Source organism: Microchirus variegatus, assembly GCF_963457635.1.
Source record: "Microchirus variegatus genome assembly, chromosome: 3".
Classification (NCBI taxonomy): Eukaryota; Metazoa; Chordata; class Actinopteri; order Pleuronectiformes; family Soleidae; genus Microchirus; species Microchirus variegatus.
Genome location: NC_139804.1, coordinates 21,552,249 through 21,605,120, shown reverse-complemented (window position 1 = coordinate 21,605,120; position 52,872 = coordinate 21,552,249). Strand labels below are relative to the sequence as shown.

Genomic DNA, 52,872 nt, shown 5'->3' with positions numbered 1-52,872 from the left:
GCTATTTTAAACTTTAAAAACAGTCTCTCGTCTTTAACCATATTGTGTAATTTTCAACCATATATATCACGGCATTTTGACAGAGCCTGACACCGAGATATGCATGGTGCAAGGTGGTGGAAAAAGTAGTCAAGATTCTCTAACGTCGTGTGGCAGCTCATCATTAGGGGGCGGATACTAATGACACTGAAGATAATAGAATAGAATGAGCTTTATTATCATTATACACAGGTACAATGACATTTTGTGCGACTTTATCTAAACTGAAGAACCTATGTACATAAGAAAATGTATATATACATCCGTTCAGTCATATATCTTCTATGGCTTTATCCTCCACATGAAGCGGGGGGAGCTGTGCCAATCTCAGCTGACATAGGGCGAAAGGCGACGTTATACCCTGGACAGCTCGCCAGTCCATCACAGGGCCATAATATAATAATATGGATTGTTTTAAAGGTGCATTATGTAATAAATCTAAAGCAACTGGCCGTAAAATCCTGCTAATATGTCACAGAGACTCATGAATAATATTAATACAACATACTCAACTCAAACAATTAAAAAAATTAATCTTTTGCGGACTGAAAATCATGTTTATGTTTTGAAATTATGGTTTAGCATGTGGCGCCACCTACCACCATATACCAATCATTGCAGTCAGTAGAGTCTCAGCTGCCGAGCAACCACGGGTTGCAAGTTACGTCTGAGCTACAATGGCGGAGAAAACGAAACCTAAAAAGACCTCGGTATTGTGAATTTGAGTAACCGTTTTTGCCACATTCTTACATATGGAGTTAAATATTACAAATGTTTTGAGTAAAATTAATAATGGTCTATATTTATATATAGTGCTTTTCTAGTCTTGATGACCACTCAAAGCTGCATTACACTACAGTTTGGCCATTCACACACTATTCTATATCATAGGATCTATATCGTTTTTCATCATTCAGTCATCAGTCATCTCTAAAACTCATCCACACGCTGCCAGCAAAGCCATCAGGGGAAAATCTAGGGTTAAGTGTTGCCCAAGGACACATCGACATATAGACTAGTGAAGCCAGAGGGGGGCAAACCCAAGACCTCAGAAGTTGAATGCTGACTCGCTGCAGTAAAAATGCAGATTTAATATGTTCTAGAGGTGATGAATACTTCATGTTCTTTAACCTTTGACTCACGTCAATTGTCTGCACCCCAAACAACGTTTATGTTTAAAGTCACAGTAGACATGGTGGTAGAGATGGTGAAAGACAATTCCGTTAAGTCGCTAAAAACAATGGAGTTTGACACGTGTGAAAGACATCAAACATGTCCAGCTTTTTAAATTTGAGTTTTTCTTCTTTTCATACGAGTCATTCCAAGAGCCTGACACTCACAGATGGATCACTGGAGACACTCTTTGGGCTAAATTTGCTTAAAGGTGCCATATGTAAGAATGTGGCCAAAAACAGTTACTACATTCAAATTCAAAATACCGAGGTCTTTTAGGTTTCGTTTTCTGACGTAACTGGCAACCTGTGGTTGCTTGGCAGCTGAGACTCTACTGACTGCAATGATTGGTAGACGGCGGTAGGTGGTGCCACATGCCAAAAACATGATTTCAAAACATAAACATGATTTGCGGTCTGCAAAATATTTTTTTTAATGCAAATATTTTGTCTGTACTGTTGTTGTTGGTGAGTTCAGTTTGTTATATGAACATTATTCCTGAGTCTCTGTGACATATTAGGAGGATTTTATGGCCAGTTGCTTTAGATTTATTACATAATGCACCTTTAACCCTTTAACACCAAAGCCTTTCTTGCTTATTTCAACCAAGGGGTAGGTGCTTTTGCCCAGTTTTCCAAGAATAACTTTCAATATCTTACAGTTATTTACAGTTTACTGCATGTTAAAATAGTGCATTAACAATTTTTAATTAAGAAAAGCAAAACGTTTTATTTAGAAAAAAACAAAAAACATTGTATTATACATTGAAATTTGAACAGTGAGAAAACTATCAGAAATAACATTTGTTTGACTTTTTGTCTCAATGTCCAAAAACAGGCCTGATTCAACAGCATGAACGAAATTACCGTACTAACTAACTACATGTTGGCGTTGACGTGCAACTTCTTAGCTTTCAGAAACCGCTGGAATTTATCAGATAGCACAAAGGGATTATTGTATAACACATGTATACAATTATAATTTGATTCATTTATCTTTTGAAAATGCCTTGTTTGGTGTTTTAGAAGCGTTTGTTTAACACCATGTGGATAAAACTATGACTCCAGCGATCCTGCTTATACTGCAGCAACTTCTGGTACCAGCTTTGGGTAATAGTTGGCTGATTTCAAGTTTACATTTTGCAAACACAGTAATTTTTTGGGTCAGCGGAGAAATAAAAAATCATTATTTATATTAACATTACTTTGAAGCCACTTCCTGAATTAGCTGTTGTAGCAGCCCTAGTTACAGACTGGAAGGAGGAAAGGAAAATCCAGAATTGGTGTGTGAGGGGAAAAAAAGGTTTTTAATAAAAGCAAACGCAATACATGGAATCAGGTCACTCAACATGCGAGTGGTAAGTCTAAGTAATACTATGTTAAAACAGCAAATGACTTCAAGGCAGAGCGACGCTCGTCAACCAAGTGACACATCTACAGGCGTGCTGACCACAGGAACAAACACCTACTGATGTTTGAGCTGCAGTGAAGAAGAAGAGAATATACAGTACAGAGTGTTTTCAGCAGTCGCACAACATGAGCATGGGGTTGAATCAGGAGGCGAGTCCCCACCCGTCTATCTTCTGTTGTTAATGACATCATACTCGTCTTTCTGACCACCTGCCTTGAATCGCAGGCGCTGAGGGATTAAATGTATGGTTAGTATTATATGTTTTTTTAAACAAACAAAGATTCAATATGGCATATACTACAGTTGAGAGGCCTTCACATTTAATCTTACCTGGTAATGTTCATTGGGGGCTCTGCTGTTCCTTTCATTGGGGACAATATTATGCTGTCGATCAGAACCTGAGGATAAATATATTCCCAAGACATTAATGAAAATGAAAGCTTTGAAAGTGATCAATAAATGTACACAATCGCAAGATATATGCACATTCATTCCTAATCTGTAATAAAATACAACATACAGAACTAACTGAATTCTTTATTAAAAGTAAGATTGCTGGGTTTTAATACATTTTTTCATTACTTACTATACAATCCCATGAACTCGATAAGCAGAAAAAAAAGAAAGAAACCCAACATGAATTCTGAAAAAAAGTCTGAATTCTGAGATTTAAGAAAAAGTCTGAATTCTGAGATTAAATAAAAAGTAGAATCTTAAGAGTAAAGTCAGCATTCTGAGATTAAAGAAAAAGTAAAATTCTGAGATTAAAAAATAAAGTCTGTAAGATTAAAGTCAGAACACCGAGAATTTTAAGATTAAAGTCAGAATTCTCAGATAAAAGAATAAAGAAAAAGTCAGAATTCTGAGATTGAAGTCTGAATTCTGAGAATTTATTTTGACTTTAATCTCAGTATTCATGCTTCTTTTATTCTTAAAAAAAAAAATTACATTCCGTTCACATGTTAGAAGTTCATTTTAAATTATTTGAACTAAATCAATCTAATGTCAGCAGATTATACTTTCTGTGAAAGCACGGGAAGTCGTGGTGGCCCTGACGGTAAAAACACAAACAACATCCAAACCAAATACAAAACACAATGATATAACATTACAATGAAATTATATTATGTGACGCAAAAGGTGAGGCATATCAAGAGTGTGATGGGACAAAGCCCATGATCAAGATGCTGGCAACAGTTCAATGTTATTTCCTGTCTCCATTGTCTTCGTGTCACTGCAGTGTCTTTACGGGAATTTTTTCGCAGAGTTGGTTGGAAAAGAGGAGGGAAACCATTAGGGCAAAGTTTAACAAAGGACACTCACAGGATGTCAGCTTTGATATTGTCGAGAGAAGAAAAAAAGAGTGTTTCTATTTCCATTATTCTGAAATATTGCCATGTTTTGACCCTCAAGGCCACAAATGACTTCAAAAAAAAGTTACAATTTGTGCATTATTAAACATTAAGCTTTTTGTCAACAGTGTGAAGTCAGTGTTCTAATAGTGTCAGTTCTTAGGCCTTATTCGTCTTGTCTTACAGAAATAATTCAGGGGTGGCCCACCCATAGAGGGCGCTAGGACATGTTCTTGTGTGCAGACCTGTCAGCGCCAGTGTGGACGCACGTCTTCTCCACAGCAGGTGAGACAGGTGATGAGTCAATCATGTCTTTATAAACTTTTGTGGATGTCAAACTAGTTTGAAACAACATCATAGTGTCACAGCAAGACACAACACTCTGTGTCTCTCTCCCTCTCCCTGTGTCTGTGTCTGTGTCTTCCTCCCTGTGTGTGTGTCTCTCTCTCTATCGCTCCCTCTGTGTGTGTGTGTATGTGTTTTGTCTCTACCTGTGTGTCTCTCTCTCCCTGTGTCCTGTGTGTCTCTCTCCTCCTGTGTCCTCTGCGTGTGTCTCTCTCTCCCTGTTTGTCGTTATCTTTGTGTGTGTCTCTTTCTCCCTGTGTGTCTCTCTTCTCCTGTATCCGGTGTGTGTCTCTCCCCCTGTGTGTCTCACTAAATCTCACCAAATCTGATCTAAGATCGATCACCCACCACTTTAATCCACATCAGTTTTTTTGGGGGGGATTCGTGTAGTGCTTTTTCATTCTCTTTTCATTAAAATACGCGCAGAAATTTTTTTTTTATCACCAGCTGAGAAATATAATCATGATTTCATAATACAAGCAAGCAAATATGACATATATAAATGAAGATAGATACTGTACTTGTCTTGTGAGCCTTAACTGGACCACTGTGGGACGCGATGAGATAGACCGCCACTCCCATCACAATCGTAGCCACCACATTTCCAATTGCTAAGCCAGCTAGTGAAGATGTGTCCAACTCAATGCAATTGTCACAGGCTGCACGCACACACACACACACACACACAATTAATAATGTACTGTATAAGTATAACTGGTAGAATTATGATGTAAAACCTTGCAGTCCCTGCCGCAGAACTTACTTCGAAACATCACATAGATCGTGGAGTGCTCTTCGTCTTTCAAGTAACATGTGTAGTTTCTTGAATTTCTGTCTTCGTAAGCCAACTCCAGAGACTGCGTGCTATTGTCGTCCTTTTCAAAAAATGCTTCGTTTACACATTTCAGCCGAATCCCATCTGGTATAGTCGTCACTGTTATTTTACCGTTTGCCTTTAAACCTGAGCAGAAGGAAAACACATAAATAAAGACACAAAGCCAGCAACCTGTGTTCTCACTGATGAAATATCCCTACATGCATGCTCTCATTTGTGAAATCATAATTATACACCAGCATTTATCCTTCAAAGCAGTTTTCTTACTGTATGTCCGTTACAGAATGAATGCTGCGGGAGGTAAACTTTTACATTTAAATCATCAAAGGTGTTCTTTCTCTTACAGGAAAAAAAACAAAAACAACCTCAGATTGACGTTGTAAAGACAGATATGTGTCCTTATTTAGATTTTTTTTAATAATTACAAAAAATAGATAAATAAATAAATAAAAAACTGAAAAGGATGACAGAGGCCTACCTGACAGTGTCCAAAGCAGTAGCAAAGGCAAAACTAACTGGCATTTCATTGTGCGCTGAGTTGTGCTGACGACAGACCAGATCACTGTGAATAAAAAAGAGAGAATAGAACAGAAGACAGGAAGAGCACCATTTTCTTGTCCCAGTCAACCATTTTAAGGGACTGTTACAGAGAGCAGAAGATAAATGACACAATAACACAATAAGATGCGAAGTTATGAAAATGTAAACCTCAGAGAAAAGAGCAGCTCTGTCTCATCCAGTCTCTTCCAACGTGTCTCAGTGTCTCACACCGTGTGTGTGTGTGTGTGTGTGTGTGTGTGTGTGTGTGTGTGTGTGTGTGTGTTTGTGTGTGTGTGTGGTGAGGGGTACGCGATTGTGATTGGCCGAGGATGCAGTGTCTCTGAGACTTCCATCAGATGACACCGTATGTGCAACACTAAGTTACTAACTTCTCTTTTGCTTTAATTGAATTGAATTGAACAGAACAGAAAATATGATGCATCATTATAAACTGTGAAAACACTTTTAAAGCTACTATATGCAAAGTAAAAAGTAAATTACACATTGCACTGCAACGGCATCAGTGATGCAATCACAAATATACATGAAAGTATAAGCTTTGATCGAGTTAAGAAACATGTGCATGTGCATGTCATGTGTTGAAACTAAACCCAAGTGACTTCATGAAACAACAACATTTAGAGTGAGTTATTAACCAATCCTCTCTTCAACCACTTCATATAGTACATGGTGTGTATAAGTATAGTATACTTTGTTTTCATCTTTTCAAAAGGCACAAAAAGAAGAAAGGAAGAAAAAGCGAATAGTTACCTCGGCCAACAAGGTCGTTTTTGCACTTCTTTGTTTCTCTCTCACACGTAAATTGGGTTAGGGAGATGTGACACCGACCCCCAATCCCTGGGTGGTGTCAAAAATGGTGCCGACATTGTGATTGATCCGTTATATATTGATTGAGCTGAGCGAACCTGAGGAAGCCTCGGGCGAAACGCACTGTTCACTCCAATCCCAGTCATTTTTCATTGTTATTTTGTGCTTTAGTTCCTGCGACCGACCACTGCCCTTCAGTTTCATTCCCTGACAACAGGGGATCTCCTTCTTTGTTACTGCTTTGTTTGTTTTCCACAAAAATGTGAAAAGGTTTTTTTTTCAGGGTGGAAAAAGATAGTAATAATGCATCGATTGTCACGTTAACATTTTTTGACTTTGCACAATTTGGTGTGGATATTTTTTTCCTTTCTAGTTTTGATAATGTTGAAATGAGTCAGTCGGTGAACACCGTCTGACTGTCTGGTTTCTTCGCGAGGCCCACGGAGTCGCTCCATCTGGTACAACAACCATGTGTGTGAGTGTTCAGATAAACACTTTAATTCTCTGCCTGTTGTGAATGTTTGTCCCACTGTCGGTGACACTCTACATTCACAGCCAAGCACAGATGAAGAAGAAGGAGAACACAACAACACCGCAATTCTGTTTCCTGTATGAAGACAAGCCACAACGACATGTGACCTAGAGTGAACACCTGGCGCTCACATATGTAGAAACACACACACACACGGGGAGACAGAGAGAGATTTGTGCAGCGGTTCTTCCCTTTATTTGGATATCTTAAATAAGCTGAACCCCGAACCTCACCTTTAAATCTTAGCCCCAAACTCAACCAGGTCCTCAGAAAAGAGGTTCTACCTCATTAGAACCAGGTTTTGGTCGCCATGAGGATTACTGGTCCTGACAAGATCGGCATTTATGCCAGAAAAGGACTTCCAGAGGTAACAAGTGCACACATTTACCCACACACACAAATACACCACACTTCCTACACCTGCTACTGAACTGCTATACACACACACAATGAAAATCCTCTTCCATTTCCATTTCATAAATCACCTTACAGTGCCCCCTAGTGAGTGGCAATTATACTACAATTACAAGTCCAGCCTTCATCCAATGTCAATGTCATCTTTATTTGACATCCCCTTTTGTACACGTGTACATGTTCATACAAATATACAGTACTTGACATGTCCATATAGAAATACATACTTCATAATCACGTGCCACCTTACTGAGGCTTTAGTTGTCAGAATGTAAAATCTCACCAAACAATATAGATTTTTTTTTTTTGGACATTCTGGTGTAAGCGGAGGACATTTAATGCATTCCAATGATGCGAAGATGGACGACGGCGCGACGAGCATGTGGTTACAGGTGGAAAACGAAGCAGAACATTGCATTATATGAGTACTTTTATGTATAGAGACACAACACGCTGCTTTCAGGGAGACAAAAGCATCGACAGTTTTGTTTTGTGCACTTCAAATTGGACATTCAGACCAGTCAGAGAACCAGTGTGTTGATACTGCATGTGGCCCACAAACACTGCTCACGTCCCGCCGGTGCAGCTCAGAGGTGACAGATGATTGGCTGAATGACTGACTGGCAGTTTACCCTCTTTGACAGATGCATTGTTGGAAGTAGTTATGCATGCATGAGTGTGTCAGGGTTGAGGTAAGTCAGAGCCAGATCTCCTCACTGCTTGTGCTGTTCACCTTATAGATATAGCCCACCATCGGATATCTGGCAAAACCTGAGAATCATCAGGGGAAAGAATTCAAAGAGGTTATAAAAAAAGGTTATTTTTTAAACTGTTTCAGCTGTATCAAAGTGGATTTCCCTGACCTCTGGCGGCGTAGGCTAAAGAGAGATCTTCCTCATCCTCTTCCTTCCTCGCTCCCAAACTGTTGTGCAGCGAAGCTTCTCGGGCTACAAGGAGGGACGCAGGAAAAATGGAGGAGAATGCAAGTGTATGAAGTTTTAACAACAACAATGAAGGGAATGCTTTTAGGGGGAAAACTATTTATATTTGTTTATTTATTTCTGCCGATGATTTCCATTCACCTCCATAGAGACAGCAGCATTTTCACAAAATCTTAAAGGAGTGCCATGTGTTGTTTGCTGTTCAAGTCACCTTCAGATGCATCAGTCACAAACAAAAACATGCCTAAAATCTCTCATTTAATGCTTAATTGTGTCTATTTTGAAAAAGCCGATTGCTGGTACCATCCTTCTGAGAACTATCACAGTAAGTTACATTTAGATATAATTTCTTTTTACAGGATTTTTGAGGAAATAAACAATTACGTATTAATAGTTTTGTTTTGTTTGTAATTTTCCATGTGAATGTTTCGGTATACTTTATAGTGACAACTGAGAATGTCCCTTAAAAGCTGTAGTGCATCATTTTGAAATGTTCAAACCACTGTCCGACAGGTTCACACAATGCTGATCAGCCCAATCGGCTCCACATGACTCTCTCTGTGTTTCTCAGTATAGCGTTGTTCATGATGACTTTGCGGACTTCCGGTTTTTGGATACCGTTGCCCTCACCAGCACTCTCACATGTTTTACGGACAAAGCGGAGCTCCACGAGACAACAATTCCATGAATTAAGAACATTGTGACGTCCCAATGAGGGCGGAAGTCAACATTGCGCGTTTTATCTCCTGTACTTAGACCGAGGAGGACCACAAAAACATGAGTGAGTCATCTTTTTTCACACTTTGCCGACTGATAGGGCCTCCAGAGTCCCAAATATAAGGGTTTAAATGATTAAAAAGTTGATTTTGCATAATATGTCCCCTTTAAGATCAGATCTTGTCCTTGCTTTAGGAAAAGAAGGCACCTCCTCACTCAGAGGTGTCAAACCTGCAGCGCGTCATGAGATATTTATGTATGTTTTTTGGATGGAAACATACATTTTGCATACATCTTTGACGTAATTTTAAGATCATATCACCCATCTTGACTGAACAGTTGTTGTTTTTTTCCCAAAAAACCTTTCACCCCACTTCTGACCAGACTCAGTGGACCCACCAGGTCATTTGAGTTTCAGAGCCCGGTCTCAACTCAAAGCATCAAACATTCTGAATGTAGAACATTCCCAAACCTTGGTAATGCATATTATATGTAACACTTGAGGAATCGTGTATGTAACACCTTCGTTAAAAACAGAAATTACAAAGAAACTATGTATGAAGTCAACTGAGAGTCTGGGATCCAGATCCTACAACATATTGCGTTCCGCAGGAATTGTTATTTTGAATAATAGGTACTGCAACTATGACTCAAACTGAGGGCATATTAAACCAATAAGAAATATCTGCGCTGACATTCACATCAATGCAAAGCATCCTTTTGTGTGCAACTCTTACCTTTTCTCAAAGTACTGAGGTCATTGAGCTGCATGTTGGACGGAAGAGACATGTTCTCTCTCGGGATGTGGATCTTATCAGCTTTCTCTGCCTTCAGATTGGCCGAGTCACTGTGCAGGAAACATGGAGGACAGATATCAAACTTGGCTCAGATGTGTTGCGCGTCTCCTGGGTGAACATTAAGTATTTATAAGGGCACAAGAATGCTTTCATCAGTGTTTTCCTTCCAGATCACTAATGTGCTGATGAATGTGGGATAGGTGTGGGAAATGCACTGTCAGTGAAAGGAAGATGGTTGTGGGAATAAAAGAAATCTATTATTCTTCTCATTTATTATTAGAGATTATTTCTTGTGAGTGTGAGTTCTTCAATATGTGGCTTTGTGGGGACCATCATATACCTTTAAAGTGCTTTTTTTTTAAAGACCTGGTTTTAGGTTTAGGGTTAGAATTTGGTTTAGGTTAGGGTTTGGCACTTAGTTTTGATGGTTAAGGTTAGGGTGAGGGGCTAGGGTGTGTATTCTGTATAGTGTATTATTCTATTTGGAGACCTTTTCTGGCATAAACACTGACCTTGTTGGACCAGTAATCCTCATAGAGTCCAAAACTTGGTCCTAATGATGTGGTAGAATCTATTTTCTGAGGAACTAGTGAAGTTTAGGGCTGAGGTTTTTATTGTGGTTAGGACAGAGTTAGGGTTAGTCATTAAAAGGTGGTGATTAAGGTCAAAAAAAAAAATGAAGATATTTCTCAACAAAGGGGAAAGCACAATTTTTAAAAAATTCTACCCCTATTCTAGTAATCCCAAGTAATCCCTAGAACTCTAAATGTTATACACTTGACCATTATCCCACAGATAAATAATATGTTCTTATCTTATATCACTCAGTTTTCTCCACTTAAATAAGACCACAACTGATTTCACTTTCTTAATGGAAGAAAGACAAAACGTTACAGGCCACAAAATGAATCTAAGGACATAAGAAATCTCATCTTTTCAGAATGATCACCTTCTGACAAACAGTAAAACTAGCTTTCTTTCTTCTTGACTAGATTTCCTTGTTAATGTTGCACTTGACTGTCCAATCACAGAAATCTGATTACTTTGTTTACCTCTTCTTGGTCATGAGAATCTCTACTGGCTCATCTGCAACAGGAAAGAAGATGTTATTATCCTGTTGAGTAACTATATATACTGTAAAATTGTATAGTCTCACCAATAGACTTGCTTTTTTGATTTTTTTGCATGAGGCAAAGAACAATAAGACTGAGGATGAGGAGGGCCATGAAGGCCATGGCTCCTCCAGTCACTATGCCCAGCATGGGCACCTCCACACGAGACTGCAGGAACTCTGGAGAAACAAAGGGAGAGTGTTAAATGATTCATTCAACCTCTTTCAAATCTGTGCACTCCAGTTCACCATAAAGAGTCAGCTTTTCACTTTCACTTTGCCTTTTACCTGCTAGTGTGAGGTTGTTCTGCACCGTTCCCACACTGTTGCTGGCGTTCATCGATATATTTCCTGACAGGCTACTGAGCGTCACCCTCAGGGTGTGATTGGTCAGCCAGGGGTAGCTTCGCGAGTCCAAGATGAGGAAGTCGGAGGTGTTGGCGACCAGTTGGCCAGACTGGTCCACGAAGGTGATGGTGGCAGGCGGGTTGGATCGTACCAAGGCAAAGAGGACCAGGGAGAGGCCAGGGCCTGAGGTTTCACTATAGTGGGCGTTCACTCTGAGGATCTCTGGTTGAACTGAGGAGACAGCAGGACAGTCATTGTATGAAGAGAAAAACAGCTGTGTTTTAACCCTGAGACATTTTACACAGACTCACACTGGACATTGAGTGTGACTGTGGCGTTGTAGCTCTCTCCTGTCCGAGGATTTGATGCCACACACACGAGCTCCTTGTCCCATTTTCTGGCGTGCAGAGAGAAAGTGCTATTCTGCTTGACTCCCGGTCTCATGCCCGGAGAATCCTCCTTGGATGTCATCAGCAGGCGCCCACGGTTGGGCGACGGCCCTCCCTGCTGTTCACCATTCAGGTACCAGGTCAGCAACGGCGGAGCGTGGGGATCCCAGCCGTCTGACTGACAGTTAAAGCGGTGTGTCATGTTCTCCTGCAGTGTCATCGCTGCGCGGTTCCATCCATCGATTTTTGGGGCCGACTCAATCGCACCTGTGGGGACACAACGTTGGGACTGCTTACGCCAAATGATGACAAAATGAATAATTTAAACTCCTATTTACCCTGACTGTACAAACTGTTTTCTCTATGACTGTAACTTTACATTTACAGTGCACAGTTAAAACAAGCATGTGGCTTTATACAGGCAATCAAATGTAATAAATGTTTTTGAGAACGTTTGTGACCATTTTTTCATTGCAATGGTGTGGTGAATATATCTGTGGTTAGTGTTACGGCTTTTTGGTGAAGGCAAGTACTGTATATCTATAAATGAATGATTCATCTTTTTTTAGATTACTTATTTAAAAGGATATCAGCAACTATCCAAAGTATGTTTTTCCTGCAAAGGCAGAGACTTTAGATGAAATACTTTAGTTAAAAGCTGCAGCGTGTAACTTTTTTTTAATGTTATTATTCTGCATTTGTCTCACCTTCATGATCAGAAACAATATAAGATTATTTGTATCCTGTGTCCCTCATCTGAAAACAGGCTCTGTCAAGCAATACTATCAGACCTGAGCATTAGTGTGTGTACAGCAACAGCACAGGGACAGACGCATTAATCAACTCTGACTTACCTTGTGGGTTAACACTTTATAATAAGCACACACTATTAGCATTATTTAAGCATTAATAAACATTGAATGCATCATTTATAACGCATGAATACTCATTAGTATGTAGTTTATAAACACAGTTATAAATGTTTTACTCATGTCGCTTGTAAGTTGATCAAAGAGCGCCTTTGTTGGAGGTGGAGTACAGCACCTATTTGTTCTTCAGCTGATGGGATGAGTAAAACATTTAGAACTGTGTTTATAAACGACATACCAATGAGTTTTCAGAGATAATAAATGACTAATTCAATATTTATTAATGCTTAACTAATGCTAATAGTGTGTACTTATTATAAAGTGTTACCTTTTTGGGTACTTTGGGATGTGTTTTCAGTCACCCTTCATCTCACTTGACAAGCACAATGTTGCCATTGCTTCCATCCGTCTAGACATAAAACAAATCTCTTCCCTTGTTTCACACTCCCACCTACGGTCAATTTAGAGTGTGTCCAGCTAACCTGTGCATGTGTTTGGACTGTGGCAGGAAACCAGAGTACCTGGAATAAACCCACAGAGAGAACATAAAACCTCCACATAGATAGACCCTGGGATCTGAACTGGTGACCTTCTTTCTGTGAGGCAACAATCGTCATAACAACATCCTCATTTGAATAGATTCAAACGTAACGACGTCAACATGTCATACATGTGTAACAGACGATGATCCGTGAATTGCTCACCTGTCCAGGATAAGGCCAGTGTGTGAAGGAACACGACAGCAGAGCCCTGTGCCCACCTCCACAGACACACACACTTCATACTGGCCCATGTGTAAACACACATCTACCTATTGAGGAAGAAATTACATTCTTTTTTTTTTTTACCGTGAGAAACATTGCAATTCATAATGGAAAATGACAATAATCATAACAGAAAATGACAATAATCATAACGTAGGGTTTATAGGTTCAGTTGATCCAAGCCAATGAAATGTGAATAATAAATAATATGTAGTACATAAAGGGGCATCATGAATAATATCTGGACATCTCAGCAATATTGCGTCTTAAAGGGATATGCCCCTATCTATCTGTTCACAGGTCACAAAAGAGTAGCTCCTCACGTTTTGTTTGAAAATATGAGAGACTTTTGGAGCCCCAGAGGAATCGGTGCAGTGTAGAATGATGCCATTAGACTTTATGCCAACTTCCATCAGAGCTTGAAGCCAGTTGAGCCCTTAAAAGCATTATTAGTATAATGCACCAGAAACTTTGATGAAAGTGCTTAGCAGCTGAATTGAAATGTAGGTGTAAGGTCCACGTACCAAAGGTAGGCACCAGGGGAGGAATAAAAAAGATCATAAACTGTTTTTTCCACAGTCTAACAATGTTGTGGGAGTAACGCAATGAAACTGTGAAGTCCCATGATGACTATTTCACTTACTTTTCTGGACTGTTGAGGGCATTCAGAGCAACACTCATACTGACGTCTATAGATTATCCTGAGCAGCCAGTCGCAGCCTGTCTCAGAGACGAACATCGCAAAGCATAAATAATTACAAATCAAACCACCGTGACTCAATTCCTCTGTGGGCACATGAGATTATAAAAAGAATCTTAATCATTCTCATTGGAAAAACAATCCTGAAACCTGAAATTAAACTTTCCAAACGAGGCAATAAAGACAAAAACAACAGACGTGCATGTCACATATCAATAATTCAATAATAACACGTGTGTGTATACATACATGTATAAATATATACACACACATAGTGTATGTACATGTGTATTTATACAGCAAGTACAGGGGAATATGTTATGACGAGTGTGGTTGCTTGCTGGGTCATGTGACCAGAGTACGAAAGCAGGAACTGATGCATCAAGGCAACACACACACACACACACGCACACACACACACACAATACACACACAATACACACAAATTCTACACATACAACCAGTAAAATTATCCATACCATTTGCACATATGATGGGATAGTGCTTAACAATCAGAGGTTCATGAATTTATTCTGACAATCAGGGTAATTTGATAGGCTGCTGAGGACCAGACATTGTATTCTCTCACGCACACACACACATTTTACAATGCTGCATGCAGGCATTTCAGTACAGATGTGTGTGCACTTTCATACAGCAATGAAAGCCCACATCACACACAACGAGAATTACCTCAGCTCTTTGTGCAGATGCTGTTGTGATTCAGCCTGCTCGAGCTCCATGGCAGCAGAGGAGAGGAGGGAGAGTGAAGGATGGTGCTAACAGCAGAGATGAGAGGCAGCCCTCCCTGACTCAGTTGCTTTCCCATCTGCGTACACTCATGCAATTACACACACACACGCACACACCACACACACACACAGGGCTTTTTTGCAGGGTATACACGGCAGCTCGAGTAGCAGTGTTCAGTAGCTGGCAAGGGCTGTCTGACGCAGGCAGGCAGTCACACTGTCGCCACTCTGTGAGAGTGGGAAGGGAGGAGGAGGAGGAGAGGTGAGAAGCAGATAGCTGAGGAGCTGGAGGGAAGGGGGTGAGAGGGTGATGAGGCATGTTAAAGTAGCATAAGGTGCAGAGGCGAGGAGAGGAGAGAAGGTTATACAGGTTTGATATCAAGGATGGAAGGTGGAAAACATCAATCTTTAACGATCTGAGAGGGGATTGAACATGTCATTATGGTGCATAGAAGAGTCATCTGTCAATTCAGCGACATAAACACGTTTTCCCTACCATCCATCAATCTTGCATCCTAAAACAACTGCTGAGATGCAAAAGCTGACACTCCAAGGCTCATTGTATCTGAGCTCAGTTACTTCAGACTGGAGAGACTCTGCAGTGCAGCTGTACCAGACCAGAGTAGCAGCACGCAGAGCACTGCAGTCACAAGAAACAACTATACATCTATCTATCTGTATAATAGGAAGGTAAATATGATATAACCCTTGTGTTATCAGTTCTCTTTAGAATAAAGTCAGCAAAGTATTTGACAATATTCATCCAACATATTTAAAAACCAGCACAGCTTTGAGACTGAGGATTGGCACCAGCAGCACCGCCACCCTCATGTGGAGGATAAAGTGGTAGTCAATGGATGGATGATGTACGAGGTGCAGCCTGCACACCTCCAGATTCAGACTGTAAACAAGACATACAGGTAACTCCAGTCTTTTAACCCGAAGATGAAGCTCCACACGTGACACTCTGGAAAAACAAAGAGTTCCATTCAAGATTATACATAAACACACAACACAAAACGTGATTTCAACTCTGATCACCGGTCATCTTTTTCAGCGGTCCACAAATATAATCCTGAACACCATAACAACAAAAGACAGAGAAACTCAGCTGTGGTTTATGAGCATATTCAGCTTACCGTCATGGGATATGATGATGTCGATAAGTAACAAGACACTGCGAAAGACAAATGTCAAACCAGGTTAAATTTAGTACGCTTTTTTTCATCATTACATATTTTGTCCACCAGAGAGAGCCAGCAACTTTGGCACTGTAAAACATCCAGCTCAGCATCTGTGAAATAAAATAATTTTAAATCATTCATTTATACACAAATGACACAATTAACTTAACAATACTGTAGAACAAAGGCTTAAACAGAAAGAAGTGCATGATTTGACAGATGACATTGTGACAGGTAACTTGCCGTCATACAAACAGCTGTGTTCAAAACAAAGACACACGAGTCGCATGCTTTTTAAATTATTTCTTTATTTATATATATTTATTTATTCATCTCAGTTTGGTTGATATTCTTTTAATCATTGTTGTTGCACTTTAGTATTTTTGTACTCAACAGAAATGAACATAAAAACAAATGGAGAAAAAAATGACAAAAAGAGAGAGAGAGAGAGCCAATTAAGAACAAAAACAAACCTAAGGGTTGGAGCAGAGAGCTGGCTTGTTGAGAAATGGGATGGAGAGAAAAAAAACATACAAGTCAGGAATGGAAGGTTTGAGAGATAAAAAGAAGAGAGGAGGGTAAAGGTTCAGTCTAGAGAGGCAGGAGATGTGTGTAAAGCAGCTCTCCTCCCCATTGTCTCTGAATTCATGTGCAGTGCTTTCCATTCACACAAAGTCGTCTTTTCCTGTGTGCCTTTGCTCTCCGTACACAGCTCTGGTACTGGTCACAATATCAGACAAAGTGGAGCCTCTATGTCTTAATTTTAGAGTTTCTATACTGCCATGGGACAAGAGACATGCACATTCTTCCATTACAGGCATTTCCTCTCCTGTATGTAAAAGTGATTTTCCACCAGATCAAAGTTTTGGCTTGACGTAAACAAGAAAACTGCAGGAAAGATCTGCATGAGGAACAAATGAGATCTGGAGGGAAATGTTTTTTCATTCATAAGAAGTTGGGTTTCGTTTGGTGGGAAAATGCAGCAAAACAGGTTAAATCAAGGTTATTTCATGAATCCATCCCACCCCGTGTGCACTCTGGTTTCACAGATTAACATCTAGGGCTAACCATGATGAGTCTGAGTGAGAGCAAAATGCCAGTAAACAGGAAGTGACAAGATGCAAAATGGAAAGCACGAGCGCTGTGTGACACCATCTGCAGCTCTCGGATGGAAACCGCGAACAATATGCCAGCCATGTAGCCAGGTTATTGTGAAATCTGGACAGTTTAAACACAAAACAAGTGAAGCAGAAATCTTTACCCCTCCCCATCTCTTGCTGGCCCACCTCAATATCCAGGTGTACTTGTATATGGGAGGATAAATTGATGTTTATGAATAAAAACGTTGTTTAAAAAGATGATATTTAATCCTCGACTGTGGTTCCCAGTATGCTGTAGCCTCCATTTGCCTGCGCTGTAGTTTGACTTAACATAAGATGCACAGATGTTGGTAGACGCATTTTAAGGTAGGCACACTTATCCATACTCTGGCCACAATCGAGTGATCCTTCGCTGTGGAAGATTTTTCAATAATTCAGTCTTGCGTTCACCTCCTGAAATAAATGTCTCCCTTTCACGGTTTGGAGGCGTTTCCAGATTTATCTAACTCAGACAGGATCCGTTATAAAATGTAGACATAGTGTCCGCTAATCATCCCTTCCAGGCTGGGGGGGGGGGGGGGGGTTGGGTTTGGCATAAGTTCAACAAAACCAAAAGAGGGCTGTCCAGTAATAGCAGTAGTAGAGTCCTCCTTAGTTGCCATAGTAACAGGTTAACTTGCGAGGAGGCGTTTTGTCCGTAATGCTTCATCTGATCAGAAGCGATGTAGTAAAAGATGGTGGGAGGATCACAGAAGATGGGCAGGGCAGCATGGGAGGGAACGAGGAGTGGGTTAGTCCGTCTCCACACTTGTGATGTTTAGGATGATATGTCAGCTATTTTACAAGTTATTCCATCGTTAGTTTATCTTTTGTTTTTGTTTATTTGTCAAGTCTCTGTAGCACCCAAACCAACCCAGAAAAAGCCTGAGGCCTGACCCTGTATAACCTGCTGCAACTACCCCACCAACAGAAAACAGGCCCAACATCAACAAGAATGACAGTCACAACAATATCAACGACTGAAATGATACTTTAAAGAGCAACACAAAATAATTACTCTCCTCTTATTCAAGTGTCTCGATATAATAATAATATTTAAAACAAATAAGAACAATCTTTTTTACGGGACAGAAAGAGCAGCATCTCTCTTCTCTCTGTCCATTTTTGGCTAGAAATCTCAAAGATTCATAAAACAAAGAAACAAACGAAAAAAAAAAAAGAAAGAAAAGAAACAACACTTTGAAGACATCCAAAAGTACAAATGAAAAACAATACCGATATAAAAAAAAGCCTCCCCAACGACATCTAAAAACAAAACAAAAAAAAAAGTAACAAAAAGAATAGATTTGATACAGAAATTGCAATAGCGTTCTATACATGGCATCACTGTACAAGGAAAGGAGCAAATGTCTGGTAAATCTACCCACAATGCAATACACTGTCACTGACATGGAAAAGGAGGGAGGAGGATGGAGAGAAAGGTAAGACGAGGTGGATAAACAGGGGTGAAATTGAAAAACAGGTTAACAGCATGACAGAGAGCGAGGAGCCGTGTGCAGAGGGTGGAAACAGACAAGAGAGGATAGCTTGAACTGAAAGTGCAGATTTACTTAAGTAATCAAAGAACAAAGTCATCTTCCTTGCAACACATAACTATTTTTCCATTAATAACATAATAATAATAATATCCATTATAATAAAACTTCTTTTACGGAAAACAGTAACGACAAGAGTAACAATATTGACCATAATGCCTGCTTGGACATTAGCCGTAAAAATTAATTTCAAAAAAAAAATAAAAAATTAACAACAAATAAAAGAAACAAACAGAAAAAAAAAACAAAAAAAAACTATAAAACTATGAGAGCTGGTTTGTCCTGTGCGATGTCACTGAGCTCCATCTTTGGAGAGCGGTATCTGTTGCCCAGTTAGAGACTGACCAAAGCCTAATCCAAAACACCCGTCACCCGGCCAATAAGGGGTCGCCACTGTCGACATCTCGGCCCGTTTCGGAATTAACTGCTGTAGGCCAGCGGGGAGGAGATGGAGAGAGCGAGAGAGGGAGGAACTGACCAACTCTCACAGACAACTTCACGTCAACTCACCTCGTCTTTTCAGTCACGCATGCACACTCAGACCTAACGTGAATACTTTGGATTTGTTGCAGCAGTGTGTGTTTTACGTTAGACTCCATGTTCTGCCGAGTGTGACCGGATCAATGCGTTAGCCGACGAGGCACGTAACGAAGTATGCCAACAGTTAATAGAGGACAAATGATGACACAGGAGTTTTAGGCCGGGGCAGCAGGTGGGAGCGGGGTGGCAGGTGAGGGAGCTCAGGTTTGTAAGGGGAGGGGGGTGAGGCTGTGGGGCCGGAAGAGGGAAGAGTGGAACTGCAGTCTAACCGCGACGGGAGGTGAAGAAAAGAAGAGATGACCAGCAGCAGCGAGTGCTGACGGTCTGTGCAGAAAATGCTGGCACTTTGACCTTTAAAACCCCCACAGCCCCACCTGTGCTCCCCACCCACCCATCCCCCCCCCCACTGAATATTACACCCACCCACACTCTCTCATAGACTCCCTTCCCGGGGACAGGCGGAGACGATACAGATGGACGTCGAGTGCCCGCTCCCCCCTCCCCAGCCCCAGGTTGGGCAAAAGACGACGGTGGTGGTGGTGGTTTGGTGTGATGCTGCTCAACTCAAGTCAACACAACTCAGGATGGCTGATATGGACCGCTGTACACAGGATACATCCTTTCCTACAGGAAGACATATGAAGAGAAGAAAAAGTATTTCAACAGTTTTGTCTACGTCATTTGTTTTGGGTTAGTTTTTCTACTTGGGATAATATATGTAATCGGTTCATATCTTTACGTTCTTAGTCTTGCAGTAGAACAGTGGTTCTCAAACCTTCTATACCAAGAACCACCTGAGAAAATATTGAGCTCTTGAAGTAACGCCATTATCGGCAACGTTAAAATACATTGGCGTAAATAGGTCGAGCAAAGTCAGCCACAGGACTTTACACAGGAGGCAGATTTATTCCCAATTAGACCTCTCTCATCATCCTCTTCCTCAAACATACTTCAGACATTGGAATGCTGAAATTAGATCGAGACAGAGCGAGAGATTTTATTTGTTTCATTTTCATTTCTCTCCACTCCGATCACATACCCTGATAAATACAGTAAAACAGTATTTCTGATTTTCCTCCATGCTCCACCAGAGGAAGCTGGCGTACGACCGTTTGAGAACCATGGCTATAGAGTATTTAATGATTTGATATCTGTGTGGTAAAGCTCCATCACATTTTCAATCTATCACACAGTGAATACTGAACTGAACCTGGACTTCCTGACTATATGGCAAACCAAATAGCAAGCAAGGCAATTTTTTTCCAACGCACTTGAAAATTACACAAAAATCACCATTGGATATCTTCCTCAAATTGTTCAGTCATATTTTATACTAACAGAGAACAATTCATTATTTTTAAATCTAAATGAGTAACTAATCACTTAACAAATAAAATAATCAAGAATGTTGAAAGTTCTACCCGTTGCGTAAGAGTATAGTGGTAAATATTTTTATGGTGTCACAGTTAGAGTGTTAAATCTACAATTGAATATTTAACTGGAGCTAGACGTAAAAGCAAGTTAAATGGCAGTCACGGTAAATGTCAGAATTTCTATTGAATAAACAATTTTGTCCCTGAGAAAAGCTGCACATCTGTGGCGTGGGCAAAAATCACCCAGCTGATGTCATTGTTGTTATTTTGTCCTGGGGCTTCTGCCATTTTGATTTTGCCAATTCCTTTTTCTAATCATTCTCATGTAACATTAAATTGGTGACGTAACAAGTTAACCAAATATACAAAGAAAAACACATTGCAATTGATCAGGTTATATCTGCTGTCAACACGACCACGACCACTTTTCAAACACTGCAGGCGTTACAATGTCTGGTGTTTTGTTTTGGTCTGACAGAACCAAGATCAGGTGATGACATCGTTAACAACTGATTTTTATCAGTCACCACATTTTTTTTTTATTACCAGCAATGAAATAAAACCACAACTGTCAATTTTAGTTTAACCTCATTGTAAACCAAATAAAATCAATCAATCCCTGAACTTCATCTTAGCACGTGATAGCGCGGATGCAGAAATACTTCTGACACGGAACAAAACATGTCGACATTTTTAGAACACACCATAGTTTTAGATTTCATTTCCTCGTGTCTGATTGTTCTCGGACAACAAATCAGTATAGATAAAGAATCACTCTATATATTTATGAGGATTTCATGAGGACATTCACAGGAGAAACAGAACAAATCAATATGAAAGAACACAACAACCGGAGCATCTCTCAAAAAACACAAACTACAAACTAGTATGAAATCTCTCATGATTGTCCAACCACAGTGACAAGTTATTTAGTGTTCCAGGTTGCTCTAGATACCAACCAGGAAGTAAGAATATAATGAATAGCCACCAGAGGGCAACTCTGCTGGCTGCAAAAAGAAGTCATTTTGAATGGAATTCTCAAAGAAAATTAGCCCAATTCTCACTTAATTTATAACTGCAGTAAACATTTTCCCTAAGGAGCTCCAGGTATTGTTCAATAGCACATGATGTGGACACCAGTTTGAATGACTGCTAGTATCGTCCAATAGGTGCTGGTTGCAGGAACTTCCACTTGCAAAATATCAATATGAGTGATGTCACAATCAGTTGCCACTTGCTTAAATACATCTGTATGTTGAGTTTCCTGAAAAAAACATGGGCGAAAGAAACCAGAAAGTGTGCTGAGGCACGCACGTCCAAAACGTCTCCGCATGCCAGTTGTCGACACCTTTTTTGCTATTTATAGAAAATAAAATCATCCTGCTTAAGCCCTTAATTTTGAAAGGAATATGTCAGACCTGCCAAGTGACTTGCATTTCTTGAATGATTGAGGGGTTGAACAATCTTGAGCAAGCTACTACAGGAGCACACAGACTCCTGACAACTGCTTCTGTTAAAAGTGCCTCAATCATATAACGGCACGATTGGATGAACACAATCCTTGATTTAAAGAGTTATATTCATGCGTGAACTAATGTAATTGATCAATTGGTTGAAAGCCCAGAGCTGTAAAAGGACAACATGAAACAGATCAAAAGGGTAAATACTGTGGATTGTTACATAATAATAATAAAAAAAGAAAAATCAGCACAGGGGTGAAAACAAACAGATTAAAATAGAGACTGAAAAAAATTAAACCCAGGTAATAAATGTTGAGTAACCCATAAAAGCAAGGTCAAAGCATGTGATGAATGATTACTATATAAACTACTACATAACTACAAAAAATTGTTCCAGAAAGTGATTTATAAGGTGATGATGTGCCAAAAGGAATGTGCCCGAGAAGTTTTGGCTGCAATCCCAGATTTGAGATTGAGGAGTCAATTCAGTTTGAGGCCACACACAAACTACAGCAAAGTTGTACACGAAGCTGCTGGACTCGTGCTAGCCACCATTTCTCCTTTTTCCCAAATCCCCTCCCCTGTATACCTGTGTCTCTATCACCAGATAACAACCAACGTTACTCAAGACCCCTTTTTTTAAAAATGAATAAAGGTGGACTTTTTATCATCAACTCTTTGTTCCGTTTGTGTGTACCTGTGCTAGACCCCAGCCTGCTCCATGCTGTACTGCAGGTCTGGGGGCTTGTAGCTGAGGAGCATGTCACTGGTGCAGGAGGAGGGGTAGCACGATGCTGCATGGAGCTCCCCTTCGACATCACACACTGCATTAGGAGCACACAGATTTTAGTGATAGGGACAAAAGAAAAATAACAATAACTGTATTTCAGGTAACATCATGTCTCACACTGACCTGACTCTTCCCGCTGGTGCAGCTGCTGGCTTTCTGTCAATGATGTCTGGCTGAGGATGTCTGACATGCGAGCAGAGCTTAATGCCTTTCCAGCCAACAGACTCATCCCAGACATGGGCTCTACCTGGTCCTGAGCAGCCAGAGAGGGAACCATTTTTAGAATCCTGAATGAATCCCTATGATGACTCTGAAGTTTTTTTTTTGTTTTTTTTTTTTAAATGATCAGATATGATTAACATGCAGCAATACCTCCAAAAACATCTACATAAATATGACTCCCTGGTTTATTTGGTCATGTAAACATTTGCTTTCCTACTCGTAATGAATTGTGACATAATTTTGTAAGTCAAGTTAGATTTTTTTACAAGCCGAAACATTATCAGATGGGATACCATCAAAAATATCAACTACTACACTATAATGCAAGGACAGGCACTTAAAGATATTGTTTCTAACATTTATCTAATTAAATTTTTTCAGTGGCAGAAAATATTTAACAATCAAAAATTATAACTTTTGTAATTTGCTAATTGCTTTGCTAATTGCTTGGTTAATTGTTCAGCCCTTTAAAGGAATGTAGTCAATCTGCTCAAAGTAATTCATCAATAGACTTTAGCTCACATAAGCATCATCGCAGGTCTGAATGGTGTGGTGGCGCTGTAGCTGTCCACGGGACCTATAGGCGTCACCCTGGGGACCTCGAGTATAGCCCACACCATTATGATCAGGCACCTCCATGGCCTGCCCTGGGGGCCTACACTCCACGCACTCAGATTCTGACAGAAAACAAGAGTGTGCTCAGTACACAATGTATTTTAGGTTTTGAAAAGAGTTCATTTAATCTAAGTTAAGTACACACGCAACAATAAAGCAGCCGTTACCTCTCGTTGCTGGAGGACTCCTTATATAGCCGCCATGCCTGTGTGTCGGGGAGTTATAGGGTGGGGTGCCTCCTAGAGGAGGCCCTAGAAGCTCATGACCTTCCCCTGCCTTGGTCAGCAAGCCCTCGTGTGGGTGATGGTAGCCTGGTGGCACCTCATCCTCCTCCATGCTCTCTGAGTAAGGTAAGCTGGGGCAGGGTGGTTGGGCTGGGTGCTGCTGTGGCTGGACATCAGGTGGTCGAATCTGGAGGAGGTGGAGGTAGTGCGGGCCTCCGGGGGCACCCTGTGGTGTTGGTGGCTCCAAGCTCTCACCCTGGCTCAGCTGGTGTAGAAGCAACATTTCTCCATACTCCTGGGGTGGACCGCTGGGTGGTGTGGGGGGCGCTGGGCACGGCCGGGGACTGTGCCTCTTGAGCAGGGCAGCGAGGTCTTGGGGGGGCAACCTAAGATCAGCGTGCCCTGTTAAAGAGTGACGGGGGGAGAGGAGGCCCTGCAGGGTGGGGGTGACGTGTTGTTGTGGGGGGCGGTAGTCCAAAGGTGTAGGGGAGAGCAGGGCCTGTTGTAGTGTTGAGGGAGTCCCATAGTTGCCACCCACCACCCCGCCCTGGTACCCGTCTAGGCTGGGGACTTTGAGAGAGGCTCCCTGCAGGTACGGGCTGAAGGAGCTGATCACTCCGGAAGCACCCCGGGAGGCAGCGTCGCCAGAGAGGATGTGGGCATTGAACTGGGCCTGTTCATAGCCCGATGTGAAGCGGCCGAGGCTGCGACTGGATAGGAAGAGGGAATGTAGAGCTTTATTAGCCATCTGTTGTCTAACAGCGACATACACCCAAGTCCTGGTTAGGATGCCACTACATCACCTTCACCTTTCATCAATCTACAGGAGGCCTTTGTTAAAAACACCAAACAGGCAGCCTAGCAAACACTTCAGGTTGGATCCAGGTTCAACAATTCACCAAGAGGTGTTAAGCTGTTTCCAAATGATGGATTTTTTTATTTGTTTTTTGAAGACCATCACGTGAGCTCTTAGTGAAGGCAGTGCTGGGTATGGGGACCGTTCATGGGAAGGTGTCACAGGATGACTGATCACCTACTTCAACTGATGGGGTCTCAACACATACTGTACTTCTAACACCAACATCCAACCACTCACCGGGTTATTCTGTAGTCGAGAAAATGTTGAGAAGTCATCTTGGGAAAAACTTAAGGTTGGATTTTAGTTAACTGTCAGTACTGTGACCGTGTACCAGTGTTAATGTCTGAGGTTTTGAAGGTCAAACATTTAGGAGTTTATTGGCAGAAATGCAATAAATATATTTGTATAAATGTGAAATAGCTTCAAAACAATAATAATTTGGTCTTAATAGCCTCAGAAAAATCTTCTTTTTTTACGTCATTTAAGCAATGTAGGTGCTGTAACCGAATTCACCATTTCATGGCATCCATGTTTTTACAACAGCCTAAAGGGACAGACCAGCCAGAGTGTACATTTTGGGTTTTGAAGCAGAAGCTTATTTTGCAAATGAAGAACTGCTCTACCCACATGATGCATAACTCAAAGAAACACATTGTAGCTAAGAACTGCATCACCGTCAGCTGACAGTAGACAAGGTTGTTGAGGACAAATATCCCTTTTTGGTGTATGAAGGCCACAGTAGTTCGCTGACATGCTTGGGAAAGGGAGAGGTGAAGGAAAGAGTCCTTTGTTTCTTGCAATCTGCCTCATCATCAGGTGTCACTAATTCTTACACATTAGACCTTTAAAATACAATTAAAAATCAGAAAATAAATCGGTGAACATGGCAGAAAGGGGAAACACAAAAAATAATAATACACAGAATAGCATGCAGGTGGCTGTTGTTGCCGGGAGGTGAGATCATGAAGAGTGTCAAAAAAAAAAAAAAAAAAAAGATGGAAGGAGATGACACAGTAACAGTCCAATGGTAATGCTGGGAGGGTGTAAAAGCCATCAGGTGATGTGGTGACAGGATGGGTGAGGTCACCTGTGCATCTCAGCGTTGTCTGCACTCAGCTGCTTCCCAAGAACTCTGTGTCCTGGTGTGGACAAAAAGCTACCTTGTCTCTGCGCCACACCTCCCAGTTCCACCTCCTGCACCTGGATGGTCACCTGTATAAACAGTCAATGCTGAAATTAACTATTACTCAAGGAATCACCTTACACTGATGTCAAGCCAAATTAAAAAAAAAAAGAATACAACTCAAATCATTTTCATTTGTATCCTCCCGATTCATAAGCTCCATTATCTCAAGCACTTTGCTTGGTAAGTTCAAGACCTTACAATTATTACACAGAAACCCATCAGGAACATAATGAGCATGTACTTGGCAACAGTGGAGAGAAAAAAAAAAACCAGGGAGAAATATCTGACACAATCAGACTCAGAGTACAACGCCATCTGCCTCCACCGGTTGGGAGGGGAAAAGGAAGGGGGTTAGTGAGTGAAAAGAAGAATGGAAAGGAGAGAAGAAAATAGAGACGAGGAGCATTTAAAAAAAAATCTATATCATTAATACTATCACTACACACTATCATTTTTATCATCACATCCAGGGTGTGGTACGCCTCTTGCCCAGTATGTTAATAGTTACAAAACCTGCATAGAGACATTATAACACATGTAACATCAGCAAAAATACAAAAGGAAAACAGTTAAATGGCTCCTTGTTGTCACCTGCTGTTGTTGAGGTACACCCTGTGCCAAAGGGACAGTGGGGCGGACAGATGGTGCTTGCTGATTTGTCGCGAGAGCAACTCGAGGCAAACCTGTGGGAGGCGGGCTACCACTCTGGCCTTGGTACAGTGCTGGAGTACCATGCTGGTGCTGGTACTGCACTGGTGACGGACCACCTAGGAGAGGACAGGAAAGGCATGATACGACCCACCAAATTTCTTCTGCAAATTTCACGAAGAGAAAATATAACTAGAGCAAGAATCTTCTGAGGCACTTACCAACTAACTTTCTTGCTACTGCTTTCAAGTGATTGTTTTGTATTTACAGTCCCAACAATAGCTGGCATCATAGCTAATGTACCATTACAATATGTCAATCAAAAATCATAATGAAACCATAAGTTATAATGATCTCGATGACCAACATGTTAACTCAGCTGCGGCAAAAAAACGAAAAAAACTATCACTAACCATGCCCTTGCATTATGCCTGCAGAGCCAGGTGGAGGGCTTTGATCGGGCTGCCTGAAGAGGTGGTTGCTGGGATGTGTTGGCGGCGGGCTGGAGGGCTGGATACGCAATCTGAGAGAGAAAAAAACAGAGGAGAGAACAAAAGAAAAAAAAATAATACAAGAATTATGCGATGTAGCATTTCAGTCGATACCGCTGCACCACAGTATAAAGTTCATTCTTCACCGTTCAATGGCTGATGAGTAATGTGTGCGCGCGCATGTTCACCTCTGAAGCTGGTGGGTTAGGTGACTCGGCTGGCTCTCTCCATGGCCTAAAGACAGACCCTGCAGGTAAAGATAAATACATTGCCTCTTAGTTTTCAGAATAACATCATTTGTTAATTTGTTTTTGAGACTATGTTCGGCTTATTGCACCAGATTACATATATGTATGCAACAATCAGGCATGTGTCCCAAAGGTAGGACTCAAGCTGGGGTAACAAACTAACTAACTGGAAATTAAAGCAGCTCATTCTACCCTGCATGAAGAAACGTAAAGGAGTGAAACCATCTTGAAATGAGTGTAATTCTGGCTTTGAACACCACCTCCGTGTGACTTTGTCCACTTCAGATACCTGGATTTGCTGGTGGAGGATTTGTTGCTCTTGCTGGTAGAGGATATGCTGCTGCTGGGTGTGCTCCAGGAGATGATCATCCTGCTGGAGAGCATACTTTTTCTGGAGTTGCTCACACTCCTATTGGAAACAAAGACGAGGACCAAAAATATTGAATATACTATTTAGAAAAGTGTATATTTCATTCAGTGAACGTTATTTACCCTAATCAAAACTTAAACAGAGGGAAATGTATCCAACAAAAGCACACTACAGTTCAATTTGTAAGCTAATTTGAGATTATTCCATTCTTATCCAAATTACTGTGATGCTGTAGCAACACAAAATAATTATCAACAGCAAGAGATCAATTCATCAGCAGTAACTGACAATATGTATCTTTTGCATACATTGTTTACAGAACTTAAGAACAATATCTATTTCTTTGCCAATGCTTTTCTCATTTGTGGCTCACACTGTTTAGTGTTCAGATGCAACACTTTTCCCTTAATCTCCCAGTGGAACCTGGGTTTATCTCCATGTGTAATCACCTGACTGACTGTTTGGCTAAAGCTGCTCAAATGTGCACTCATACAAATAAGCTACTGCATTGGATAATGGCAGTGATTGTATTTATTAAAAACTAACTAATTGTGCTGCCAGTGCTTAAAGCACATCTTTTCACAAAGTTCCAGTCTGAACCAGTTTCCTTCTGCAAAAAAAATTGAGAAAGTAAAAGCTGCTGCCCCCAAGCACTTTGAAATCCAAAATGATTAAAAGAACAGGCTTGCCGACTTGTATGACCAGCTACAACATGTATAATATACTCTGAGGTCATATAATCATCTCTACACTTGTGTACACCCAGTTCCTTGCATGCTCTTAGTGGGAGAAAGTGCGCCGATTGTGTGGAGAGAGATTCCATGTGTTTGGGGAGTTTTGCCAGGATGTAGGTCAAGTGTGTTACCCTCTCCTCAAGCCTTATTAACCCCCTTAACCCTTGAAAGTTAAGATAATCCCAGCACTTCAGTAGAGGTCTAAAGCAAAGCACTCACTAAAAAGATGATGACTGTCTTCCCTACCTACGCCTCGCACTGGGTGAGTTAATATCAGTGCAGTGTCCCTGCAGATGATGTGATGTCTGAGGGTTTTCTTAGGTGATGGGCCTCAACTAACCTCAGCTTAAAGACATTTTGTTCACTGTGTGTCAAGATTACGGGGAGTCTGAAAACAGCATTCAGGTCGACAAATAAACAAACCCTGTGAAGACATAAGCATCATGACTGGAACAACATGCTGCATGCTCTTTGCACAGCCACCACTAAATTGTATAATTCATGACTAACTACTCTTGGCAACATCTGCAAACAATCACTGTAGAGCATCTCTGCATCTTTGACTGACAGCTTAAAGAAGAAGTCAGACTGACTTACTGAAAACCAGGCAGTGACCATGCAAATTAGATATTTTCCTTAACTTATTCAGCCCTAGCCAGATGTAGCTCTTTTAACACAGATAGCTTCTCTCCTGTAGTCCTGTAATACTGTTTTACCTTCGATCGCCACAGTAGGGCATGCAATATGACCAAAATTGTTGCCGTGAAGTTTTCATACCATCTGATATCAATGGATCACGATGAATGCAAAACCATTACATCCTCCAAATTAAACGACGATTCCGTTCACCTTAGGTATCAATCGAGAATGTTATCAATCACTCCTTTCACTAAAACGAAATAAAAAAATGTCTAAACAAATCTCACAGGATGATTGGGTCCTTCATCTCTCAAAAAATAGGGACTATCTTCTATTACAGAAGCTAAATTTGTCAGTAAACAAAATGATCTTAAAATATGCAGAAAACATTTGTAAACCAAATATTTGGAGCACAGCCAAATTGGGGGAAGATTCCTCATTAACTCAGTGTTCTCTGGGTGAATAGAGAAGGGCATTGAGGTTTTTCCCCGTTTTCCCCTGGTATGCCTTGATATTAATGTCTACCTGTTTGAGTTGCTTAATGAGGCTGCTGTTTTCTAGATGAGCCTTGAAAGCCTGGATGGTGGCAGCGCCGTCAGAGAACCGTCTGACAGGTGAGAAGCGCTCCATGGGGAGATGAAGGGTGTTCGAGTCCTTATAACTGGATCTGAGGAGGGGGGGACCACAAGAAGCAGACACAAACACATGGACACACACAAGGACACAAAGTGACGAAACGCAGACACACAAGACACAAACACATCACATGATTTAAAAATACAGTACTACAAGTATGACGGTAAAATATTTTAAATCGTAGGACATAGTAAATTCACACAACTGGTATGAGCAATAAATCCGTGTAGAATATATTCTTAAAATAATTTTAACCGTGACCAAAAGCTCAGTAGGAGGTACAATTTGATTAACCATAACCCTAACATTGGATAAATATAACTGACTAAGGGTAAAACTGCAACTTAAATGTCAAAAGACTTCTTTCTACATGTACGACTTGTCATTTTTGAGTCACTGACTGACAGTAGACAGATGTAAAGGTCACATAAACAAATTATCCATTATTGATCAAAACATAATTGTCTAAATCCATCATTTCCAAGAAAAGTAATCCATGAACAAAGACATAGCCTCTGGCTACACACATCCATTCTACCTCTAAATAGTGGGCTTTCTGTAACAACAGACACAAGCACATTTCTACTTGGAGCTGGAGGGAGATTATATTCATGAAGGACAGGTAGAATTATAACATAACAAATGTGTCCACTAAGACTTAAGACAAAGATCATTTGGATTTGAGGGTTTGCTTCTACAGAAAGACTCAGTAACATAACACATACCTGCTATTTCCAGGCTTTTAGGGAAGAAGCAGTTAATTTGAAGTATGGTTTACAGGTGGTGTGGAGATGTTCTCCACCTCCAACACATTCACTGGCAAAAACAACCTCCTCCTTTGGAGGATGAACCACCTTCATGTGGCGCAATTTATTTATCTGCAGTGTATGTGTGTTTGTGTTTGTGTTTGTGTTTGTGTTTGTGTTTGTGTTTGTGTTTGTGTTTGTGTTTGTGTTTGTGTGTGTGTGTGTGTGTATGTGTGTGTGATGAGCTGTGTTTGAGTATTGGTGTAAGAGATAGAGAGAGTTAGGCTTAATGTGCCCCAAAATGTATGTAAGGTTTTGTGTGTTTGTGGGGTGTGAGTGCATATACAACGGCGTGGGTGTGTCCCCTCACCGGGTGTGTATGTCGGGGGCCCAAACCCCCCTCTGGCGGGGGCCCTGGGGCCACTGTGAGTCTGCCGAGGGCTCGCCATGCGATGTGCTCATGAGCGCGTGCGTCGTGTGTCGCTTGGAGCGGTTCGCCAGGTACCTGGGCCGCAGGGAGGGGGAGGACGGGGGTGAGGGTGGGAGACAGGAAGCAGCGCTGGTCAGCTCTCTGTCTTCATTGACTAATGGAGATGGAGGGGGGGGGGGGGGAAGCCCACCCCTAACCACCTCTGCCTAGGGGCCATCAGTCATATCAATTTAGCCAATCAGAAAAACAAGTAAAATGACACCACAGATGGATGTTAAAGCTTAAAGTGATCCCAAAACCCCCCAGCTTCCAATTTAAGGACTGGACAGGTTGCCATTTGAAATCACTGGTTTTGCAAGCTTCAGAGTTAGCAAAGCTGTGTGAGAAAAGAGTGAGAAAGTCAGGAAATAATTTGGCACTTGTTGAAATTAGGGAGATAAAGAAGGTTTTTGGCCAAAGAGTTTGAGAGATAGGAGGGCTGATTTTGGAGGGAGATTTAGTTTGGAATTGTGGCGGAAGGCACTTGCGCGATGGACAAAGGGGGAGAGATGGGATAAGCACCACAGCATGGCCACCTCTCAGGGGGGAAAAAAGCAGAGCAGCCTAAAGGCACTCACTCCCAGCAACCCAGGACACCAGCGAAGTCTGCTGAGGCTGCTGTCTGAAGAGGACCTGCTGGAAAACCCTGACCACGGACTTCAGAATCCAAAACCACATTTTCACTTATAAAACCTGTGGCTGGCTTTACAAATCTAAATAGTAATAAAAAACTCCATTGTGTAATTCTGTTATTGCTTAAATCCAGAATTGTATTTTGTTTTTAACTAAAAACTAAAGCTAACAGACTAAGATTTTGTGACAAAAAAATACTTACAAAAGTCCATATTTTGCATGTCATTGTCTTATTGTACTTAAGGCCTTTAACATATTGACATATAAAGTTGTGTTGCAGATATGTATTCAACATTACAATAAAATTATTGTGGATTTTTAAATAAACATGATAGCCAAATCTAACTGTGATATATGGTCACAGGCTACAGGTCGTCCAGAGGATCCAGTTTAGACAGCACCTTTGCAAAAAAAAAAAAAAAAAAATCCCAGCACCGCCCAAAACCATCACCGTGGGTTACCTCTGTACCGCCTCTTGGTCTGGCTCTCCATCTGAACCTTCTTCATCTACTGGAGCTACAGCAGGGATAGGGTGCTGTGAGAGGCAGAGAGGGAACTGGTCAGGACTCTAACAGTTGACATACAGAAATACTTAACCTCAGGAATGACATCTATACTCACCGGGCTGGCGACAAGAGGCGAGGGCCCCCTGGGCCTTTTTAGGAGTTGAGCATGTAGCTGAATGTTAGCCCCTCCATCGGAAGCTCGTCGGCCGAGAGGCCCCATGCCATTGAGTAGTTGAAGTGTGGGTGGCTGAAGCAAAGACTGTTCCTGTAGGATCGCCAGGCATAAGAAGTCAAATACATTCAGAGCTGAGCAACACAAACACTTATTAACACCAATTAACCTCCAAATATTCCAAATCACCATGTGAAAGACTGAACCAACTCTCTGTACCTTGTACTCCAATTGTTGTGTGGGCTGCAGGCTCTGTGTTGGCATGAGAGTGTGTATTTGGCCCATATTGGGGGTCAATAGAGGGAATGGGGGCTGGGGCACTACACCACGTGGGAAACCTGGTGGCAGTTTCTGGAGGTCTTCCTGCATCTCCGTCCTGTGGAAAGGATAGGAGGATAGGGAATGAAAGAACAAAGTCAATGGTTTTGGTTTTGAGCAAACAGACTCAAATACAAACATTATAGAAACAGACTGTCCAAAGTGGAGTGGACTAAGAAAAAAATAAAAGATTTAGGTACTAGAAAATCTACATCACCATTTATGTTGTTTTAAAAGCGCCCTAAAATTGATATTCAGAATGTTTTAATGTGTGTGTAAAACTAAAGACAGAGCACTGCACAGGAATTCAGATCCATCACAGGCTGATTTAGTCGTAGTAGAAGTTAGAAAAGGAGTGAAATTTCCCATGTACTGTACCAGCACATAAAAAGCTGATATGCAACACGATGGAGGCACTTTAGAAAAACAATATTTTGTAACCGAAACATTCAATGTCAAGCTGCGACTTAACTATGTTACAGGTTAACAATTAATTAAGGAACCTGGGATCCCAGTACTTTCTTACATCATAATAACATTATATTATAATGCAGTACAATTCAATTGGTGGTGGTGTTGTTTTTTTTATTTTTCAAAGATTCATATTAAACCATCCAAAGGAAGAATTTTGGGCACACCTGTCATAGACTATTGCTTATACTATGTCATAGATTATTTAAGTGAACCATCAAATTAGACACTACACTATTTTTGTGTCAATGTGTGACCAATGAACACTTCATAACTGTGAATGAGAATATCAAACTAACGAATAAAGCCGCAGGTGTTACCTTTGGTCTGGTACCCCCACAGTGTGCCGCCTCATTGAAAGGTAGCGAGCCATGGCCTCGGGAGATGGCTCCTCTCCTTCATCACTGTCCAGTGCCATGCTGCCATCCGGCTAAGTAAGAAAATACATACAGCATGTAGTCATTTGTATTTGCCTTTGTGTGTGTTGCAGGCATTCATTATTTTTAAAAGAATACGCATTTTTGAACATGTTCGAATGCTATCATTTAGCAATACCAGGTCTTTTCTTAAAAATCCCTGCTGCAATGCAGCACTCTGACACATTCTTGTGTTTCACAGTGTTTGTGAGTCAGCTTTGAGGCTCTGCATGTGTACTCGTACTGTACGTGTGAATACTTGTGTCTGATCGTAGTCTGAGATGAATCCTGTGTAGAAAATTGTCTATCAATTTATCAATTCATTTACAAACAACTAACAACGACACGGATCCATAATATGAAATATATTACAATAGAGCATTGATGTGCGGATGACTGCTGTTGAAAGAAGTGCTGCAATTTCCACCCATCAAACATGGCGAGACAAAAACCACGATTGGGATTTTCATCTTTATGAAATAACGTTCCAATCGATCGTAGGTTGCTATCAAGCATAATTACAGAAACAGTAGTGAGGCAACTACTGAGAGTACAGAGTGACTCAACTCACCTCAACAATCTGGTTCTCTGGGTTGATGAGCTGGACGTGGGGAACGGTCATGCTAACTGGATTACCCTGTGGATCTGTCTGCTGGACACACACACACACACACACAAGGTGAGGACAGCACTAATTTTCTAATAATCTTCTTAGTACAGTGGGATTGGCAGATGTGGGTTAAAACCAATGAACTCTATTCAGTGGATACACATGACAACTACTGTAAGGTAGACTGATGAAACTGTGACGTTAAACACATGGTCTCACAATCAGCCTTTTAGCCTATTCAGCATATTACACCAATGAAGAAAACCTAACACCCACAAGAATTAAATTCCTGATGTTAACAAGCAAACATGATTCAGTAGGTGCAGACAGAGACAAAGCTATGACTCACTGACTCTAGAAACAGGGATTAGAGTTACTTAAAAACTCTACAACACTATCAATCATGTCAAAATTGACATATCAGATTTAATCCTCCTTTAGTGATTTCAAAACTCAGTAACTCACCTGTACAGCATTAAGGGGATAGCTAATGGAACGCAGTGGAGGCTGAGCAACACGCAGCGTCTTGTGTTTCTTGAGGCGGTCAGCCAGCAGACTATAGATGGCACTGTAGTGATCATACGCATCTGTTTGAAGGGACTAAAGTCCAAAAAAAGAATACAATCATCAGCGCTGTGCTGAAATTTTAAATACAACAGAGCAAGTTCGCAAAAGCAAGCTACAAATGTGTGTCCAACCTGAAGAGTGCGCTCTCTGTCCAGGCCCATCTCACACATGGCTATCAGCACCTGCTCGTTGATGAGCTCCGTCTCTCTCTCCGTCTTCACCTGCGTACATTCTGCTATCAACTAGAGGGGACGAAAAACAGGGTGAAGAGAAGTGAGTCAAAAGAACAACTTGTATAACATTTCCTTTGGAGCACATTTTATTTTTTTTAAATAACAAAAGGTAATAGTTTGGTGGGAAAATGTGTACAGAATACAATTACACAATAGTGAGACAGAAACATGCTCACCCTGTCAAAGTCTGGGTCAGGGTCTCCTTGTCTCATCCACTTGTTCTTACAGATCTGCTCCATGGACAACCGTCTGCTGGGCTCCAGGACCAACATGTGTCTGATTAAGTACTCACAGTCTGCAGGAACACAAACATATGTATCCATATGATAACCCCACTTAAAAAGGCATAAATCATATGCTATTTTTTATGAAGAAAATAGCACAGTTGTTGTTGCATCCAAATCTAATCATGATGTTTATTAATGGCTGAGCAAATAACTCATTCTTCATATTTTTAAGCAGTTTCAGTTAATGTTATGGTATTTTGTGTAAAAGCACAATCATGTCACTGTTGGAATTAGATACAGTGTAAAATTTGTGTGAATGCAGTGCAAAAAAATAAAATCCTCTCCGATGCAAACAAAGTCATTGGCATATTGCGCTACTGATGGATTTGACTGGAGAAAGTCGTGAGACATTGCAAACTGGTAAACAAAATTCTTACCTGTGGACATGAAGAAGGGGATGCGGAACTTCCCACTGAGGACACGTGCCCGCAAATTTTGTAGAGTGCTGCCATCGAAAGGCAGGGCGCCACACACCAAAACATATAACACCACACCTAAGCTCTATAGAAACAAAGAAAAGAAAAGCAAGTGAGAAGAGAGAGCATCAAACAAGAAAGTGAGTGAAAACAATGTCAGAGTCAATGGGTGAATTCCAGTTCCTTGCTTAACCCTCAATCTCAAAAATGCGATGTCCCGATTCTCAGAAAAATTAAGTTGAGGGCCAAGTTTAAGGGCTGTATCGCCCTCAATATTGAGATTTTCCGAGACCACGGTTGGGAGCATGGGCTACCCAGAATGCATTGCGTGTTTTCACATAACAAAGATAGCGCCAAAAGCATCGAAACGAGTACGCTACAAATTGAATATTTTCTATGTTAATAGCGAAATGAAAACCATTGTATTATCTTAGTTTAGGCCCATATTATGGATTACTTACGTCATTGTTGCGTAACATTTATTTTTATTTTACGATCTTTTGTCAATAGCCGGCGACAAACGGAACGTAATAAATAATCGTAAATGTGTTCTTCTTCTTCTTTTTTGGAGTTGACAGACTGGACGCAGCTTTCGCGTTATTCTGCCCCCCACAGTCTGAAGACGTATCTGCATTTAAGGGGTGTCCCATTTCTAAGTGACAAAATAACCCTTAGTAAAAAAATAACACTTGGTTTTGAGGGCCAGTAAAGATTAAGGAAAAAAGTTGAGCTTGAGGGTTAAGATTGAGGGTTAAGATAGGAATTGGAATTGGCCCAATATCTCAATTCAAGTACTATATTTTAAAAGGCAAACTTTTTTCTTGAAATGTTTTAGTCTACTCACCCATATATCTACTTTTGGACCGTCATACTCTTTCCCCTCAAAAAGTTCTGGTGCAGCATAGGGAGGGCTGCCACACCATGTCTTCAACAGCTGGCCTCGAGAAAACAAGTTACTGAAGCCAAAATCTGGTGGCAAGAGACAAGGTGTTGATTTAATCTCCTTGCTCTCCTCAACAGAGTAAAGGAGAAAATTGGATCAAACAAGGAAAATGCTCCCAAAGCACATGCTGTCACTTGCCAAGATGGCCCGAAATCACTAAACGAAGTTTACCCAGTGAAACACGCACCTGCGATTTTGATGTTGAGGTTGTGGTCCAGGAGCAGATTCTCTGCCTTCAAGTCTCGGTGGACGATGTTGCGACAATGACAGAATTGCACCGCTGCCACGATCTGTTTGAACTTCTTTCTGGCGTCTTTTTCTGCCATACGCCCATGAGCCACCAGGTGGTCTACACACACGCACGCACACACACAGAGCACAGTTCAGAAATGTATCACTGGCTCTCGGTCAGTGTTATCTGCTGTCCCAATTTTCATTTGGACTAGATTCTGCTTGAATTTGGCCTAAAGACTACATGACTGAAATACTAGATATAGTAGAATTGACCATTGGAAGCATGCATTTCAACTCAATAAAAGCTCTTAGAAGAGACAATATTAAAAGAAGAATCAGAATCAGAATAAGATAAGTGGCTGTTAAATGTTGAAAGTAATGTTGCACACTTTGCATAATTTAATCCAGAAACACAAGCTGCAAACAGAGGCAATCCCCAACAAGGTAAGAGAGGGGAACCTTACCAAATATCTCTCCACCACTGGCATACTCCGTTACCAGATAGATCATCCTCTCAGTCTCCATCACCTAAGGACATAAGCAAATGATAACAAACGGGACCAACAGACCCTCGGACAGACCAACATCTAGCGATGGGTGGTTCACCCGTTATGCAACCGAATGAGTAAGCACAGTTTGGCATAGAAACAAGAGGATTTATATAGAACAGATGCTGTCAGTGAGGTGTTCAGTGTATGTAGTTTTCTGACAGCATTGAAGTTGAACATTAATCATTGACTATTTCAAGTACTTTTGTGTGATTGTGTAGTATATTAGACTGAAACACTAGAAGGAGTTTCAGATGAGTTGCTGGACAAATTGGGTTGTGAAAGGCTGGAATGGGTGTGGGAAGGGTTCTTTATTTTAATTATGATGCCCATGAATCTGGAAAAGTGAGGGGGAGATGAAAGCATATGGGGACATTTCTGTCCTCAACCCAGTACATTTCTGAAGCACAGCAACACATGAGATCCTGACACATATTTCATTTGTTTTCTCCTGGGCAACAACTCTCAGGTTTAAGATCTTAGTCTCTTGTTGGTTTTGTGTGCGAGTGTGTACCTGGTAGAGGCGGATGATGTGGGGGTGTTTCAGCAACTTCATGATTTGCACCTCTCTGAAGATCTTTTTCAGGTTCTCATCATCCAGCTGGGTCTTATCCACTATTTTTATAGCCACCTAGAGACACAAAGACAAGAAAAGGATTGAGGGAGAGATAAGAATAAATGATGAGAGAGAGTAAAGTGGTGTGGAGAGTGCAAGATTTGGAAGGCAAAAAGAGAGAAATAGAATGTCCAAAGATAAATTATTTTTAGCGTTTTTCTTTAAGTGTTCACAAGCTCTTGAGCCATTATAGGAACAGGCCATAAATTAATGTTAATGGTATTTAGTTGACACTTAAATTACAGGCAATAATTCCAGGGCACGGCCCCAGCACCTTTGCAGTATCACTGTGATGGCACAACAAACAGAAGAGACAAGTGCTATGAAATCATTCAGGAAAGAAGTGTGTGAGTAAGATCAAGTCGAAGACTGCATTCATACTATTAAGTTTTCATTTGAAACAACAACATTTTCAAACTAAATGTTCATCCAGTTGACAACTGCCAATCAGAAGTCATCTACATCCAAACTAACACACCTCAAAATCAGTCAGGTATGCAAGGGATTCACATGCCGGTGTGGTCAGGAAGCGGATTGACTTCTTGGCAGCTGTTTGCTTATATTAGGAAGCAACACCAATGAGAAACAGTACTAAACTATAAGAGCATGGATTTATGCTACGAGACAGATGACAAGAAACTGAAGAAGTGACTGATAAGAATCAGGAAGTGAATGAGGGTAACTCCATTGTCATTTTCAAATTCTAAGTTCCTAAGATTCTTTTGTAAATCACTTTGAATAAAAGTGTCTGGTAAATGCTTAAACGTAAGATCCAAGTAAGCTAAAATACATCAGACTTTTCAAACTAAACAGAGTGGGCTTGAAAAGGTTGAATATAATGTGGACGACCAGCCTATGTACAGCAGAATTGATCAGTTTTTAAATAAACATGGTATAATGTAGATAAAGCCTAATATGACCAAGTACAGTCAGTACATTTCCATTCAAAGTTGAGGCTGAACTCAGCTTGTAGTTGGACTATGTTCATGAGGCAGACTACTAACCTTGTCCCAGTATACAAGAATGTGCCCACCTACACCAAGTGCAGATAAACCAGCCTCTCAGTAATGAGCAGTTTCTGGTTTTGTTGTTGGATTTGAGTATGCATTATTTTCTCATGAGTCCTTCTACCATCCATGAAGTTTAAAATACACAATTATTTCTGTTCATTTTTTCCATTGGTGCCGTTTTTTTCTTCTGTGTACTACTGTCTGATAAGATACAAAATCAATGAATTGGATATCAGAAGGATAACACAATCCAAAAATGTATATTACATGTTTTATGTTATACGGGTTTGATTCTTGGGTCAGACATCACGCTAATGACGCTTCCAATGACGACACCCTTTTCCAATCAGTGGCTGACAGTGTGTTGATGTCACATTTTAGTATTGGCTCAGCTCGCTTGGAAGCTTCACAGAGCAGGTACCAAAAAAGCACCAGGTATCAGGTACTATCCCAAATGGAAAAGCAAAAAATCAAGTAGAGTCGACCAGTGCGGAACTCTATAATGGAAAAGCTCCATAACAAAATAATTAGGGATTTTTTTGATCATCACTAGAATTTTTTTAAAGATGAAAGGCCAAACTGAGCATTACAAAACATTGTGCTTTCTTTACATTCCACCTTGTTTGGGTAGCCTGACCTAAACCAGGACCTGCAACTGCGAGAGAGTATCTTGCGCAATTGATGAGTCCTTGACAATGGCTCCAGCAGTGTGGATCTTGATGATGTGTGACAGGAGCTTTGCTGTGCCACTTAAGAATGGATAGACGACTTTAATGACTTAACCAAGCAAAGCTAATGGGACTGCCCCGAAACACTGCTCCTGCCAAAAATAAACAAGTGCAGTCTGTCTGTCTATGTGTGTGTGAAAAAACGTAAACCATGTGTCCTGCATCAGTGAGCACACAAACACAAGTGTCACCCTGAGCTCCCTTTTCCTGAAAGCAGACACGAAGATGAGTCCAACTGAAGCCCAACAAGGTTGACTTCCTGTTACAGACAGGAAGGGGAAGTGGGGGAGAGCCAAGAGGGGGCTCCTGAGAGAGCACATAGCGTCCGACATGGTGTTGTGTCGCTCGCAAATGATTTGTTCAAAACATAAACGCACACAGTCAAGTTCCCCGTTGTTTTAACAGACTTTCCCAGTAAGCACAAAATGTTCGGCTGGCCCATAATGAGAGAACAGTGTAGAGACTCACCAATGCTGCAGCTCAGCTGCCCCGGTGATTAAAGGAGGAGAACGGGTACTTTTAAACTACACTCTAGCCATTTGGAAACAAATATACATAATGTAAACAATCGCTTCAGTGATTATTCAATGCAAGATTTAATTATTTTTAAAAGTGCTGCACTCTGATCTTGCCACCTTTCATAGTTTTGGCTGCATAGTGAAAACTGCAATGAAAAAAAACAGCAGGCTGAGACCTCTCAGGTCCTCTCACTGTGAGGGAACGGTATGTGTACTGGTATATTAAATGATTCGGTCACTGAAAGTACTGTGAATGAATCAGCGAACATAGCCTACTCGTACACTGAACGTTTACCCCGAGTGATATTCAGCAGCTTAAACTCACAGAATCAGCCTCAGCAAATCCAAGAACAATGCCAAACTGTAGATCGGTTAAAAATACTTAAACATACCGAAAACATGAATTAATCTCCAATATTAAGCAAGGACATTTCGAAATTCTCCATATTTAACAGTGGAGTCTGGTGTATTTAGAATCAGCACTGCCGAAAGCCGGCAATAGTGAGCTGAATCACAACCCGTTCAGCTGTATTCCAGTACAGTGACTGCATCTGACGGAGTCTGCGCTCCAGCAATAAGGGAAGTACTTCACTAGTCTGACAGTGGCCTTCATCCAAATCAATGTTTCTCTGAGTTAATTTTGTCATCATTTTAAGATGTGTCCAAAAATGCATTTTGAGAGCTCACAGTGACTGTTTAACGTGACGTGAATATATGTTGTCCATGAGGCAAATTAGGCGAGTCATGTGCTCTAGTTATTGTTAGTATATGTAACACTGTTATTGTTTTGTTTCTGTGGCCTCTAAAGAGGTCAATCAGAGGAACTCATCTAGGCAACATTTGCAATTGCAGGTTCTGCCGTCATGATCAAGCAAATTAGAGAGCAAATGACGTAAAATGTATGCAAAAATGTAAAATGTAATTTCTCATATTTCTTCTATTCTGAAATTGAGCAAGCATAGTTTGAAAATGTCTCTTCTGGATCAGTAAAGCATTTATTTTTCTGATTTCTGAAAATATTCTTGAAAATAATAAAAGTAACTGGTGTTGCTGAATATAAAACCAAAGTAAGATTCATTACAGACTAAATAATAAAAATAACTGGGTGCAGCAAATAGTTGTCACACACTGTTTTGACAAACCAACTGCTACTAATCTTACCATAGAAACATCAGTGGCAATGGCAGCTGGTAAATTGTACTGCAAAAACAAGCATGTGACCAGGTTGGGCATCGAGGTTTAGCACCAGGCCAAGTACAATGTGTTGAGACTTTAAGTGTGTACCTAGGCAGCCATCTCCTTTGCACTTGCTTCCATGACTGTCAAAAGATTTTGCTTCACCCCCAGACACACACACAAACACATGCACAAACACACTCCGGGGAGGCTGGCTGTAATGAGATAAAGTGTCACATAGCCCCTCGGATCACAAGACTGTGACATCAACATAGCTCCATAACAGAGCAGCTGGTGCCCAGCAGCAGAGTCCATTTACTGTACATTAAACCACACACATCCATACACAAGCTTCACAGCTACACATCATAAGATTGTATGGGACTCATATCTTTAATACAAGCACATGACAGCTAATGTAAACTGTAGAGGTTTAAAGGACTGATCACTGGGACCTTGTTAAGGACTTATAACACAAGGAGAGGACGAAGATGATCTCTGTATAAACATTTGCAGTGCATTCAGTGAAAAAACAAGTCTCTCTGGTCTGATAACATTTCGATTGAACGGTCAGGTTGCAATAGTGTGCATCATGTCTTGACAAAGCCAGGCAGCCTCATCATTTGCTAACTACCAACCAAATGGTATAGAATGCTGATGACAGCACAGGGACTGGAACACAGGTCAGAATTGTGGAAAGAATGAGTGGAGCAAAGTGAAGAGATTTCCTCATTGAAAACCAGATGAAGAGTACTTATCTAGACTATGGAGGTCCACCGTATTCTAAATTGTTCCACTACTGCTTCTCATTAAAATATAAAGTTTCCTTTAGTTAGTGTTTCGTTGTTTGTGGTCCCATGCTCACTGGCATCACACTTTCACACAGCCGTCCATGAAGTTTTTTACCATCCTTGCATATCAGTTAGACATACAAGTTTCACTTGTGAATACTTGAATGTCATAACATGCTCACGTGAGAGTGTATCTTTCTATCTTGTAATCTGTCATCCACAAACTGAAATAAATCAGTTGGTAACACTGGATGAAGGTACACTTTCCAGAAGGAAATTATTATTAGATTAATATTGGAATCCAATCATGTCAATTAGGGCTTATAATATTCAAGGTTTTCAAGAGGCTTAGTAATAATGCTGACTTCCTTTGACGGCCCAGGCAGAGCTCTGACCTGAACCAAATTTAAAAAATCTTAAAGACTTGTCCAGTGACGGTCTACATCCCACCTGACAGACAGAGGTAGAGAGAATTTGCAGAAGAAAAAAAAACCCCTGCAAACTTGCAAAAAATAATCCCCAAATTCAGGTGGGCAAAGCTTGCTGGGGCATCATACCCAGGAACACTGGAGAAGGCCACAACTGCTGCAAAGCAATGCCTTGCAATAAGACTGAGGAGTCTGAATACTTGTGATATTTCCTTTCTAACTTATTATATTATTATAATATTATTAACTTATATTACTATAGATTAATATACTTAGTCATGTGGGGAGCAACATAAATATTTCAACTGTTACAACTAAGGTTATTAATAATGATTCATATTTTATTACTCTATAAACATAACAATGAATTAGCCCATCACAAATATCAAAAACTTGTCTCATTAATATTTCAATATTTTGTTCAATCATCTTTTCTGCGCAGAACATAGTTTTAATGTCATCTGAGGCCGAGAAATTAGTAATTTAGAATTTAAAATATGTGGTTTGTGTATATCAAGATCGACATATTAATAGTTGTGGTAGCGATGAGCAAAACAGCTCTGCTTAAGCGGTTAAGTGGTGATGTTTTGCCACCGTCTTGATTAACTGCTCTGGGATGATTTCACTTCAGGTGTCGCTGCATAGCAGTCGTACTCCAGTGAAAAGCCATTCCCAAATTGCAGAGCTTACAAATCACCCGATTGTCAGGTTTCTGTCTAAAATGCTCCCACAGTTTAGATATTGAGCGAGTTGTGACCTTGTTCTCCATCCATTGACCGGGACGTGCAATGCGTCAACGGACGTTATTCAAGTCGATGCACCTCCCCAACACTAACATATACGAATATACAACCAATCATATCAAATACAGGTAATTTCACTATTAATTTCACTAATACAATAAACAACAGCTGGCACTTCTGGAAAGCCTTGTAGCAGGTGAAAAAAATCAGAAATGACTAGGGATGCAGTGCAGTTTCTCCACGGTTTGGTATGCATCACGGTTTTGGGGCCACGGTATCGGTACGGTTTCGATATCTTAATATAAAACTACTCAGACTAGCAAAGGCAATATTACATTGTAAAAATAATTAAAAGCACAGATATAATCAAACCACAAATTTTATTTAAACAATAGTGCACTATCAAATCAAATTAAACAGCAAACATGAAACCACACAAATTAAAAATAAATAAAGTTAGTGCTATCCAACAAAAATAAACACAATTTTAACCCACTCACATAAACGACAACTACAAATACACCACGCTGCTCCAAGTGAAATAGACTGGTGATGACGCTTGCTCTGGGTGGCGCTGTAGAGCGAGTGTCTGTCTAATATCCAACTTCAAAAAAAACTTCTCCACTGCATAACGGATTCTTGCACACCGTGGTTTGTTTGTTGACATTCATTGTCGCATTCTCTTCGTCTACACTGAATCCTAAATGATCTCACACAGTGGACTATACGAAGACAGTACTGCTTCAAACTTCCTTTTTTCAGAGTCTTGTTCACTCATGTCTCTGCTCCTGAGTGGATCTAATCACATAGCATTGTGTATTTTAATACATTTTGACGGACTGAAACGTACCGAAACACCGGTGTTTGCCGTTGCGTATTGAACCGAACAGGGTGTACCAAACGGTTCGGTAAAATACCGAATAGCGTTGCATCCCTAGAAGTGACTGAAGTGTTTGTCAATCTCTAATGAGTTTCTACTAAAATAACTTAATACAATGAAGCAACCACCATTCACAACCTAAAATGTCAAGAATAAACAGAATGCAACAAACAGTTTCACATTTCACACACAATGTATAAGATTCAACATTTTATGACCCAAGATTTGTTTGTTCAATTCATAACCTTTCTGTCAGTACAAACTGAACCTTTTTTATAAAGCCATTAAAACTATAAAATTATATTGCACTAGAGAGTATATTGTTATATTAAATTATTGAAAAGCCATAATACATCGTGTTCAGCCTTCAAGGATTCCTGAGCTCTAATACAGGACAAAATCATATACTCAACAGATTTTAGCTGATTTTTTCCGTGGGTATATAGGGGGCAATGTCTATAGTGTCTCACACAAACACACACATAGTGTGGTGCAGTGATATAATGTATGAGGTTAACCTTCATCAAGAGGTGACACAGATAACACTCACAGGAACATAATGCTCAGGCTTAACTCCTATGAGCACATGAGACTCTTATACTCGCACATGCACACGTGTGTTTAGGAAAAGTCACAGAAACATAATTGCAAGTCACCACTAGCTGGACCACTTTCTGAGAATAATATGCATGTGTACTTAGAGTGTGAGTCAGCACATTGCGTCTCAGAGATGTTCTAGTGGGGTGTTGTGAACTGTGTTTGTTTGTGAGATTGTGTGGTAATGACTCAGTTGAATGTGTCGGGCTCAGAGTATAAGACTGGGGACACATGCTACAGTGTGGAAAAACTGGACACCACACATTCATCTGCCATGCTGTTTTCCCCTTTCGCACAGGAGGGGACTAAGTTTCAAATTTGAGTTATCTCGTATTCGTAAGACTTCATAGGAGGCATGGACATGAAAGCTTATGACCGACCCTTAGTAACTATAAGTACCCATCAGAGCTAAAAAAAAATAAAAAGAATCAAACCTTTATCAAAATCGCAATAGACCTACTGCAATTTTGAAATTGAAGGAGAATATTTATTAACGCCAAATGTGTGTCAAAACATATTCACATCATATACTACAGACTGAAGAAAAATCTTTGTTTCTCACAGATCCGCACAAATATCACACAGTCAGTAACCTTTTAAAATATGTTATTCAAATTAAAATTAGATTCTCTCTCATATCGTAAAACATACCGCAATTTCAGTCAAATAATATCAATTGGATATTTATTCAAAAATAACCAGCCATCAATTCAAGGCTTCAACTTTGCACTGGTATATCTGACTTCTAATCAAGCTCATTCCCACTGTTTCAAATCTATCAACATGATCTTAATACAGCAATTAATAAAGTCAGATTGAGATATGAACAATTTGGCTGCACACTGCCTCACTGACTGAAGCGAGTCTTGTTGTCTTCATGTGTCCGTCATCATCACTGACTGAGTTCATGCTACAGCTGCATTTACAATGAATAACTGAGAACTTAACTATGAAGCATATTATTCAGATGATCAGTAAAATAGTGATTAAACTTAACTTAAAGTTGTTGAAAGCTGAAACCAACCCTGTCCTATTACTGAATAAAATGTTCTACTGTTAAATATCAAGTTTCACAACATTTATTGTTATTGGGGTTTCCGTATACTGTGAGTGAATGTATCCATATAGCCCACACTTGGTGCAAAGGCCATGTTTTAATCCTAATATGGATTTTCAAAGCAGCAGTATCAACCAAATACCTTAGATCTTGTCTATCACAGCACAGCAGTTCTTCTAGATGAAAGAATTACATCAGCATTGCAAACCACCATCTTCACTGAGTAATCAATTCAAAAGCAAAGACAAGTCAAGGACCAAGCCTGTCCATAACACCAAGGTGGGAAACTCAAGCTCACAATATAAAATGTGTTGCATCTGCAAGCTGTCAATAAGACACACATTTTCAAGACAGAAAAAACCTCTGTTAAGTCACCTCCATTCAGAATTGGTGGTAGGGTCTGGAACTATCCCCATTACTATGGAAACTTCGTTCAACGACCTTTCCCAACTAGGAGCCTTGGAAACACACAATCGCCTCAGACAAAAAGCGGTGCTTAAGACGCTGGTAGCAGAGAGTTGTGATTTTCTAACTGACAGTGTTTGCTGCCATGTGATGTTTCTATTATGTTGCAGTGGAGCTGTATGGACAAAAGATGCTGCCTTCAGTGGTGCAAACAAGCCATACGTGCACTATAGAATAATAGTGATGAAGCCTACAGATTCACCATCACTATGGCTGGGCCGTGTCTCTGGAACCGTCTCCCCTTGTGAGGCCGACTGGCTGGAGACCCACACTGCTGAGAATGCAGCAAAGTGGGGCAAGAAGATGAGAAGAGTGGGGCAAGATGTGAGGGAGAAACACATATATTCACACAAGAAATCACACGAGTATGCCTTTGTGTGGTTCTGTAAAACAGAGAAAGCAAGATGGTGTGTCAGAGAACTGAGCACAAGAGGGTGAGAATGTGACTGAGAGAGTGAGTGAAATTGTTACACAGTACATTTGGCCTGTCCTCAAATGCCTGTCATCCTGCCTGCCTGCCCTCTTCCTCCAGCTCATCCTTTCCTTGCCTAAAAACACTCGAGAGGAAAGGGGAAACGACAGGAAAAACAACGGGGGGAAACAGTTTTACCAGAAAGGCAGGTCAGGACACGCAGCAGTGTCATCAGTGCCAATCATGCTAACCTTGATGTGGACTCAGAAAGACAGAGAACTCTTTAAAAAGTATGGCTTTACGTAATCATTAGCATATCTATTAGGTGTCACGACTCTCCAAATCCTCTATTTGATTTTAAGGTCACAATTCGATTCTCTATATATTTTTTTCTCTCCTTTAGCGCAGATGAGTCTGCAATTTTTAGACTTTGGTTTAGTATATGATCACTGGTATCATCATGTCATAACTCACTTATTTTTTGTCAATTCCCATTTCGTCTACATGGTGTCATGTCTGATAGAACGTCCATCGTTTGTTTGCAATGTACCACACTAAGACCTCATTGTCAAATTTAAATAATTTATTAACAATATGTATGTAACAATAACAATAAGTGGAAACTAACTGTAAAAAAAACAGAGATCATAGAGTCATGGAGCTCTGTGATCTGCTTGGCATTTCGAAGCGTGGTTCCTGTATGTTATTTTATTTATGTTATATTTATTTATATTTAATTAAATGTTTAAATCCAGGGTTTTCCACCACTGAATAAGGTCTCATGTCCTGATGCTACAAACAGGTCTATAGCGCTAATTGTTGCTTTAGCACGAGTTTAATTTTGAGGAAGTTTTGCTGCAAATGAAGACGGAAGAGTTGTTTTCATAGCTATGTCTATGTCTATGTCCTTATCATGCTTGAAGAGAGAGATGCCCTGTGCTTTACTACATGGTCACAACAAAGCTTGCACACAATTGTTCAACGTTGTCGACAAAACTCACGGAGAACGCAAATATTTCCACACCGGTGATTTCAGAGAAGCAGGAGGAGGTTCAAGTTTGTGGATGTGTTGCCCAAATCAGCAGTTACCATGGTTTGCGGGAGAAGCTAACATGTAGTCTTGCTATAATAGCTACGACCACAACACAGTCTTTTTTTTATCCTCTTGAACACCTGAAGGACGTCACTCTGGAGGTGTGGTTAAATCGCAGATTCCAGCATTGCTTTCGATGGTCGAGATTGTGTAGTTGTTTCGATCGATATTCGATTTATAATCACGATCATGACACCCCTAATATCTATGGATGGACATATGTAGACAATGACAGTAGATTATTGCTATTATTTTCGTATTATTATTTTAACTTTCAAAGGGAAATCTTTCTGGTTGCAACTTTATCACTGAAAATTGGAGCTGACCATTTGCAAAGAGACCAACCAAGACTGTAGATAGCGATTTCAAGTGAAGCAGCAGTGGACATTGTCCAAAATTTTCAAAGCCAACATGATCACGACAAAAATAACTTTACTGACTTCAGTTGAATTAATTGTGCATGCAAAAAATAATTGCATACAATAGCTGAGTGGCTATTAAAAGGAATCTCTAAAAATGATAGTGGTGAGTAGTAGTTTCATCTCACATTAAGTAAACTGAAACAAAAGGCAACCACGGGCTAAATTAAAAAAGTTGATCAGCTCCATGACCTTGAAAAAAATATTTATTTAAACAATGCGACTCAAGGCACTGCATGTAAACAATTAACATTTGGATTCTATAGCAGTCCTGCATTGCATCTCAAATTCCTCATAAAGTTTTGTTTCACACCAAGAAATTTTTTTGACAAACACATCAAACAATGAACCTCTATAGTTATTTTATTGTCTTCATATCATGAGTTGATATTTTCTTTCTTTCAGGACCCCTGATCTAAATTCTGATCAAAAGAAACACGATGTGGTTAACATGTTCCTCTGGCTTCCATGCACATGTGAGCTCATGGACAAAGGGTAGCCTATATTGTCAAATGTACCAAGCTCAGATACCAAAATTAGGCTCCAAAACGTGTTGTGACTGTGATTCTGCTGGGAAGACGGAAGTAAGTTTCTGTTACAAGTTAAGGTGACAAGTGCTGGTGTTGTAATTAAAAATAGTCACAAATACTAAAAGCAGCAGTATTTTATAGTGACACCATAAGCCTACAAAACTAATATTTTTAAAAGGACTCTGATTAGGTGCAATGTTTAAAGAACACTGAAATCAACATTTGTGAAGACAATAGCAAAACATGGCCTGGCTTTTTCTCGCAATGCAACTGTATGAGAGAAACTCTTGTTTTGACTTCCACTTAGCTCACTGACCTTTGTTTGCGGCAGATGAACTTTCACTTGTACATGTGCAGTGCACTATCTATCTGCAACTGAAGGTTTGCATTTTGTGACTGGTTGCCTCCAAGTTACCAAGAATATACACTAGCAGCAGCACTGGTTCATGATTATTAGCTAAACAAATGGTTGAATGAGTGCATGTATTAATTAAATAAACTTTAGATAAATTGCTCAATCAATGATTTATGTTAAACAAACCAACAGAGCACAAGCAAGATAAAGGGACTGTGCCTTTATGAGCTTCAAAAGCTACCAAGTGTTAAAAACAATGTCCTCAGTGTGACTGCACTGCAGGCTTTCATCCAGATACAGCCAACAACTATAAGAGATGTTAGGATTTTGTTGTTTAGTCAGCATGACTGAATTGTTAGAAAAACAAGCCCATGACATAAGGCTCTATGGTGTATTTATCTGAGGACTGATCATCATCATATCCATATTCATGATATCCATAGACATGCGAAAGCACAGCCCTTGTTCCTCTGCTATTCAAAAGCAACTGAGGTCACTACAACTTCTGCACCAGATGATGACAATCATGAAGTGACGGGTTTGTATGAGACCACCCTCAACAGACAACAAGGCATCTCTTTCTGTCAGTCCATTTACCACTATAATTGTCTCCACCGTCTGTCAGTTAGACAGGCAGCCAGCCACAGACAAATACATGGAACACAACTTCATAACCAACACATCATTCTGTCACCATTATGTCACTACCATCTTTGTTTTTCTCATACAACATCAAACATACTGGCCTCTACACATTAGTGTAGTAAGATGAACACACTACAAGAAATGTCTTCCATTTAAAAAAATAAAAAATAAAAAAAACATTCACCAACTTAAGTTTGTTTTGGCCTCTTGAAACTACATGAAGTTTCACTGGGCCATGTTGTGCAAAGTACACACTGACCTATGTCTGTGTGTATGTCAACAAGAGCATAGAGGGGAAAGCTGCTCACTCAACTACCCTGACACACCTTTATTCATGTCATTAAATTTAAAGGATGTTCATCAGTTGAAAATATACATATCGCTGAAACTACAGGCTTCAGTCATCCGAAAATTAATGAAACGTTGCTTACAATGATTCTCTTCATCACAATAGCCTTGCCTCTAATACAAAGTATGGTCAACAGAAGCCCTCACTAACAGCCTGTCACATAAAAATGGCAGAAATTGCAGTACTACTGGTGAAAGCATCAAATGAGGCATTCTAATTCGTCCTGGCCCCTTTGGGGCTGATGCTACCACACCAGCTAAAAAAGACAACATATTTGAAGTGACATCAGATTCTAGTCAATGTCAAACTATTAACTGCAATATATATCGCCTTAACATCTCAAATTGATCGATCACAAGGCTGTTATACAGTTTTAACCACAGGACTGACTCACACCAAACTAGTTGCATTTTTATTAAAGAGACATCAGAAACAATGTTGATAATTTAAGCTATTTGTTTATAATTCAAACCATTTCATCAAGCTATTTAACATTCCATAGAAATGCTTCTATGGTCTATGATATGTCTGAAGTCAAATGGTTTGTGACAGAAATTAGAAATGCTATATGATGGTGTTATTTTTGAATAAAGCTTCACTTCAGTAGTTAGATTCACAACGTGATGGATCATTTCATGAGATACTATCAAAATATTCAATACTATATTCTACAGCTCAGAGGAGACTGTGATTGTTTCATAAATTAGGACTTTATTTTAATGACGGCTAACTTTAAACACCACACCAGATGTGTTACACATGGTACATCCCAAGTTACAGTCTTTGTGATTTGCTAACGGAGTTGTTTCAATTTGATTTCGATTTCAAAACTAGTTAGTGTTCAGCCCAAATCTCTGACTCTGTCATAAATTACTTTAGCCTGATTCAAATGTTACTTCTGTGCTTCATTTTAAAGAGAGCTTCCGATACTTGAGCAACCTGTAACCTTGGAAGTATAGTGTTCATTCATAGTTCCCTAACTTTTAACCTTGTGCCTCGGTTTCGGTCTGAAACACCTCTGAATCTAGCCAAACAGCTAACTAGCTACGAAGCTAAGCTAGCAACTCCAGTCGGAACGCCGTGTGTCTCCCCTTTTTCATCTTCGTCAATACCCTTCTCTCCGTCCTCTGCGCTCTGCCACACATTAACCTCAGGCCTTTTTGGCGTTTATTAAAACACTACATGTTAATGTATGCGATATCATCTTAATCTTGACATTGATGTGTTTGTCTCCAGTAGTTGGAGGTGATGCCCCGTGTCGAACGCACCCCCTCCCTCTCTCCAACACCAAGCAGCGGTGTCACCAAAGCGGGCTGGCCGTTGTCTCCCTGGAGCCTAAAGGCCCCAGCGTCATCCTGAGTAAATGCTCGAAAATGTTTGAAATGACACAATGACAACTACTACTTGCTCGCCTCGAACGCTCGTGTATTAGTCGTCTTACCTTTGCTTTGGTAATGACGTGTGTGGCTAGTTTAACAACCGCGAAATTCCCCTTGCCGATGGTCCGCTCGATTTCATAGTGGCCCACTCGGGCTGGGGGGGGCCTGGTGGCCGAAGTGTGGCCAGGACTGGTGATGCACCCAGTGGTCGTGCTGGTGTGACTGGGGTGGCTGATCCCGGAGGATGGCTGGCCTCGGTTCTGGGAGCCCATAACTGCGTGGGTCGGTCGGGCAGAGTGCGTAATCCCGGGCGCAGTGGACCCAGCAGCACCTCCGCTTGACACGGCCGCCATCTTCTCGCCTCTCTGCGGGAACAACAAGCAGCCTTGCGCAGCGCGCATCTCGGGCACGCCCCCGCCCTGCGTCATTTTACGTGGAACGCTCTTCCGCAGCGCCCTCTCTAGGTTGTAACCATGGTAACGATCAGCGTAACAAATGACTTAATCCAAAGAAACGTATTGTGGTTGCCCTGACAACAACGAAGTGCGCATTATCACTCCGGTTCCCATGATTCAGTGATTCCTTGCAAACTGCTGCACTATGTATGATCAGACTGGCTGGTGAGGCCTTAAAGAGATACGCAGCTCTAACATTACTACGGCAGATTAAAATGATCAAGGATGAGATAAACAGACAATGTCACCCCATCATTCTGCTCGAATACACACGCTATTATGAATGTTTACACAGTTGGTTAAGTCATAAATCCACCAAAGAGCCCAAGTAAAGTTTATTCATTAAAAAGATGTGTACACTACACAGCTTTTTATTGTGACAGAAGAAACATAAATCATATAAATACCACTAAAGAATAATATGTCTATGTCTAGTCTATATTATGGGCATTCAATTGTAATTACAACTAATTGTGAAATAGTAAAATACTAATAATAAAAAAAATAAACGTTAATTTCCCCACCAAATAAACATAAACACACCATTTTGGGAATCCTTATTGTATAATATATCATTTAGATGGATAGAAAAAAATACATTTTTGTAAACACTGTTAAAATATTGCCTTTTATAGATAATTGCAGCTGCTACTATTGATTATCTTTCCACCAGTGTCCCTGAGATCTCGTTGTAAACACTGGGAGCACTGACTGAAATTAAATTCTGTGTTTCCAAAGTCTCTTCAAATGGAGAAGGAGGTGAGGAGTAAACTCATCCACATGCTTTGTTCTACTCCCGCACACCTGCAAGAGGAAGACAACCTGACATTCACAATAACTGTAATGTTTGTTTGTTTTTTGGGAACATTCATTTTATTTCATAATTA

The 52,872-nt window shown here is 40.5% G+C and overlaps 3 protein-coding genes across 3 annotated transcripts; all 3 read right to left on the bottom strand.

The window, feature by feature from the left end:
- Positions 1-2,787: 2,787 nt before the first annotated feature.
- LOC310925021 (T-cell surface glycoprotein CD3 delta chain) lies at positions 2,788-5,711 on the bottom strand (the record flags this gene model as incomplete). Its single annotated transcript, XM_083886887.1, has 5 exons — positions 5,633-5,711; positions 5,083-5,280; positions 4,841-4,978; positions 2,953-3,020; positions 2,788-2,850 (listed from the first exon to the last, which is right to left on the bottom strand). The coding sequence occupies exons 1-5, from the start codon at positions 5,679-5,681 to the stop codon at positions 2,788-2,790; spliced, it is 516 nt and encodes a 171-aa protein (XP_083743013.1). The 5' UTR covers positions 5,682-5,711.
- Positions 5,712-8,016: 2,305 nt separating this feature from the next.
- Positions 8,017-13,423, bottom strand: tmem25 (transmembrane protein 25; the record flags this gene model as incomplete). The annotated part of the gene is made up of 8 exons (XM_083886060.1): positions 8,017-8,239; positions 8,332-8,415; positions 9,864-9,973; positions 10,976-11,009; positions 11,080-11,214; positions 11,323-11,613; positions 11,694-12,038; positions 13,345-13,423. The coding sequence occupies 8 exons, from the start codon at positions 13,421-13,423 to the stop codon at positions 8,166-8,168; spliced, it is 1,152 nt and encodes a 383-aa protein (XP_083742186.1). The 3' UTR covers positions 8,017-8,165.
- Positions 13,424-19,800: 6,377 nt separating this feature from the next.
- sik3 (SIK family kinase 3) lies at positions 19,801-51,898 on the bottom strand. Its single transcript, XM_083886093.1, has 26 exons — positions 51,593-51,898; positions 37,854-37,970; positions 37,256-37,319; positions 36,745-36,906; positions 36,459-36,583; positions 35,576-35,699; positions 35,088-35,206; positions 34,810-34,920; positions 34,577-34,711; positions 34,073-34,153; positions 33,406-33,515; positions 32,516-32,672; positions 32,240-32,389; positions 32,080-32,153; positions 30,887-31,021; positions 29,660-29,801; positions 27,681-27,800; positions 27,332-27,390; positions 27,066-27,175; positions 26,596-26,771; positions 25,906-26,030; positions 23,903-24,669; positions 23,643-23,797; positions 23,022-23,151; positions 22,806-22,932; positions 19,801-19,899 (listed from the first exon to the last, which is right to left on the bottom strand). The coding sequence occupies exons 1-25, from the start codon at positions 51,881-51,883 to the stop codon at positions 22,811-22,813; spliced, it is 3,861 nt and encodes a 1,286-aa protein (XP_083742219.1). The 5' UTR covers positions 51,884-51,898; the 3' UTR covers positions 19,801-19,899; positions 22,806-22,810.
- Between the last annotated feature and the right edge of the window lie 974 nt (positions 51,899-52,872).

Excerpts from the sequence above, each read along its gene's own strand:
- sik3 (XM_083886093.1), bottom strand. The coding sequence starts at position 51,883 with ATGGCGGCCGTGTCAAGCGGAGGTGCTGCTGGGTCCACTGCGCCCGGG. Across the intron at positions 36,584-36,744 it reads CCTCAACATCAAAATCGCAG|ATTTTGGCTTCAGTAACTTG; the intron begins GTGCGTGTTTCA and ends TCTTGCCACCAG. Across the intron at positions 27,176-27,331 it reads CTAACCCACCAGCTTCAGAG|ATTGCGTATCCAGCCCTCCA; the intron begins GTGAACATGCGC and ends TTTCTCTCTCAG.